The 72,089-nt window shown below is 40.4% G+C and overlaps 3 protein-coding genes and 2 non-coding genes across 9 annotated transcripts in view; all 5 read left to right on the top strand.

Annotated features, from left to right (window-relative positions):
* Window positions 1-1,976: 1,976 nt before the first annotated feature.
* Window positions 1,977-33,804, top strand: larp4ab (La ribonucleoprotein 4Ab). Of its 4 annotated transcripts, none has more exons than XM_062997942.1 (16): window positions 1,977-2,251; window positions 13,830-13,971; window positions 20,866-20,979; window positions 21,089-21,179; window positions 21,296-21,432; window positions 22,377-22,480; window positions 23,308-23,418; window positions 23,509-23,562; window positions 24,619-24,819; window positions 25,713-25,816; window positions 26,617-26,793; window positions 27,743-27,791; window positions 27,880-28,059; window positions 28,424-28,551; window positions 29,358-29,517; window positions 30,533-33,804. In XM_062997942.1, the coding sequence occupies exons 1-16, from the start codon at window positions 2,138-2,140 to the stop codon at window positions 30,899-30,901; spliced, it is 2,235 nt and encodes a 744-aa protein (XP_062854012.1). In that variant the 5' UTR covers window positions 1,977-2,137; the 3' UTR covers window positions 30,902-33,804. The 4 variants fall into 4 exon arrangements, with proteins under 4 accessions (XP_062854012.1, XP_062854013.1, XP_062854015.1 ...); XM_062997943.1 differs by having other exon boundaries at window positions 21,092-21,179; XM_062997944.1 differs by lacking the exon at window positions 1,977-2,251 and adding an exon at window positions 10,275-10,475.
* Window positions 25,462-25,643, top strand: LOC134317391 (small nucleolar RNA SNORD97). Its single transcript, XR_010013211.1, has one exon. It is a non-coding gene; the product is annotated as a small nucleolar RNA SNORD97 (small nucleolar RNA).
* LOC134317392 (small nucleolar RNA SNORD97) lies at window positions 27,479-27,635 on the top strand. Its single transcript, XR_010013212.1, has one exon. It is a non-coding gene; the product is annotated as a small nucleolar RNA SNORD97 (small nucleolar RNA).
* Window positions 33,805-38,184: 4,380 nt separating the features above from the next.
* Window positions 38,185-53,961, top strand: atf7b (activating transcription factor 7b). Of its 2 annotated transcripts, none has more exons than XM_062997946.1 (12): window positions 38,185-38,231; window positions 41,969-42,122; window positions 42,287-42,383; window positions 42,581-42,711; window positions 43,488-43,646; window positions 47,820-47,974; window positions 48,140-48,233; window positions 48,326-48,445; window positions 48,555-48,650; window positions 48,973-49,161; window positions 49,364-49,466; window positions 49,732-53,961. In XM_062997946.1, the coding sequence occupies exons 2-12, from the start codon at window positions 42,075-42,077 to the stop codon at window positions 49,917-49,919; spliced, it is 1,380 nt and encodes a 459-aa protein (XP_062854016.1). In that variant the 5' UTR covers window positions 38,185-38,231; window positions 41,969-42,074; the 3' UTR covers window positions 49,920-53,961. The 2 variants fall into 2 exon arrangements, with proteins under 2 accessions (XP_062854016.1, XP_062854017.1); XM_062997947.1 differs by having other exon boundaries at window positions 49,738-53,961.
* Window positions 53,962-57,822: 3,861 nt separating this feature from the next.
* dip2bb (disco-interacting protein 2 homolog Bb) overlaps window positions 57,823-72,089 on the top strand; it is a 49,564-nt gene continuing 35,297 nt past the window's right edge. Inside the window, exon 1 of the mRNA XM_062997948.1 lies at window positions 57,823-58,033. Coding sequence (XP_062854018.1) covers window positions 57,949-58,033 — 85 coding nt within the window. The 5' untranslated portion in view covers window positions 57,823-57,948. The remainder of the gene's footprint in view (window positions 58,034-72,089) is intronic.

Consider the following 72,089-nt stretch of genomic DNA (forward strand, 5'->3'; position numbering starts at 1 on the left):
GAATACTTAAGACTGCATGAATACAGTGACCTTGTGGAACCTTTTTCAACACATGTAAGCCAACGATTTTTGAGTGGTGGATCATTCTCAGAACTGCAATGACACTAACATGATAATGGTGTATTATGTGCAGCAGTGTTGTTGGGATTGTCAATACTGGGAGGACAATAAATGTCTGGGAGGGTGCAGCTGTTTTAAATACGGTTTAAACTGACCTCATTTAAAAACACATGTACTTGTAAATGTACAGTTAAAGAGCTTTAATTGTCTCTTGTCTTTTATTGGTGGATACATTTTGATCTCTGGAAACTGTTGACTCCATATATTTTTGTATCCTGTCCTCCCAGCATTAATATTGGGGTATTTAAAAATCACAACAACACTGCTGAACCGGATACACTCGTATTAGTACAACAGACAGTACCCTAGTATTACAGTAGTGTCATCGCAGTGCTGAGAATGGTCCACCACCCAAACATCAGTAAGGATAGTGTCTACAGGGTGGCAACGTGTACAGAGCAACAGTTGGGCTACAATATATCCACATACTGTAGTTCATCTGTATGGAAGGGGTACGTTATAAAATAATAATTAAACATACTTACCACATAGGTGTACCTATTAAAGTGTCTGATGCGTGTGTGTATAAGTGTGTACGTTGGCCGCCAACGTCTGTGCAGACATCCCAAGTCTCCCGGAAGTTCCGGGAGTCTCCCGCATATACATAGCGGCTCCCTGATGCCCGCAAGTCAGATAAAATCTCCCGGAATCTAGAACGAGCGGCCAAGAGCGACACAAACGCGCACGCAGGCGACACAGACTTTTTTCCCCGATCGCGTATTAAATCCGTTATCTGATATACAATCTAGCGCACTGTGTAAGAAACATAAATCAACTGTCTAATATACTGTCTAGTGCACTATGTAGGGAACATAAATCCGTTATCTGATATACAATTTAGTGCACTATGTAGGGAACATAATTAATTATGTAATACACTATCTAGTGCACTATGTAAGGAACACAAATCATCATCTAGTTGTACATTCTAGTGCACTATGTAGTGAACATGAATGCGTTATCTAATACACTATCTAGTGCACTATGTAGGGAACATAAATCCGTGATATACAATTTAGTGCACTATGTAGGGAACATAATTAATGATGTAATACACTATCTAGTGCACTATGTAAGGAACACAAATCATCATCTAGTTGTACATTCTAGTGCACTATGTAGTGAACATGAATGCGTTATCTAATACACTATCTAGTGCACTATGTAGGGAACATAAATCCGTGATATACAATTTAGTGCACTATGTAGGGAACATAATTAATTATGTAATACACTATCTAGTGCACTATGTAAGGAACACAAATCATCATCTAGTAAGTAAGGAACATAAATTCTTTTCTAATATACAATCTAGTGCACTACGTAGGGAACAAAAATCTATTATCTTTCACACTATCTAGTGCGTAACGCGAACAGTTAGCTTAGTATAGCTCAGTTAGCAGCTCCTAAAAGTTCTGTTATCACCCATATCCTTTGGTGTGTGCGAGAGGTTTTTTAGCTTTTTTGGGGGGTCGGGGTCGAGGTCCGGGGGTACCTCCCTGAAATGAGGTTTTGCAACTTGGGATGTCTGTCTGTGTAAAGTGGATTTGACTAGTTCAAGGGTGTTTCTTTGTCTGAGTTTGAAACCACCTCCACTGGAGACACATCTATCTCCCAAAAGTTCCGTATCGCAGCTTTAATTGAAACTGGTTGAGCTTATCCGTTGTGTCGTGAATGACAGTTGCCCCGGTGCACGTGTTCTTTTTTTAACTGCACCGGTTGCTATGCGGCGTGTTGCACACATAGTTGGCAGGGAGGAGCGCGCATGCGCAGTGACCGTACTTAATGTCAGGACTGAATTAGCGTGAGTGAGACGGCCTCGGCGAGTGAGCTACTGCTATTTTTAACGCATTTCGGCTATGAATCCTGAAAGCCCGAATTAAGCGAGGAATAAAGCGTAGCTTCGAGTAGATAACCGCGAAGGTCGTTTTAGGGAAAGTAAGGTGCGTTTAGTTTGAAGGGAGGAAAGCTTGTTGCTGGTGGAGCGGGTGAGGAGGAGCGCTACAGCGGGCGGCTCATGATCTCAGAGCAGCGCGGAGTGATACAGCAGAACACCGAGCAGGTCCAGTCCGGATCATTCCTGCAAAACCACAGAACAACTACCGATACCAACAAGCACTCGGACAACATGGTGAGTTCAGTCCGGCCTGCACTAGTTCCCCTCCCACTTATCAATTAGAACAGGGAACTGAATTAGCCTGCTAGGAACCTGTCATACTGCCGGTTTTTCCTTTTTTAGTATGAACCTACCTGAAATGTGCAGTACGCATGGGCGGTATGACATCAACGGTTTACTTTTCCTTAGTATAGTTAGTAAAGTGGAACTATGTTACACTCACCAGCTCAATTGTCATGGTAACAAATAGGGTAAGGTCACATCTGTGTGTTGGAGAATTCTGAATATGTTAGTTTTTACCATGCATATTTTTGGTTAGGGTCGTGGTGGGTCAGGTGCCACTCAGAAACACTGGGCACAAAGCAGGAATACACCCTGAACAGGGCAACACATATTCACCCATTTACTTACTCATTCATGTACAGACTCCTCAAGTACTGAGGTAATTATGTTGCAAAACCCGAGAACTTGTAGATTCTGATCTAAGAACTTGTAAAACAAAATCTGCACTTGTTCTGCATTTGCAACTGTTTAAACATTAGACATTACAACTTCAAACCTGCCCACCTGGACTTTTGCAACACTTCTTGCCATAGACATGTTGCAAAATTGATTTGTGCACTTGTAACTGCTTGTAATCCCAGTGCTTGTAACTGGGGCTGGGACAGAGAAATAAGACAATTTCTGACCAGTCATAAGAGATTTATTTAGCATGTGAAAATATGGTTAAGAAGTTGAGTTAGTGACCCCTAACCTCATAGCTAGCAAAGAAAGCTATAGATTATTGGTCACCAATCTTAATCTTTTCCTCCAATGCTTCTAGAAAGTTCAGGTCCAACACAGATTTAGTCCAGATCATTAGAGGTTTCCACAGGTTTCACACTCACATTAATTAGTAGAACCAGATACAGTGTATCACAAAAGTGAGTACACCCCTCACATTTCTGCAAATATTTCATTATATCTTTTCATGGGACAACACTATAGACATGAAACTTGGATATAACTTAGAGTAGTCAGTGTACAGCTTGTATAGCAGTGTAGATTTACTGTCTTCTGAAAATAACTCAACACACAGCCATTAATGTCTAAATAGCTGGCAACATAAGTGAGTACACCCCACAGTGAACATGTCCAAATTGTGCCCAAATGTGTCGTTGTCCCTCCCTGGTGTCATGTGTCAAGGTCCCAGGTGTAAATGGGGAGCAGGGCTGTTAAATTTGGTGTTTTGGGTACAATTCTCTCATACTGGCCACTGGATATTCAACATGGCACCTCATGGCAAAGAACTCTCTGAGGATGTGAGAAATAGAATTGTTGCTCTCCACAAAGATGGCCTGGGCTATAAGAAGATTGCTAACACCCTGAAACTGAGCTACAGCATGGTGGCCAAGGTCATACAGCGGTTTTCCAGGACAGGTTCCACTCGGAACAGGCTTCGCCAGGGTCGACCAAAGAAGTTGAGTCCACGTGTTCGGCGTCATATCCAGAGGTTGGCTTTAAAAAATAGACACATGAGTGCTGCCAGCATTGCTGCAGAGGTTGAAGACGTGGGAGGTCAGCCTGTCAGTGCTCAGACCATACGCCGCACACTGCATCAACTCGGTCTGCATGGTCGTCATCCCAGAAGGAAGCTGACGCACAAGAAAGCCCGCAAACAGTTTGCTGAAGACAAGCAGTCCAAGAACATGGATTACTGGAATGCCCTGTGGTCTGACGAGACCAAGATAAACTTGTTTGGCTCAGATGGTGTCCAGCATGTGTGGCGGCGCCCTGGTGAGAAGTACCAAGACAACTGTATCTTGCCTACAGTCAAGCATGGTGGTGGTAGCATCATGGTCTTGGGCTGCATGAGTGTTGCTGGCACTGGGGAGCTGCAGTTCATTGAGGGAAACATGAATTCCAACATGTACTGTGACATTCCGAAACAGAGCATGATCCCCTCCCTTCGAAAACTGGGCCTCATGGCAGTTTTCCAACAGGATAACGACCCCAAACACAACCTCCAAGATGACAACTGCCTTGCTGAGGAAGCTGAAGGTAAAGGTGATGGACTAAACCCAATTGAGCACCTGTGGCGCATCCGCAAGTGGAAGGTGGAGGAGTTCAAGGTGTCTAACATCCACCAGCTCCGTGATGTCATCATGGAGGAGTGGAAGAGGATTCCAGTAGCAACCTGTGCAGCTCTGGTGAATTCCATGCCCAGGAGGGTTAAGGCAGTGCTGGATAATAATGGTGGTCACACAAAATATTGACACTTTGGGCACAATTTGGACATGTTCACTGTGGGGTGTACTCACTTATGTTGCCAGCCATTTAGACATTAATGGCTGTGTGTTGAGTTATTTTCAGAAGACAGTAAATCTACACTGCTATACAAGTTGTACACTGACTACTCTAAGTTATATCCAAGTTTTATTTCTATAGTGTTGTCCCATGAAAAGATATAATAAAATATTTGCAGAAATGTGAGGGGTGTACTCACTTTTGTGATACACTGTAGGTTTACAATATTTAAGTTTCAAGCCTAATAAGTGATTGTTCTTGGTCAGTAAATGTCTAAAATAAACAAAACTGCGTATATCCAATCTGCGGTAGATAAGGAACAAGCTACAATCAAATATTTCATTCAATGTTTTCCTTTTAATGTTTAACCACCACTCTGTCCTGCTCAGGGTCACAGTGCGGGTCACAGTGCGTCTGGGTTCCCCAGAATCACTGGACACAATGCAGTAGCACACCCATATCTGTATCTAGACAGCCGTGTTAGGATGATTTACATACAATCAGAAATACTATATTGAAAAGTTTTTAATCCATTTTTAATTAGGGTACTTTCTTATAAACTAGGATCCTTTGAGGAACTAAGGAAGCATCTAAAATGGATTAAGTGGACTCAGTGTAAATATGTTGTCTTGTTAAAAGTGAAATTTAGCTGGCAAATAAATGATTACTTCAAAATTATAAATTGGTATATAGAACTCTATATAGAACACTATGTTACGTCTGTATTTAACATAAATCTGAATGAAATGTGCAGATTCTCTATGGGGTTTCGGTCAGGAGAGTCTGCTGGCCAATCAAGCACAGTGATATTGTTGTTATTAAACCAGTTATTGGTACTTTTGGCAGTGTGGGCAGGTGCCAAGTCCTGCTGGAAAATTAAATCAGCATCTCCATGAAGCTTGTCAGTGGAGGGAAGCATGAAGTGCTCCTGGTAGATGGCTGCTCTGACTTTGAACTTGATATAACACAGTGGACCAACATCAGCAAATGACATGGCTCCCCAAACCATCACTGACTGTGTAAATTTCACACTGGACCTCAAGCAACTTGGATTATATGCCTCTCGACTCTGGGACCATGATTTCCAAATAAAATGCTCAATAAATTTTCATCTGAAAACAGGACTTTGGGCCACTGAGAAACAGTCCAGTCCTTTTTCTCCTAGGCCAGGTAAGACACTTCTGACCTCGTCTCTGGGTCATGAGTGGCTTGACACAAGTAATGCGACAATTGTAGCCTTGGATTTGTCTGTGTGTAGTGGCTCTTGAAGCACAGACTCCAGCCGCAGTCCACTCCTTGTGAATCTCCCCTTAAATGGCTTTTTCTTGACAATTCTTTCAAGGCTGTGGTTATCCCTGTTGCTTGTGCACCTTTTTCTACCACACTTTTTCCTTCCCCTCAACTGTCCACTAATATGCTTGGATACAGCACTCTGTGAACAGCCAGCTTCTTTAGCAATGACCTTTTGTGGTGTACCCTCCTTGTGGAGGGTGTCAATGATTGTGTAGCCTACTGAACCAGACGGAGGGACCATTTAAAGGCTTAGGAAACTCTTACAGGTGTTTTGTGTTGGTTAGCTGATTAGAGTGTGACACAATGAGTCTACAATATTGAACTTTTTCACAATAGTCAAATTTTTTGAGATACTGATTTTTGGGTTTTCATTAGCTGTAAGCCAAAATCATCAAAATTGAAACAAATCAACACTTGAAATATATCACTCTGTGTTTAATGAATCTATATAATATATGAGTTTCACTTTTTAAATTGAATTACTAAAATAAATGAACTTTTCGATGATATTCTAATTTATTGAGATGCACCTGTATGCCTTTGACATGTTTTTATTCAAATCTGCTCACAGTTGAGACAGAGTACGATCTAACTGTGGATTACAAGCCTTGTTTGTATGTATAGATATATATGTATATGTATATATGACAAATAAAGTATATGTATATGTATATGTATGTTTATGTTGTTCAGTAGCTCAACAGGTTGACACTTAACCTTACGATCAATAGTACCTTAGACGGCCCCCTGTCCTTAGACAAGTAGATTACACAATAATATATGTTCCATGAGGAAGTGCAGCAAAAGAGTTACACAAGTTTACAAGTTAAAAAGCCCTGACAAACAGTAATGTGTAAAGTGTCTTGGAGCAGGTGTTGATTACAGTGATAACTTCTGTTTGCCAATGCGTGTTAATGTAAGATTGTAAAATCAAATGATTAATTGTGGTTATCTACAAAAGAGGCCCGAAGCACTAAGACCTGCTAGTCATTTTGATTCTGAGAAATGATCAGGCACACAGAACCCATCTACTTATTTTAGGGGTTGAAAATAAGAGACTTATTTGTGGTGTTGTTGGTCCTATTATTCAGAATGTACAACTAATAATAAATAAGTCACTTAAACTGTATGGTACAGTGTCACCCTGATCACACAGTTTTTCCACACACAGGTTCTGTTCGACAGTCTTTTAGTTATATTTTGTGCTATTTATTTTATTTCTCACATTTAATTGTATTTTAAGCTGTTTTGCAAGAATATTATACAAATAAAAATCTAACCCTATATTTAAAACGTACTAGATCTAAAATTTCTGCCCCTGAAACATAAAAAGTGCACCTTCACTGCCCATTAACCCCACATTAATCTTAGATCTGTAGTGAACGCTGCCTATTTAGTGTTCAAACACCCAAGTTTGTATTGTAATTTGTTGTTTGTAAATGCAAGCATGTCTGAAGAATTGTTTGCACAGTTGTTGCTAAATGTGACTAATATTTAATTTACTACTACAGCTTAACTAGGCAGCAGGGGTGAGCAATCTGACTGAAATAGGACATCCATTTTTCTTTACACATTTTCTCTAAACAAAATAGTATTAGGTTGGCATGGCTTAACTGGTAGTGATCATGAGGACCTGGGTTCTATCTACATTTTCTCCCTGTGTTTGTGTGGGTTTCCTTTGAGTAGTCTCTTTTTCTCCCCCTCCCCAAAACATGCAATGTGGATTTGTTTCTCTAGTTGGTTTCTAGGTATGTTGCCCTCTGATGGATTGTTTTGGTTGCCTTGTATCCAGCATTTCCTGCTGGCACTAGACTCTCCACAACCCTGACCTGACACACATACACTTTGAAAATATGGTTAATCTGGTTAAATGAGCCATTTTTCTCTTTAACAAATTTGTTCCTTTGAGTAGTGATAAAATTCTTCAGTGTTGCAGACCAGTTACTGACCATACCCACAATATTTTCAATCAGGTTTGTCACCTGGGGTGCACTAATCATAATCAAAAAGGTTTCATCAGTGATTTATGCTGTAGGATTGGATTAAACTTTTTCTGTCAGCTTGTGAGCCGGACTGTAAATAATACTATACATACAATTACAGTAATCTTGATTGAACAATGAACAATGATTGGCACCCGTGGTAAAGACAAGTAAAAAGGTTTATAGGAAATTAACCTCAAAATCCCTCAAATCCCTCATCTCCCACATCTTTGTTTTTTATTTTGAGCTGATGTTAAAAAAATAGTGTTACAAGTTTATCACAGACTGTCAAAAATATTGTCAGCAAGCTGCGCTACTAAATCAACTTTATATCATCTTCTCTATCTGACACAAATGACTAAGTGTAATTGTTTGCTTAAATGTCTTTCTAACAGCTGTGTTCTGGTGGAGTAAGTGTGTAACAGTGGAAACCTGACGATTTAAAGCGACTTTTGTTTTTTTTTATGATCCCATCTCTAGGTGTAACTTGTTAGCTAAACAGCAGGCTTTGTTGTTAAGGATTAACATATGGCTCAGACTGCCAACACCTACAAATCCTAAGTAGGCTCCAGATTGTTTTAAGACCTTCACTTTACACTGTATTTATAGTATTTGGTATTTAGGTTACATTTTTAGATGAATGTTTTATATCTAAATATTTTGAGAAGAAAGTGTCAGGTGAATATGTAAAAAATTGGCTGTGGCTATTTTTGTTTTAATTACTCTAAACACCTGATTGAACTCGTCAGCTGAACGGCAGTCTTTTAAGAAGCTGAGTCAGGTGTGTTACATCAGGAAAACCCAAAACAGCAATACACAGTGTTTGCCCAAGTGGGACTGAAAACCTCTGATCTCAGTACAAAATAATTCATGACCTGAGCTAGATGTTTTATAGCATGGTGAACTTTATTAGTGTACCTCTGTGAGACCTTACTCTGACTTCCCCTGCACATTGTTGTTAATTCATACATTTATAAATAGGATTATGACATAGCCAGTCCATGTTTATTTTCTTCTTATGTTTTTAATGTTTTCTTTTTGTGTAGTTTTTATTTGAGGAATGGAAATAGCAATGTGAGGTGGTTAATCAAAAACAAAAGCACATTAACCACTGATTTTATATTATTTGCAATTTGTTGTAGGTAAAAATTGGCTAATGAACAACAAGCATCAAATGGTGTGATGTGGACCTATGGCAGCTTTATGAGTAGCATTATTCATTATATAGTTTTAAAAAGCATTTTAATGCAGAAGCAAACAAATTCTTTTTGTCACATTAAAACAGGCTTAAACACATTTGAACAATAGACATGCTGATCTGTTCCATGATAAATTATCTGAGGAATTATACTGTTATTGAGCAACAAAAAGTGTTGCCAGGCTTTTAGATGGATGAATGGATTTGTGTGTCAAAAATGTACTTGTAACACACTGCTGGATTGTGGTTGTCTGCATGCAAAAGACAAAACTGTTGGATTTACCATTACTCTACCATTGCTTCATGATACATCTGCATCAATGTCTGCAAGCTTTTTGGAGCCTCAAATGTATCTACATATATAGTGGAATTTGGTCACCAATAAACTGAGGTTTGCATTGATCAGTAGGCAGTAGTGACACTTTTACCACAAACCTAATTTGTGAACCTAATTAGAACCTAATTTATCTGACATACAAACAAATGACTTTTTATGTTTTGTCTGATTAAGTTGAATTTATTTTGTAAATATAAACAAATATTAAAATATAAATGTGAATTTTGAAAACTGCCTTTTGGTGTCACGTACCATGAGACAGTTTTAGTAATGAAAGTATTCTGAAATCAATTTAAACACCTCTGGTCACAGTCTGGCATTTTTTCCCATTCCTTCCTTGATTGTGTACATGTGTTTTTCAACTCCTAACATGCCATTAAGTGGATAGGCCATCCTGAATTACTCCCATTTCATAGTTTCCAGGTAGGTTTCAAGTCCACAGAGACTCAGATCAGGATTAAGGGTTCACTGAAGATAAATAAAGGATTTTTATTTATTCACATTAAGGACCTGAGCAAACTAAGAGGTATTTTATTATGACAGTTTTGGACTCTGTATGTGGCTTTGTAATGCATGTGTGAATGATGTGCTTTATATTTAATAGGCTTTTAATTATATGCGTTAGTAAATCAGCGATGTGTTTATAATTGGGTCCTGAATTGTTTTTGCGTCGCTTTAATGGGAGTCAGGCTACAGAAAGTTGGCCACCTTCCTTAACTGTTTGTCCTCTGACCATGTGCTCAGCGGTGAAATCATGCGGTTGGCTCGAGTTCCGGTTACATTAACGGACGAGCTCTCGGTCCAATAAAAACGCGTCTTTTAAGTGACGCAGACTCCGCTAGATCGTATATCAATGGAAGGCGGGGTTTATTGTAAAGCGCGTTTAGTGTGAGCTGGATGATGGACGTGTGATTGAGCCAATCAGAGCGAGCAGAGGTTTCCTCCGCCGCTTCAACTTTGTGCCATGCAGCTGTGTGAGCCGGCGCGGAGTCACATGTATGATCAGATCTCACAGCTGCGGCGTGTTTTATTCATTAAAAGGTGTTAAATCGGAACCGGTGTTTTTGTGAGCTCGACTCGCTGAGTGTTTAGTAAGTGACCGCGCCGTCGGGGGTAAGAAGGATCATGCTGCTGTTTGTGGAGGTGAGTTTGTTCTCATTATACGCGACTCGGCGTGGCTTTGGCTTGAGATTTAGATCTGGGCCGCCCTGGCCTCAAATCTGCTTTAAATGCTGTTTTTGCTTTATAATTTGGATCTATACCATTAAGCGATGTTTTGCATGGCTGCCGGTGTATATGGATGAGTTGATGGGTTAGAAATAGGATGTGTAGTTAAAACTTATTCATTTTGAACGGTGCAGGCCACGTGAGTGAAACTGGGAAGCAAGCAGCACGCTTTCGTTAGTGGCGTGGATTAAAAAGTATCACATTTCTCTTTGTTTGTAATGCCACGGGTACCACAAACTACCTTCGCATGATTTCACCCGGTGCCCCTCAGAAAAAACCCTAATACCACCGATTAGTTAAACAGAATGAATGCAGGCAAGGAGCCAGTTGATGTTTTAGCTGCTGGTGTGTAGTTGCGAGGAATCTATTGCATGAGGCGTGTAAGAGTTTAATCGGATTGAAAGTGTGAAAGCCTATTTAAAACTTGTAGTCAGTGTCTGTGCTTGTTAACCAGGCCTCTAAATTCAGTTTAAGTCTCAGTAATATTGGTGAGCTGTTGGTCAAAGGTGAATTTGCACTAAACAGCAGTCAGAGTTTGTTCAGGTCACCACCATGCACTGGGATGCGTCCTCTGCCAAGGTTGCTGCAATACCTCATCATGTACAGTATTTGTTAAAGACTAACTGAGCTTGAGTTTGTGTACAGTAGAGCGACAAATGAACCCCCACTGGTGGCGAAAAAAACCTGAAAGTTCTGTGTGTGTGATTTGTCAACTTTATTTATATAGCGCTTTTTACAATAGACATTGTCTCGAAGCAACTTTACAAAATCCAGGACCAACAGATACAAAAACCGCTGTTGAGCAAGCCGAGGGCGACTGTGGCAAGGAAAAACTCCCTGAAAATTACAGGAAGAAACCTTGAGAGGAACCAGACTCAGCAGGGCCCATCCTTCTTGGGTGGCCTGGAGGATACTTTAAATAAATACACGATTTACACAGAGCATACGAACACAGAATTAAATGATCTAAAAGTTATAACTGGTAATAAATAGATAAATAATAATAGAGTTGTTCTTCACTGTAGTCTTCAATAATGTCTGTAGTGATTTCTTGTCATTCTTGGTGCAATTACTCCAGACCCGTCACATCCGGCAGGAGCAGCATAGTTGTCACGGCAGTCTCGACTTCAATCCTTAACCTCGGCGGGTAAACAGGTTTCCATCAGAATGCCCTCGGGGTAAAACAACAGAGAATGTAGTTAATAATGTACAATGCTAGTTGAGTAAAACAGTTTTGCAGAGAGTTTTAGACTCCGGCAGCCCTAATTATTACAGCATAACTAAAAGGGAGAGCGAGCAGGTAACAAGGTCATGAAGGCTTTCACAGGACATCAGCGTCCACCTCCCCTACCCAAACCGGAGTGATCGGACAAGAGAGGCAGAACGACAGCAACCCAACATCCCTGATCACCACAAGTTTCTATGACCAAGAACCCCCAAGCTCTGCACCTCTGTCTATACTAATCAAAAGCCTGAGAATATAAATATGTTTTCAGTCTAGACTTAAACATTGAGACTGTGTCCGAATCCCGAACAGAGGCAGGAAGATTATTCCAGAGTTGTGGAGCTTTGTAAGAAAATGCTCTTCCACCAGCCGTGATCTTTTTAATTTTAGGAACTATAAGTAACCCTGCATCTTGTGAACGAAGTGGACGAGCTGGGTTGTAGTGATTAATAAGTTCACTCAGATACTGTGGAGCCAGACCATGTAGTGCTTTATAGGTTAGTAAAAGTATTTTGTAATCAATGCGGAATTTAACTGGCAGCCAGTGTAGAGATGATAGAACAGGACTGATATGATAAAATTTTTTTAGTTCTAGTTAGCACTCGAGCTGCTGCATTTTGAACTAACTGGAGTTTGTTTATGGATCTACCAGAGCATCCAGTTAGAAGAGCATTACAATAATCTAACCGAGAAGTTATAAACGCATGGATCAGTTTTGTCTGGCATGTCTGTGGTTTACTTGTCTTTTGTTCACTGCCTGTCATGGCAAATCTACAGTTATTTGAACAAATCAGCTGAACAATATAGGGCTTAAATGTGTGAATTTAGACACAAGAAGTGCTGTTCCTGCAAGCCATTCAACTTGTGCTTAAATGTCCAAAAATGTTCATTATCTAAGTAAAAAATACATGTAAAAGAACAGACAGTGGAATGAGCTGCACTTTCTTTTTACAGACCACATGATTATGATGTGGATAAGATTAAAATAGATCAATTGACAGGTAAAGACACGCAGTCTTGTTTTCTTTGGACCAAAAGTCACAATGAACTGTAGAGGCAAGTTTTACATTATTCATACACTCAGATGTAAACCAGCTTACTTGTATGTTATGAATTTGCTGTTTTGACAGCTCCTAGTTTTTTTGCCTGATGTTGGTAATCTTTCATTATGACGCTGCCCCATTCACTGAAACAGATGTTGCTGAATGCTTTAATATATGCATGAACATGTTGTAGGTCATTTACTTTGGCCTTTACAACCCAGCTAAACATCTTTTGGTTAGCTTGTTAAGATTTACATTTACATTTTCAGCATTTAGCAGACGCTTTTATCCAAAGCGACTTACACAATGAGCTGAACACAATGAGCAATTGAGGGTTAAGGGCCTTGCTCAGGGACCCAACAGTGGCAACTTGGTGGTGGCGGGGCTTGAACCGGCAACCTTCTGTTTACTAGTCCAGTACCTTAACCACTGAGCTATCACTGGCACTAGCAAGATTTAGCTAGCTTGCATGCAAATGTTTGTCTTGTTTCCACATTGTTGCTTTTGATTGTTTGTGTGGTCACCTAAAAGTGCAATCTAATTGCAATATAGGGGGGTAGTAGTGTCATTAGTTAGTTTTAATTATTTGGAAGTGGTAGTGGCATTAATTTTAGTTGGCATATTATACAACTGTAGCACTGAGATTGGCCGAGTGTGATTACTTGACAGTCTCACTTTTATTTGTACTTGTGCACATTTACTATGATCAAGCCTCTTGAATGAATTAAATATGACTATAATATGGTGTTTGATCTGATAAACAGAAGTTTACATCTCTTGATGGCTTTATTACTTCAAATTAATTTTTAACCTTTACATTCTTGGGTCTTTGTTTCTTATACCTAGCATTTTGATTTTTAACCACTTGTCACCTATCTGACCAACATCTGGTTCTGCTGTGTAATGCATTTGTTTGTCCATAAAGATGCTAAACATTTCATGTTCCTATAAAAGTTTGCTTAAAACAAATAAATGAATGGTAACATGTTTGGTGTTTTCAAGGTGACCACAAAGGGGACTGGCCTAAATCCTAATGCCAAAGTGTGGCAGGAAGTCTCAGCTCCTCCTTCGCAAAATTCTGAGGAGTCCACAGAGAGTCTTGATTGGCCCCAGGCAGTCCACACACCTGTTGAACACCCAGAAGGTAAGAGCTTTCACAGGGTAATGTGTAATTCCTGTAGTCATTCTAATGAAGCTGGTAGGTTCAACAAAAGAAGTGACTGCTTGAGGAAAATCTCACTTCACTTTTGTTTGGTGGGTGTGGGTCTGATGTTTTAAATGGCATGTCGCAGTTCCAGTGTTAATGCAAATGAAGTGCTGTGGTGTCTATTTCTTTTTAATGCTATAGGCCATATGTATTTATCAAGGCTAATTTCTTTTGCAACATTTAGAATCAAGTGCACCTTAATCTGTAAAGTAAATACTTTGTATTTTATAATACGGTGTGGTGTGGTGGGTTTTTTTCATTAGCTGATGGTTAACAAGTAACTGACATGCTTAGGGCATCTAATAAATATATAAATAACTGATTTTCCTATTCTGTAGAACAGTAATATAAACAAAAACATTGAGCAGAACCAGTTCAGGATCATGAATGTAGATTTCAATATAAAGTTCATGATGAACAGTATAAGAACTAACTAAATATGCTATAATAAAGTTACAGTTGGTATATTAAGGTTTTTTAGGACAACATGACTAGTTATTATAAGTAAAGATTAACCTTTAGACTGAAGCATCTACAGAGTTAATGTTTATCATAGTTATACTCAGTAGTGGCACGAACCAGCTTCCGTTTGTGATTTTACTTTTTGTTACATCATTCGAGGGTTAAATAATATGGCGGTTAATATGAAAGTGTTTGAACACCTAGTTTAGTCTGAATTCTAACTAGTTTCACTCTCAATTAATTGACTTAACATTTTCAGTGGGATTTAATATGGGGGATTTGTTGGGCCATCTGGGTTTTAATCGAAGTGGTGCTATCAGACGCTTGGCATCTTCACAGACATGATGGGCTGTGTTCCTGTTTGTGTTCAGTGTTTTGGGAAAAACTGTTTTCAATAATTTTTGTAATCCCCAACACAAGTGGTTGAATAGTTAAAAATTTTGACTCTTATACATACAGTGTATCACAAAAGTGAGTACACCCCTCACATTTCTGCAAATATTTCATTATATCTTTTCATGGGACAACACTATAGACATGAAACTTGGATATAACTTAGAGTAGTCAGTGTGCAGCTTGTATAGCAGTGTAGATTTACTGTCTTCTGAAAATAACTCAACACACAGCCATTAATGTCTAAATAGCTGGCAACATAAGTGAGTACACCCCACAGTGAACATGTCCAAATTGTGCCCAAATGTGTCGTTGTCCCTCCCTGGTGTCATGTGTAAATGGGGAGCAGGGCTGTTAAATTTGGTGTTTTGGGTACAATTCTCTCATACTGGCCACTGGATATTCAACATGGCACCTCATGGCAAAGAACTCTCTGAGGATGTGAGAAATAGAATTGTTGCTCTCCACAAAGATGGCCTGGGCTATAAGAAGATTGATAACACCCTGAAACTGAGCTACAGCATGGTGGCCAAGGTCATACAGCGGTTTTCCAGGACAGGTTCCACTCGGAACAGGCTTCGCCAGGGTCGACCAAAGAAGTCGAGTCCACGTGTTCGGCGTCATATCCAGAGGTTGGCTTTAAAAAATAGACACATGAGTGCTGCCAGCATTGCTGCAGAGGTTGAAGACGTGGGAGGTCAGCCTGTCAGTGCTCAGACCATACGCCGCACACTGCATCAACTCGGTCTGCATGGTCGTCATCCCAGAAGGAAGCTGACGCACAAGAAAGCCCGCAAACAGTTTGCTGAAGACATCAGTCCAAGAACATGGATTACTGGAATGCCCTGTGGTCTGATGAGACCAAGATAAACTTGTTTGGCTCAGATGGTGTCCAGCATGTGTGGCAGCGCCCTGGTGAGAAGTACCAAGACAACTGTATCTTGCCTACAGTCAAGCATGGTGGTGGTAGCATCATGGTCTTGGGCTGCATGAGTGTTGCTGGCACTGGGGAGCTGCAGTTCATTGAGGGAAACATGAATTCCAACATGTACTGTGACATTCTGAAACACAGCATGATCCCCTCCCTTCGAAAACTGGGCCTCATGGCAGTTTTCCAACAGGATAACGACCCCAAACACAACCTCCAAGATGACAACTGCCTTGCTGAGGAAGCTGAAGGTAAAGGTGATGAACTAAACCCAATTGAGCACCTGTGGCTCATCCTCAAGTGGAAGGTGGAGGAGTTCAAGGTGTCTAACATCCACCAGCTTAGTGATGTCATCATGGAGGAGTGGAAGAGGATTCCAGTAGCAACCTGTGCAGCTCTGGTGAATTCCATGCCCAGGAGGGTTAAGGCAGTGCTGGATAATAATGGTGGTCACACAAAATATTGACACTTTGGGCACAATTTGGACATGTTCACTGTGGGGTGTACTCACTTATGTTGCCAGCCATTTAGACATTAATGGCTGTGTGTTGAGTTATTTTCAGAAGACAGTAAATCTACACTGCTATACAAGTTGTACACTGACTACTCTAAGTTATATCCAAGTTTCATGTCTATAGTGTTGTCCCATGAAAAGATATAATGAAATATTTGCAGAAATGTGAGGGGTGTACTCACTTTTGTGATACACTGTACATGTAAGCTTGTGGCTTTTTTGGGATATTTTTACTCGAATCACTTGACCCGTTGAGCTATTACAAATATCCTATACCTTTCCTGACATAAATGTAACTCATTAAACAAGGCATTTAAAACCAAACCTACAAAAATCATTATTTGATCCATACATCTATAACTGACTCACCTTTGTTGGTGGGTAACTGTTAACTAACAAGCCTATAATAACCTGGTGATGTTTAAAATAAATCACTTTGTTTTAGATAAGAGCTTCAGTCACAATTACTTGTATGATTTAACCAGAGCTAGTTTGCTATTTAGAATATAATAGTTTAAAATGTTTAAGCTTGGTCTATTTTTATTTTTTTTGTTATGCCACTAATGAAACAGGGTAACCGCTAACCACCAAAAGTCTGTTCACCACCAGACCAGTAGTTTAGTCTGAATTCTAACTAGTTTCACTCTCAATTCAGACCACCCTTACTCAGCATTTATTGAACGATGACTTTTGGTAATTGGTTAACCGGTATAATCTTTTGGGGGGGCTGGTGGATGGGGGGGGGTACGTATGGGTTGTGGTCACGACAACTGAGTTTAATTATTTGGTTCCAGCTTGTGACTTTACTCTGTCCATTTAAGTAAGGATAATTTGACTGCATGTACAGGTCCTTCTCAAAAAATTAGCATATTGTGATAAAGTTCATTATTTTCCATAATGTAATGATAAAAATTAAACTTTCATATATTTTAGATTCATTGCACACCAACTGAAATATTTCAGGTCTTTTATTGTTTTAATACTGATGATTTTGGCATACAGCTCATGAAAACCCAAAATTCCTATCTCAAAAAATTAGCATATCATGAAAAGGTTCTCTAAACGAGCTATTAACCTAATCATCTGAATCAACGAATTAACTCTAAACACCTGCAAAAGATTCCTGAGGCTTTTAAAAACTCCCAGCCTGGTTCATTACTCAAAACTGCAATCATGGGTAAGACTGCCGACCTGACTGCTGTCCAGAAGGCCATCATTGACACCCTCAAGCAAGAGGGTAAGACACAGAAAGAAATTTCTGAACGAATAGGCTGTTCCCAGAGTGCTGTATCAAGGCACCTCAGTGGGAAGTCTGTGGGAAGGAAAAAGTGTGGCAGAAAACGCTGCACAACGAGAAGAGGTGACCGGACCCTGAGGAAGATTGTGGAGAAGGGCCGATTCCAGACCTTGGGGGACCTGCGGAAGCAGTGGACTGAGTCTGGAGTAGAAACATCCAGAGCCACCGTGCACAGGCGTGTGCAGGAAATGGGCTACAGGTGCCACATTCCCCAGGTCAAGCCATTTTTGAACCAGAAACAGCGGCAGAAGCGCCTGACCTGGGCTACAGAGAAGCAGCACTGGACTGTTGCTCAGTGGTCCAAAGTACTGTTTTCGGAAATCAAGGTGCCAGAGTCTGGAGGAAGACTGGGGAGAAGGAAACGCCAAAATGCCTGAAGTCCAGTGTCAAGTACCCACAGTCAGTGATGGTCTGGGGTGCCATGTCAGCTGCTGGTGTTGGTCCACTGTGTTTTATCAAGGGCAGGGTCAATGCAGCTAGCTATCAGGAGATTTTGGAGCACTTCATGCTTCCATCTGCTGAAAAGCTTTATGGAGATGAAGATTTCATTTTTCAGCACGACCTGGCACCTGCTCACAGTGCCAAAACCACTGGTGAATGGTTTACTGACCATGGTATTACTGTGCTCAATTGGCCTGCCAACTCTCCTGACCTGAACCCCATAGAGAATCTGTGGGATATTGTGAAGAGAAAGTTGAGAGACACAAGACCCAACACTCTGGATGAGTTTAAGGCCGCTATCGAAGCATCCTGGGCCTCCATAACACCTCAGCAGTGCCACAGGCTGATTGCCTCCATGCCACGCCGCATTGAAGCAGTCATTTCTGCAAAAGGATTCCCGACCAAGTATTGAGTGCATAACTGAACATAATTATTTGAAGGTTGACTTTTTTTTGTATTAAAAACACTTCTTTTATTGGTCGGATGAAATATGCTAATTTTTTGAGATAGGAATTTTGGGTTTTCATGAGCTGTATGCCAAAATCATCAGTATTAAAACAATAAAAGACCTGAAATATTTCAGTTGGTGTGCAATGAATCTAAAATATATGAAAGTTTAATTTTTATCATTACATTATGGAAAATAATGAACTTTATCACAATATGCTAATTTTTTGAGAAGGACCTGTATTAATAGATGGGCATAGGGCTGGACGATATGGCTAAAATTTATATCACGATATAACTCCTAATTTTGGTCGATACGATATAATTCCGATATCGATATGAATAATACAAATTTATTTATTTGCAAAGTCTATGAAATATCACCCTTTAAAACTACCTAATATAAGGATAAGGATAAGGATGTTTGTCATTGTATTTCTACAACGAAATTTAGTTGGCACTTTAAAACTACAGCATAAAAAAAAAAAAGAAATAATATTTTAGAAATAATAATAATAATGGTACAAATAAATTAGCTTTCACCTTTTGTGTTCAGCATTTGTATACAAACAAAAACAGAAATGACACAATTCTCAAACATAAGCTTTGACAATATATAATGTATTAACATATGTCTTAACCAACTTTAATCCACAACATGGACTGATTATTTTATTTGTACGTAAACATTTGTCGTAGGGCATGAATGCACCCATGTTTGGTTTCTCTTTGCTCGACACAGCTGGTGATGGTGGGGGAGTTGTTGATGATTTAGGAACAGGGCTTAAACTTTTAGGGTTTTAAAGTACTTCATAAACGCTACCCAGTCAGTTCTAGATTGAGTAGATTTATTAACATTTCTGATAGGTGTATCTTCTGTAAATGCTTTAGTGAATCCATTAATCATTTATTTTTTGAATGTGTCTATACATTTTCCTTTTGGGTGGATGTATTCTGGGATTTGGGGGGAAAAAATTGGCAAAGATATTCCAATTAAAAGTCAATATATTTTTTATATATTTGATAACCCTAATTTCCAGCTGATTGAATCTTATATAATTAACTTAATAATAATATTAGCTAAATATTATATTCATAAAGTTAAAAATGCTAAGTTAAAAATTTTCTTTTATTTCTTTTATGAGTTCAGATTTGAAAATATATTTACAAACAATTAATTCTTTGAGCCCCTCATTAAATAAGAAATTATGTAAATTGGTAACTGTTTTAAAACACTAAATTTATATAAGGATAGCATCTTCTAAGGAGATTTTCATTCATTTACTTATTTATCTTTTATTGACTTTCATTCAGGGGATGCTCTCTCAGGAACGGGGCGGTTGCGCCCTCTGCTGGCTGGTTGGTGGCGCCTGTATGGAGACGGGAGGGGGTGTGGCGGAGTGTGTGATCCTCCGTGCACAGTACTCTGCCACGCTACACTCGTCAAGTGTGGGTGATAAGACGGTCGATTGGCTGTGCACGTTTCGGAGGAGGCGTGGAACGGCCTCATCAGCCCCAATCAGGAGCAGGAATCCGCACTAATGAGAGGATGATGGATAGGATGAAATTGGACGCACTAAATTAAAAAAAAAAAATAATAATAATTTGTTCCAACACTTCAAGTTGTCATGATGCAGAGAGAAATGTAGCCGTATGGTCAGATGTAATTCAGGAATGACCAAAAACACAAGTTTGCCATAAATGTGAACCTGCCCAAACATGGGTGACACATCTTGGTCACACACAGAGCCCATGGCCATGCCAAACAAAAACCGACTTCTCTTTAGACACTTACTCTGAAGCGGTTTTCCAACCATCTGCTGGCTTCCCCCCCAAATTTTCTCCTTATCTAGTGGTATCCAATTACCCTTACCCATATAGATGCCCAGCCTGAGTCAAACTCGCATGCTAGCTTTGGTGTGCTACCGTGTTTTACCACTATTTTATAAAGGAACAACACAACGACACCAATACAAAGAATTTAAGCTTCTTCTGTTACCCATCACCACACACCACACAACATTTAATACTTATGTCTACATAAACCAGAGGTTTCATGTTCTTGGCACTGCCTCATTTTTTTAGCTGCTCCTGTTAGGGGTTGCCACAGTGTCACACCAGCCACCTGCATGTCCTCCCTCACCACATTCATGAACCATCTTTTCTGTTTTCCTCTCCACCTGCCTGCCTGTTCCATTTTCAGGACACTTCTCCCCATGTCATGTCCAAACCATCTCAATCTCGCCTCCATGTAATATTAGTACTGAGGAACCAGGTGCTTAAATGCACACATACAGGCTTTAGTGATGTCCAAGCACATTTTTGACTTTTTTTCTGTTTAATATTTAGGCTGTAAAGGATTTGGTCTTGGCTATGCTGACTCTGAGTGTGCCGCTCCTGTAGAGAGTACTCTGCTGAATGGTGCTACCCCTGCTGAGCTCGCTTACCCTGTTTATGAATCAGGTTGGTATTAAATGTCATGCAGGTTCACTTTCACGTCATTACTTGTCAATGCAAACTGAGGGTTTACAGCATGCCTCCTCAAAGTAAATCTTGGTTTGCTTGTATGTAGCAGAGGGTGAGGTGACAGAGGAGCTGCAGCCAATGTCTGATGAAGGTCTGAAGGAGTCACTGAAGAAGGAGCTGGAGTTCTGCTTTTCCAGGTAGCACTCACTCTTGTCCATCGCACTCTTTGCCAAAAAAGACTTACAATAATTCTAGAAATTTGAGTTTTGTAAGTATGTGGCTGAATCATCTTACCTGTGGTGTTTGTGTTCAGGGAGAACCTCTCGAAAGACCTGTACCTTGTGTCTCAGATGGACAGTGATCAGTTTGTGTCCATCTGGACTATCGCAAATATGGAGGGCATTAAGCGACTAACTACTGATATGGACCTGCTGCTGGAGGTGCTGCGAGGTAAAATGTGCAAATAAGCTATTTTCTTGAGCTGTGTGTTTGTACATCTACCTTGTTGTACATTTGCCTTTACCTGCATTGTGCAGCTATTCATGCTTAGCATAAATGTAAAAAAAAAACACACAAAAAACAATATGGAAAAGATGGTCTTTAATCCTTTAAACATTTTCAGTGGGATTTAATATGGGGGATTTGTTGGGCCATCTGGGTTTTAATCAAAGTGGTGCTATCAGACGCTTGGCATCTTCAGACATGATGGGCTGTGTTCCTGTTTGTGTTCAGTGTTTTGGGAAAAACTGAATCAGACCAGGCTGAAGCAGTAGTAAAAGATAAAAATTGCTTTCAATAATTTTTGTAATCCCCAACACAAGTGGTTGAATAGTTAAAAATTTTGACTCTTATACATACTTGTAAGCTTGTGGCTTTTTTGGGATATTTTTACTCGAATCACTTGACCCGTTGAGCTATTACAAATATCCTATACCTTTCCTGACATAAATGTAACTCATTAAACAAGGCATTTAAAACCAAACCTACAAAAATCATTATTTGATCCATACATCTATAACTGACTCACCTTTGTTGGTGGGTAACTGTTAACTAACAAGCCTATAATAACCTGGTGATGTTTAAAAGAAATCACTTTGTTTTAGATAAGAGCTTCAGTCACAATTACTTGTATGATTTAACCAGAGCTAGTTTGCTATTCAGAATATAATAGTTTAAAATGTTTAAGCTTGGTCTATTTTTATTTTTTTTGTTATGCCACTAACGAAACGGGGTAACCGCTAACCACCAAAAGTCTGTTCACCACTAGACCAGTGGTTTCAGTGCTTTTGTTGAACATGCTGCTGTTCTACTTGTATACTGAGACATGATGCAAAATAACAACAACAAATTATCTGAGTGTTTTAATTTGACAATTTTTTTGATGGTCTTTTCAGCTTCTCCTGTGGTCCAAGTGGATGAAAAGGGGGAGAAGGTTCGACCTAATAATAAGCGCTGCATCATTATCCTTCGAGAAGTACCAGAGACTACACCTGTAGAGGTAGGAACATTGTACCAGTGGTGATTTCTCTAAGACTGCAAGGGAAGCTCAGCTCCCCCTAAAATGTCAAAAATTAAATGGTCAAATATGTACAGTTGTGTTAACATTTCATTGACTACAAATGCGTTAGAACACGTTCATCTTGAAGACGAGTTCGTTCAGAATCAGCTACTTATCACAAATAGACTCGATTTTGTTAATTTAACTCATACATTCCCGGAGCGTCGATGCATTTACCCGCAGACGCTGAGCGTCTCTTTGCTTCTATGGGGCTGCATGGGCGGGACTTCGAAACTCGCCGGTCATTGGATAAATGCCATGATTTTGTCCCGCCCCCGGACGCTGAGCGTCTCTGGGGTTAATGGGGCTGTGGGCAGGTCTGGACGCTGAGCTTCTGCAAGATGATTGGAGGATCAGTTGAAAGGCTGAATCCCGTTTTGATTGACGGCTGTCGCTGGGAGCTTCAGTACCATCGCGGATTTTGCGAGTGAAGTCGGAAGACAAACTGCAACCCATTTCAGGCCATTTTCTTGAAAACTAACAAAGGGGAGAATTTATACATTTATATATAAATAAATTGACAAATTTTATGATGTAAGCCGACAATGAGCTTCCCCTCTTTGAAAGACCAGCAGCCGCCACTGCATTGTACATATTTTTGTTATTAACAAGGATGGAGCTGCCAGGCAGGATTAGGAGAAGGCCAAGAACAGATTTATAGATGCAGGAGTGTGTTTGTTTTGCAGTTGATGTTACAGTGCCTCAGTTGTCACATGTCTCGCAGCAAACCATATTTCATTGGATCTGTTTGCTTTTTTGTGTGGCAGGAAGTGGAGGCTCTCTTTAAAAGTGAGAAGTGTCCCCAGGTCATCAGTGTTGAGTTTGCTCACAATAACAACTGGTACATCACCTTCCAGTCTGATACTGATGCCCAGCAGGTATTGCATGTGCTTTATGTGTGTTCTTATACACAAGCTTTCTGGTGTTGTCTTGTATTTATAATGGTTTTTGTTTTTAAACTTTTACAGGCCTACAAGTATTTGCGTGAGGAAGTGAAAACCTTTCAGGGAAAGCCGATAATGGTAAGCTTTCTGTTGTACTTTGTGCTATTTTAGGACATTCCAGGATTCGTATGGTGGTTGGGGCTGTAAAAGCCATATCAGCGACTAAAGTGACCAGGAATTGTTCTCTAGATCTGATTGAAAGTGTTTTTTGTACCCTAGGTTATAGTGGGCTATCATCATTTACTGCTGTGCCAGCCAAGAGCTCTTTATTCAAAGACAACACAGAATATTAGTTTTTACCAAGTGAAGTTTTGATTGTATATACAAAGAAATTTTAGGTTCTTGCAGTTTTCAGAACAAGAAAAACCTTGTTGGCTGCAGTATTTAATTTGTGAGGGTTTTATTTATTTATTTGGCCTATGTTGTGTGTAGTTGTGCTTTTTTTAAATTAGTCATTAGTCGAATCTTTTTTTTGGTGACCCTTATTTCAGTAATAAATAGTGGACTTCCTTAGGTTGATGTCTTACAGACAAACCTTTACCAGATTTAATGTTCCAGACCAGCTGCGTTCAAGTGCCTGATATAAATTCTGGCACCCAAGAAACAGCTGATATGCAGTGGAAAAAAATTGAACTAAGGTCAGACATTGGCAAGACAGCTCATGGTAAATGGAAAAAAGCCTCTTATCCACATGCAAAAACAGCAATATTTTATCGTACCTTAACTTAGCCTTTTCCATATCCTGCAGTCAGACTATGACTAAGCATGTGCAAATATGAAAACCTTTTTTTTTTTTTTACTTTTTATATTTTTGCCTTTCTGCATGTCCCCAGTGATGATCAGTATCGCGCTTCGAAGGATCCAGACCAACTGCTGCTGTTGAGATTTTTCTTTGAACACTCACCACTTTATCTTCATCTCAGCCCTCTCTGGCTGTTTTCATTCTCTCTCTCTCTGTACTTTCTCTCTAACCTTCTCCTCAGTCTATTCTCTCAGTACTGTTGGTTCTGCCCTAATGACCGTGAGATTATGAGATCTGAGGGGATAAATGTAATGTATTTGCTTTAGATTTCCGTTTTTTTGTTTTATTTATTAATGTTTTTGCAATCCTTTCTGTCCATCTTGTGTTTGTAGGCTCGCATCAAAGCCATTAACACATTTTTTGCTAAGAATGGATATGGTGCGGTGGAGTCCATGTACACAGGCAGCCCTCAGTCTCAGTACTCGTCTCCAGTGTATCTGCAGCAGGTGTATCAGCCTCAGCAATATCCTGTCTACGGCCTGCTCCCGCAGACATGGAGTCCTTCACCTACACCCTACTTTGAAACCCCACTGGTAAGAAAAATGTGGTCGCTACGGATGAGAAGGTGGTGTAAAACTAACGTTGAAATTGGGTCCACAGTGCTTATTTGTGACTTTATTTAGGATTTGAGTAGACAGAAGCACTTAATCACAATGATTCATTAGGTAGACCAGCTGTTTTATTTAATTAATTTTTGATTATTAAAATTTTCACACATACAAACAGAACCACAACACCAATACTTGTAGAACAATGTCTATCAAAACACAGCATGTTCAAAATATCTGTGCACCTTGATGTCCAGGAAATGTATTTTACCTTGTCAGTCCCTCCAGTAAAATACAAGACCCCATCTCCTTTACCCATACATGTGTCAAAAGTATATCCATTCTTCATAGATAAGACTATCATCCTCCTGGCATACAGGAGTCCAAAATTAGAGTTTTGCCCCCAGTGTTTTCTGATATAACTGGACCTGGTTAGAGATAAAACAAACTGTCCACGTGCTAGGGGACCTTATGGGGATCATTACATTTAAAAGCACTACACTGACCTGGCTTGTAACTTATGTTCAACAGCAAATGTTTTTCCACTTGGTAGAGCTGTTCTATCTATGTTCACATCAACATACATTTTAAAACTTTTTCACCACCTTCCATCATGTTTCTTGTGTAAGACCCAGTGATTAAAATCGGAAGCGCATTAGAGGGACCTGTGGGGAGGAGCGAGGACTTTTGGGAGTTCTTTCTTTTTATCTCTCTCTCTCTGTCTCATCCTCTTTTTTTCCTTTAACTCCTAATGGTCCTTCACTCATCTCTGTCCCTGTGAGCGGGAAGATTATGAGATCTGAGGGTCTTTGTGTTTGAATATAAAGTTTTATTTGAGCTTGTTCTGTATATCTGACCTGTTTGTGTGTGTCCTGCAGGCTCCATTCCCCAATTCCCAATATGTCAATGGCTTTGGCACAGCTGGAAACTACAAGACTGGATCGTCTCCTGTTGGCCTGACACGTCACTTCCCCCGCAACCGGTATGGCAGTGTCATCTTATGTTAAAATAAAGGCTGAGTTTCTTTACTCTGCCTTTATGTGCATACCAATGTGCATCTTTAGTCATGTTTTTCAGTCATTACATAACATGTGGCGATTGCGTTTGGTTAAAATACGATACCAGAAGTAGGTGAAATGTTTATCTGGAGTCATATGTGAGACCCCTGATTTTTAATGTTATGTACACCACGGTTTTTGTGCTTCCCCAGTGATGATCAGTATCGCGCTTGGAGGGATTCAGAACAGCTGCTGCTTTAGAGATTTTCTTTCTGTATTCTACCTCTCATCACTGTTTCTCTTTGCCTCTTTTCTTAACTGTTCTTTTCTCTCTTTCTAATCTTCTACTTTTTTTCTCCCACTTTACTTTAATCTTTTCTCTTGGTACAGCCGGTTCTGCCCTAATGACCGTGAGATTATGAGATCTGAGGGGACCCAAGATGAATGATTTTTATAGTCCTTGGCTTTGATTAATAAAAACAAACCTGTCAATATAGCTAGTATTTATTTTTATATATATATATATATATATATATATATATATATATATATATATAAAAAAATTTTTTATATTTTTTTTAGTTGTAAGCTTCTGGTGGAGACTTGCTACTATTAATTTAAATCATTTTGAATTACTCATACTGGTAATTAAAAGTAGCGCAGTGGCAAGGAAAGCAGCAGCACCTCACTCTCTGTAGATAACAGCAGCAAAGCCAGCACAGGCTGCATTGATATAATACTAAGCAGAATTGTATAACAGCATCTTTTTTGTTTTGTTTTGTAGGAATCATGTAAAACTACTGCCCCGTTCTGATGGTCCTTCCCAGTCTGATGGTTTTACAGGTTTGAGCAGTTTGCAGACCCCACAAACACCTACTTCAGATGGCGTCAGCTCTTTTGACCCTCCACTGTCTCCCAATGAGAGCATCTATGCTGACCTAGCCGGCAACACCCGAGCAAGGTTGGTCCCCTAACTCTCAATTCATTTTTTTTTTTCTTATTACAAATGAAGCTAGCTGCAGGCTCAAAAGTTTACATACACACGGCTGATATTTGGTGGGATTGCTTTTAAACTTGGGTCAAATGTTTTTAGTAGCCTTCCACATGCTTTTTACACCAGGTTGCTGGAATCTTGGCCCATTTTCTTTTGACTGACCATACATTTTCTATTGGATTGTGGTCACATCTTTGTGATGGTCACTCAATTACCTTCACTTTGTTGTCCTTAAGCCATTTTGCTGTAACATTGGAGATATTCTTGCGGTCATTGTCCCCTTGGAAGACAGTTTTGTGCCCAAGATGTCTTGATGTTGCTTCTGTATCTCCAAAAAAATTTTCTTTCCTTATATAGCCGTCTATTTTGTGAAGTGCACCAGTCCCTCTGACCCAGGGTATGGTCAGATATAATTTTTGATGTAGTGAATTATAATTGAAAATATGTTTGTACACAAGCAAATTCTCCAACAAACTATAATTTTAGCTAGTTATGATATCCACTCTGTAAGCATCTGGAGAGCATAAATTTAATGACTTCAAACTGTGTATGTAAACTTGAGAATTAAACTGCACATACAACGCTGGCATCTCTGCTCAATAAATATTTTTGAGTGTGAAATGTAGTAATTTTAGAACGTAATAGATTTAACTGACCCAGTGATGATGACAAAGCGCACAGAGGGAGGTGAGGTGCTGAGTGTGGCTTGCTTTCTTCTCTCTACTCTTCCTTTTCTTTCTTTCTCTCCTGTCTTAAGTCATTCTCACTCCTGTCCCAATGAGTGGTAAGATTATGAGATCTGAGGGTCAGATGTGGTTTACTTTTGGGTGTTTTTTTTTTTAAACTTAAACCTCATATTGAGTCAACCGCCCACTAGTAATGCATTTTGTTAACTTCTGTGGTTATCTGCTTTTAGAAGAGGAAGCTACCGCGGAATGAGGCGTAGGAGAGAGGACGACAGAATGGTAAATTACCTAAAGTATTAGTACATTAACTTGGAATTGACTTTCTGCTGTTGTTTCTCTAATTGTGTCTCTGTCCCATAATTAACAGAGGCCACTTCAAATGACTGAGATCAAAACCCCTCCTGTTAACTTTGACCTTGCAACTTCTAACTTTCCGCCTCTGCCTGGAGGAGTAGCTGGAGTGGTGACGGGTGGTGCCATTACATCAGCTGAATCAGTTCTGGAGAACCGCATGGCTGATGTAGTGAAGGGCATTAACAGAGACAAGGTAAATAAAGTGGACTATATGTACTTTAAAAAAAAAATAAAAAATTTTTTTTAACTATTGCCAGTATTGTCTGGAGAACATATTGTATCCAAAACGGCATCTGAAAAACATTGAGCTTGGTTGGCCCTCCTTCAGCTTCTTTTCACTCATCATTGGCCAACTATCAGAGTGAACGTTTAAGTCATGCTATGCCCTCTGGTAATCAATTGTAAGTTACTTTAAATACTAGTGATTGAGGAATGCTGTAAATGTGGAAAGTTTTCCAGTGTATCTGGTTAAATAATGACATTTAAATAAAAGAACTGTATGGAATATGATCTTATTTGCAACATGTGTAATAGTTCGACTTTGTGTGTTTGTGTAGCAACTGGACATTGTTAAACGAGAGGGTAATAAGGATTCCCAGCCTGCTCAGGAGGAAGTGCCCTCTTCTGTTCTTACCTCATCACCACTAAAACCCACAGCTGAACCACAGCAGACGCCTGCCCTCAGGTATTTATATATGTATGCCCATGCAGAGATAACATCTGTCAATAGAAAGCTTTAGAACATCTGACTTTTGTGTCATATGTAACTTGTTAAGTAAGACTTTTGGTTGACTTCCTTCAGCAATGTGTAATGTTTCCTTTGGGTAATTAACAATGACCTTTTGGTGCATGGTTGTACATGTTGATAGTATATGAACTTTATACTGTATAAAATATGCTTAGAGACATTTACAGATTAAGAAAAAGACCCTGTGGCCAAATTAACCCTGTGCGCGCACACACTATTTGCTCCTGATTTAGTCTTCACCAATTCTCTCCATTGAAATCTTACCACTAGAGCCAATCCCACTCTGTGCTGACAGAGGACGGTTGACACCACTGTGCACATTTGCCAGCTGCATCTTTTTGCCTTCCTGTGGTGGAATCTCATAGGAGAGACTCTCCAGATCACTCATCTCTTATGCAGGTGTCTTGACCAGGTAGCATAAGGTGTAATTGTACAGTGACGGGCAAAGCTGTTCATAGAGCCGTAGTGCCTCTATGGGCTCCTGGTCAGGTTGATGGCATTCGGCGATGGTGGACTAATCCATGAGACTGCTGCTCTGAGAGATAAAATTAACCAAAGCTAAATTAATCTTCAAATTAACCAAAGCTTCTGATAACTGGCCTTCCATTGCTTAGGTTTCTGAGAGAGAATTTTGGTGCTTTAAAGTCTGGTTGTTTCTGTTTCTGCAAGAGTTCTGTGATGTGAGTTCTGTCAGGAACGTATTCAAAATAAATTGTAATCACTTCTTTTTTTGGTTTTATTAGTGTTTCAAATCACGCCACAAAACCAGATGATTCGCCTACCTCGAAAGACACCATCCTCAGTCCTGCTGCAGTCCCCAGCACTCCGGTTCAGTCTGCTCCTGCCTCGCCTATTCCTCTTTCCAAACCTGCCCAATCTCCGATGTTAAGCACATCAGCACAGGTACAATAAACCGTCCATATGAAGGAACTGTGTGATTTGTGTATATTAATGTTCAGACTGGCTGTGTGAGACTAAAGGGCATAGAGGGAGTGCTGGAAGAAAAAACTCATTTAGGAGTTTCTTCTCAATTCAACAGCCAAACCTTATTTATTTTCTCTCTCCCTCTTCCTGTTCTAATGAGTGCTAAGATTGAGATTCATTACTGCCATCATAAACACATTTGTTGTGTAATCGTGCATTTACCCTGCTGCCAAAATGTGCAGAGATGCAGTGCTAATGAGAAGAAAGCTGCAAATATTCAGAGAATTGTAATTGTTTGAAAATAATTAAAAATAATTTTTTTCTTTAGTTGAAGTGTGAATGCTTCCTCTTGAACTCTGGTGCACACTAAGCAGACAGAGACCCCTGTCTGGTCCTGCACGAAGTCTGGTGCAATTTGTTTAATGTATGAATGCAATATGAACCAAGGGCATCTAAACCAAACATGATGTGATGTCCTAGAATGTGAGACTAAACGTGCTGTTTTGACTTGTGTGGTGGTTTTTTTTTTTTTTTAAAAGCTTCTCTTGCTGTGTGTCTAGTTGGTAAAACAACCTCAATAAGTGCATTAAGCACAGTGTGGTACATTGTTCTAATGACTGGCCCACAAAATACATCATACATGAGTCGTCTCTCTTTTTATTATTTTGGAACCAAAGGGAGCTTGACTTCAAGTATAAACACATTTATAAATCAGTAAACTCTTCACTGAGACAAGACCAGTACCCAGTGGATATAAACATGCTGACGTATCTGGTCCCCTGAAACCTTCATCTCCTTAAGCATGTGACCCACAAATGTAAGTCAATTAATTCTCCATCGACTTCAGAAAGAACCAAATAAGAATCCGATTCACTTGGATGTAAACCAAGGTCCGGTTGATTTCTTGCATCGACTTGCTGTGAATGTGAATGCAGATTAAACATGTAGTGTATAAACACAGATAGACTAACAGATGTGATTGTCCTCCTCTTAGGAGTCTCGAAAGCTGAGCTACGCAGAAGTGTGTCAGAAGCCCCGCAAAGACCCACCGCCTACACCTGTACCCTGTCCGGACGCCACCCCTTCACCCACCAGCAACCAACCACTGCGTGAGCTTCGTGTCAACAAAGCTGAAGCCCCAGCTCCTACGACTACCCCCAGCGAGAAGACTGAAAAAGGTGGCGAAGGCAGGCCTCCTCGTGAACACACTGGCTACCGACGGGGCAATGCAGGCAGGGGTGCGGGGTTCAAGCTCCGAGAGCAGCAGAGATGGCCCCCTCAAGGCAGACGCTCCTCCCCCCAGTCAGGGTGGAACAGACGCAGCGGAAAAGAACAAAACATCCCGCCCAGATTGCCAAAGTGACGGTTATCAGACTCTCCGATTTCCATATCTACAAAATATATATAAATATATATAATGTAAAGAGAGTATATAAAGTTATATAGAAATCTTCATATTGAACTGCACGAAGTGTTGCACTATGTTGTTGACGGACAGATGGCTCTGACCGGCGAGCCGTTTCTGTAAAGAAACAAAATTAAACTTTGAACAGAGGGGACCCTCAGGACTCCTTAAACTTGCCCTGGCACATCTGGTGACTGCAAAGCTCAGTGTGTGGGAATGAGCTAATGTTGTGTTTGCTCCCGGGCAAAATTTTAAAAGCTGTTATTACTGAATGAATGCTATAGAGGAACGAAAGTTTGCTGACGAGCAAGCATAGCTTCTTTATATGCAACAAGAAGGCGCTGGCCGATCTGACACTGTTGCTTCCCTCTTGTGTTTAAGACTGAAAAGCTTAAAAAAAAAACAAAAAAAAACACAGTTAACACAACTGATGTATTATTAACTTGTGCAGAAGCTGATCTGGTGAATTTGTCTGGGTTTTAGGAAAGAACTATAAACCGCCTCAAATTGGTCAGCACTTGAGTCCAAGTTGTGTACTTTGTAGGGTCTTCTCTGAGACTCAGGCCTAGTCCACCTGATGTTTTTGAGAACATCTTTTTTTTCCCCTCCCCCTTTCCCAGTCTAGTCATTTCTAATTCTCCAGTTGTAACTTCCTCAGCTGCTGCACATTGCCCACCCTGAACAGTTGCAGCAGCAATAAAGACACAGCCAGTCAAGTCTGTATATGTGCCCGTCCAGTCAATAGCACAGCTGTTTGAACTCTGATCCTAGCAGTGCTGGGTTTTTACACATATACTGTATGTGTTGTGCTGGTAAAAGGAAAATCTGCAACCAGGCTTCACTCATTTGTGTGTGGTGGGAGAGAACATTTATCTTGTGGATTTTGTTGGATGTATTTTTCATCAAGCACTTGGAACAAAGTGAAGTGGTATTTATTAGTAAACACTTTCTATGGACACTTACAATAATTCAAACGCAGCATTGGACCTGAACCAAGACCACCATTTGAACTGTTATAAACAGTAGTCAAACCAACTGGTGTAACTAGTTAGTGGTATTGCTAACAATCCTAGTTTTAGTCAAATCAAATTCTTAGTAGCTTGAATCTGGCTACAGAGTGCAGTACATGGCATGTAGAATGCATTTGATGTCATAGCCATTATAAACTTGTAGCTGTTAATGTTTGGACACCTTTGCAATAGTTTTAACCATGTAGCAGAGGATGGGAAATAATTTGGGATTAAACCCACTTTAAAAACCAATGAAAGTGTTTGGAAAGGATGAATGCACGCCCATCAGTCATTTTCCATAGTTTGTTGTTTGTATGGAAAACTTTTGGTTGTTGGTTATGCTATTGTAACCAGAACACAGACAGCTTTTCAAATGATCCACTTCAGTGTGGACTAGGCCTGAACCGGAAGCACTTTTTAGTTTCGCCTGTAATTGTAATCAGCGACTCATGTGTTCAGAAGTTGCAGTGAAGTGACGGAAGGTCTTCCCTGTTTGTGGTCAAGTTCCAGTTGTATCATAGATATCTTAAGGAATGTCTTGCTGTATTGATTTTCAGGATGTGATTAATCTGCTGTAAGTCGTTTATGTACTCTGCTGTCCAATATTGACTGGATTGATGTGTGGTCGATGCCTGCTTTTATGTCAGTGTACCTGTCCAGTCTGTGATCGAGCCAGTCACTTCATGTGTTCATTTTTATGCCTATAAATGTGTATAAAACGATGTTTGTATGTTTTAGGAAATCGATTACCTGTGTAATGTCGTAGCGCATCGGTGTGATTATGATAAGCTTTTTTTCTGGGCCAGTCTCATGGTTTAAGTAGTGGATAAGGAGCTCAGGATTGAAGAGGAATCATTAGCGTTTCTGTGAATTCATGAAACGTTTTGTACGTTTGAGGAATTAAATTTATTGTAGGTTTTTGTTTTGAAATCATATGTGGTTTCTAAATTCTGACAATGTATTTTCAGCAGTATGTAGTGTTGCTCTATTTCCAAGCAGCTTAAACCAGTCGAGATGTATCATTTAAAAAAAAAAAAAAAAAAAACTTTTGTTGTATTCATGTATGTGTGAAAATGATGGGCGCACAAACCCAGACCAAAGTTGAATCAGCAGAGCGACAATCTCAGGAAGTGCTGTTTAAACACAGTAATTCCCCATCCCCCTGCCTTCTAACCCTCAGCCCTCACTCAAACCGTCAATAAGTGCTTAATGTTCCTCTTCTGTTTGCTAGATGATTAAGCTGAATCATGAACTGTGTATTTGTGTGGTTTTGAATGTTACTAAAAATGTAACCTTCTAAAGGTTATTTAATTGTGTCCTAACAATTAGATTTTTCTTCTTTTGAAGTTAAGCATTGAATGGAATGCTCTGCAGTTTTGATATGCTTTGTATTTATTTACTTTTTTTTTTTTATTTGCTTTGAGTATTCTCATTAGGTCCTTAATCCTCGAGTGTGAATCAGAGGCATAGTTCATAGCCTTAGAACATGTCACAGAGTAATAATAAAAGGGCCTGTTTTTAATTTTATGATTTATTTTTATTTACAAATTGTGGTATTGTTTAATTAAATGCACTAATTGATGACCCATTTGGTCTATGGTAAGATTTTTTTAAAAGGCCCTGAATAGTTTTTTTTTTTTTCTTTCTTAGTAGCAGGATTGCTAGGATTAGTTTTTTGTTTCCTTATTTCTTTGTACTGTATTCCACAACCAGGCTTTAGGTTTTGTTAGAGTGGGATACATATTCAGTGACTGGCAAAAATAAAGTTTTGGACACGCCATTGTAGATGTGTTAAGAGAGAATTGTTAACAAAATGTATGGGGTGAAAAGAAAATAAATTATATAAAAGGATCTGGATCTGTTTGTTGCCTTTATTCATTAGAAGTTTATAAAGGAACTGAAATATAATAACAAACCTGTAACAATGTCACCTTTTCAGTAGTTACTGGTTATGAAATGCTAACGACTTTCTTTTGGCTTTTGTCAAGCATTAATATACTATGGACATTTTTTCCATTGTTCAGGGGTCGATGTTTTGTGTTTTATTACCATCAAACGCTCATTGCCCTTGTTACCACTTCTGTTTTCTTCCTTTAAATAATTTAGTAATGTCTTAAGTATAACAGCAATCAATATCGGTGCTTTTATGTATGTCGGCACATTTGCATTTACATTTTTGGCATTTAGCAGACGCTTTTTATCCAAAGTGACTTGCAGTACTGTGACAGTGTATACTGGCTAAGCAATTGAGGGTTAAGGACCTTGCTCAAGGGCCCAACATTGACAACTTGGCAGTTGGGGCTTGAACAAGTAACCTTATGATTACTAGTCCAGTACCTTAACCCCTAGGCTACAAATTTGCAGTATGTGGTGGGTTGCTGTGAACTACAATAATGTGGAACTAACATCTGTAATTTGTGGAGGAAACATTTTAAAGGGGAAAACTAAAGTTAATACAGATCGTGTCAGATTCTAATCAGATAGAAAATGAGCAACTCAAACAGCAGCAACAGATGAGCGATAGAGTGGACAGTGAGTGGACACAGTATTTAAAAACTCCAGCAGCGCTGCTGTGTCTGATCTGCTCATACCAGCACCATGTCAGTGTCACTGCAGTGAGGAGAATGATCCACCACCTAAATAATACCTGCTCTGTGGTGGTCCTGACCATTGAAGAACAGGGTAAAATCAGGCTAAAAAGGTATGTAGAGAAATAGATAGACTACAGTCAGTAATTGTAGAATTTCAAAGTGCTTCTATATGGTAAGTGGAGCTGATAAAATGGACAGTGAGTGTAGAAACAAGGAGGTGGTTTTAATGTTATGGCTGATCAGTGTATGCTGGCACATTTACATTTTCAGCATTTAGCAGATGCTTATTGTGACAGTATACAGTCTAAGCAACTGAGGGTTAAGGGCCTTGCTCAGGGGCCCAACAGTGACAACCTGGCAGTTGGGGCTTGAACCAGTGACCTTTTGATTACTAGTCCAGTACCTTAACCCCAGGCTACAAATTTGCAGTATGTGGTGGGTTGCTGTGAACTACAATAATGTGGAACTGACTTATCTGTAATTTGTGGAGGAAACATTTTAAAGGGGAAAACTAAAGTTAATACAGATCGTGTCAGATTCTAATCAGACTTTTTTACGCTTGACTGTTGCTCTGAGGAAGCTCTGTCCAGAAACTGAGGCAACTTCTTGCTCTGGGCAGCACTGTCTCCTCACAGTGAGAAGGTCCTGGGTTCAATTCCCAGGTGGAGCAGTTTAAGTCTTTTCTGTGTAGTTTGCATGTTCTCTTCAAGTCTATGTGAGTGTCCTCCCACAATCCAAAAATGGAAGTTAGGTGAACTGGAGATACAAAATTGACTGTGATGGTGTTTGACATTTAACTTAAACTGATGAATCATGTGTAAACTGTAAGTATCTGTCTGGTCATGAATGTAACCAAAGTGTAAAACATGATATTTAAATTCTAATAAACAAATAAACCTATTGCTTTGAATGAAGTAAGCTAATTTTTCCATTTTCAAAGTTCAATAATGATGTTAAATAATGTGTGACACTAAATAGTGTGTTTAACAAGTTGCCTTGTTACTCTTCAGACCCACTGCTGCATCGGTCATGCAGCATATGGACTTATTAAAAGCTAATAACCTCATGCTAATTGTTCCAGAAATGCATGAAAAAAATGGAGTCATTAAAATATGCAGTGTTTATGCAATTACTAAAGATAGTCATTAATGTAATTATAGGTTTATTTCACAATAGGGACACTACTAAATGATGAATAAACACTGACTGAAAATATATATGCATAATATACTGTACACAAATACTGTATATGTCTGTAAACACTGTTTCTGGTTGGCATAATGGGACCAAGAATAGACAGTATGTAAAACACTATAAAAAGAATAAAGTGACAGTAATATTGTCATGTATTTCCAGTAAACACTTCAGCCCAGCCATGGTCCAGAGCCAGCATAACAAGAACATGGTCACTAATGCCATAGGCCTACTAATATGGGGGTTGTCTTGTTTTTTTGTAAAGTTGTTTTGAGACAAAGTTAACTGTAAAAAACTTGCTCACATCTAGAGTCATTTAGAGCAGGGTGCTTCTCAGTGGCAGAGACAAGGGGACTGGTAAAAAGTAAGTAAAGTATGAATGCAGCAAAATAGATGAACATTCCTGAAGAAAACCTTCAGAGAGCACTCAAACTCAGACTGTGGTGAGAGTTCACCTTTCAACATGCCATGACCTCGAAGCATACAGCCAAAACAAAGCTGGATGGGCAAGTCTCTAAATATCCTCAAGTGGCCCAGCAAGAGCCTAGACTTAAACTCCATTAAACATTCGTGGATAGACTTGAAGACTGAAGTTCATAGATGCTCTTATTCCAAGCTGATGAAGCTTAAACAAATGTGCCATGAAAAAAGGACAAACTACCAAATCATATCCAAGAACTCTTCAAGTATTTTTTTTATTTTTTATAAATAAGGTATTTCCGTTTTTGATTTTCACTGTTGACTTACAGCAAGAACATCCTGGGTTCGATTCCCAGGTGGAGCGGTCCAGGTCCTTTCTGTGTGTTTGCATGTTCTCCCCGTGTCAGTGTGGGTTTCCTCCCACAGTCCAAAGACGTACAAGTGAAATGAATTGGAGATACAAAATTGTCTGTGACTGTGTTGGAAATTAAAAGACTGAAAGATGAATCTTATGCAAACAGTAATTTCCTGTCCTGTCATGAATGTAACCAAAGTGTAAAACATGACGTTAAAATCCTAATAAATAATAATAATAAACTTATTTGAGAAGAACTTTAAAAGCATGTTTTCACTTTGTCATTACTGGTGATTAAATATAAACTGATGGGTAGAAATGCCGATCAAGATCAAATCCACAACACAAAGTGTGCAGAGTCAAGGGGCCTGAATACTTTCTGAATCCAATTTATCCAGTACATTAACAACATTATATACCAGTATTCACACTTTAAAACTGCAATAATACTGTATCTATGTAAATAACAGACATTAACCAAAGCATTTTTGTTCTGGGCCTATTCATTTGTTCGGTCCTGGGTTTGATCCCCAGGTGGAGCGGTCTGGGTCCTTTCTGTGTGGAGTTTGCATGTTCTCCCTGTGTCAGTGTGGGTTTCCTCCGGCTTTGGTTTCCTTCTCCAGTCTAAAGACATGCACGTGAGGTGAATTGGAGATACAAAATTGTCCATGACTGTGTTTGTCATTAAACTTGTGAAACCATGAATCTTGTGAAACAAGTAACTACCTGCTCTGTCATGAATGTAACCAAAGTGTAAAACATGACGTTAAAATCCTAATAAATAATAATAATAAACTCATTTGAGATTAACTTTAAAAGCATGTTTACACTTTGTCATTGTTAGTGATTAGATGTAAACTGATGGGTAGAAATGCTGATTCTATCCATTAAAGTTTAAATCCACAACACAAAGTGTGGTCAAGGGGCCTGAATACTCTTTGAATCCAATTGATCTAGTACATTAACAACATTCTATACCAGTATTCACACTTTAAAATAATACTATCTATGTAAATAACAGACACAACCAAAGCATTTTTGTTCTGGGCCTGTTCATTTGTACACACAGGAAGGGTTTATAATATCCTAGTTAAGCATGTAGCTCAACCAAGCTCGTTCACATACACGGTTAAAGCGTAAATAGTCATATTCTGAAAGGTTGTAACAAAAAGTGTGATGACATTAAAGGTGTATAATGATAAAATCACTGGTTTAATGAGACTTTAGCGGGCGGCACGGTGGCTAAGTGGGTAGCACTATCGCCTCACAGCAAGAAGGTCCTGGGTTTGATCCCCAGGTGGGGCGGTCCGGGTCCTTTCTGTGTGGAGTGTGCATGTTCTCCCCGTGTCTGCGTGGGTTTTCTACGGGCGCTCCGGTTTTCTCCCACAGTCCAAAGACATGCAAGTGAGGTGAATTGGAGACACTAAATTGTCCGTGACTGTGTTCGAAATAACCTTGTGAACTGATTAACCTTGTGTAATGAGTAACTACCTGTTCTGTCATGAATGTACCCAAAGTGTAAAAGATGACATTAAATGACAACAAACAAATGAGACTTTAGCTACCAGCTACTGTAAACCCGCTACGTTTCAGCTTTAATCAGTGCGGTGAGTTGCGTCAACATCTCGCGAGATGTGAGCGGTAGCGAGAGCAGGAGTGTAGAAGGGAGTAGTGAGGAGTGAGGAGTGAGTGAGCGGGGACGGTGAGGGAGGAGCGGGGTAAGTTAGTAAACACTAACATTACAGCAGCGTGACACCTATTACTCTCACTTACTCTTTACTACATTCACTTTTCATTCAGCTGCTTACTGTGGACATTGTGTGGGTTTCAAGTGTCGGTCCAAACACTGGAAGTGTCATTGTATTGGGAATTAGCTTTAGCCTGTTAGCTCAGTCCAGCAGGAGCCGTCTGTGTAGACTGAAGCACACGCTGTATATGTCAGCCAAAATAATTCAGACAGCTGCTATATGTATCAGTGTTATATAGAATCTACGTTTATCTTTGGGTAACGTGTGGAGCTAATAAGCTCTGTGGCTAATGTGTGAACTGACCAGAGTGTGGATAGCCAATAGCTGTGAGCTAACGCTAGCTAGCAAATGTCTCAGCTTGCCCTGCAATAATACTCACACTCTGTTCTGTTAGCTCGACCCGTCAGCATAGGCACGTCTGGAATGTGTTCATATATATATGTTTACAGGTTTCATTTATCTGGCTAATTCAATCTTATTTCGACTCTATGACATGCTGAGCATCTTGCTGTACAGGCTAAGAACGGAAATCCGATGCGCACCTGTTTATAATCTAGAATTACTCCCACTATGAGGTTAATTTCCATTCATTCGAAAACCAAAACGTCTTTACTTTGTTCCAGGTAATTACAGAAAGGCTTTCGAGTTCAACCTTTTTGGTCTGTGTAAATCCGGCTTATAAACTGCAGATTTGGACCACATACAGTTCATACGAAAATGAAAATCGATTTCAAGTGTCAAAATTGCAATTTGAAACACAGCCAGAGTTTTATCAGGATCGTTTCTAATGACGGTATCATTTCTAACAGAGCTCCATCAGTTTACACACACATGTGTAATACCACTATGAATCAGATTGCAATAACTAACTGATTATTGGGTTTACATTCTTTTCAGCAGCATTTCTAAGTATACACAATTTTGGCTCAGTAATCTGATATCTCAGTGTGACCACTTGTAATGTGTGTGTGTATATACTACTTATTAGGATTATAAGGATTTTTTTACCCTTTTTCTCCCCCTTTAGCTCATCCAATTGTTCAATTTGCATCGTGCTTCTTCTCTGTCTATGCCGAACCCTGCCCTGACCGAGGAGATCGAAGCTAACCCCTCCGAAACATGGGCAGCAGCCGGATGCATTTTTGCCACCCACACGTTTATGAGTTTGGCGCCACCTAGCGTTGCATGCGGAGAGACACACCCTAAGGGCACTCTTCCTCATCTCTTGTGCAGGCACCTCTAATCAGCCGGCAGAGGTCGTAATCGCATTCTGACAGAGAGAGACCCACATCCGCTTCTTTGTCCCACCCCCCCAACTGAGCAACCGGCCAATCGTTGCTCATACAGCCACTCGGCTTCGAACCGGTGAAGCAGAGCTGGATTCGATACGAGGTACTCAGAATCCAGCTCTGGTTGCAGCGTGTCTTTTTACCGCTGCGCCACCTGAGCGGCCGGATTATAAGGATTTTAACCCCATGTTTTACACTTTGGTTACATTCATGACAAAAACGGTAGCCACTTGTTACACAAGGTTCATCAGTTCACAAGTTTCAACGTCAAACACAGTCATGGGCAATTTTGTATCTCCAATTCACCATACTTGCATGTTTTTGAACTGTGGGAGGAAACCGGAGCTCCTGGAGGAAACGAAGACACAAAGAGAACATGCAAACTCCACACAGAATGGACCCGGACCGCCCCACCTGGGGATCGAACCCAGGACCTTCTTGCTGTGAGGCGACAGTGCTACCCACTTAGCCACCGTGCCCAAGTTGTCACATAAAGAAACCAACATAGTCACAAAGATACCAACAGAAAAGTCATGATCTGATTTTTTAATTGTTTGAATTAGGTTGCTTTGGTGTAGATAATAAACAGCATAAAATGACAGAAAAAACATCATTGTCATGAAATGGACCATAAACTGCAAGTACACCAAATCGGTCAACTTCAGTGGCTGAACTGAAGCCAGCTTTATGCTAAGTAGTATTCTGCTTCATTTTGTGCTTTCAGATAAGAATTTCACATTGTGGATTGATTAGCTGGTCATAAATTTAAATTGGAGCCCTTATAAAGCACAATTTGACTGTCAACAACAAAGGTGTGTCCAAAATCTTTGACCATGCATGTTTAACAGCCACCGAGAAGAACAGCGTAGAATGGCAAATGTTTATGTCTACTCAGGAAAAAAAGTGACCTAAAGCTTACCAAAATGTATATATTAGTCCACATTAATAAGACAGGCGATTCCAACATTTTACTCACAGTGAGACAAAATAGTTTAACCAGCTACCATCCATAGAAAATAAAAACAACCAACATGCTTTGGCATTTTATGCTGTTCTAATCTTACAGTGACTTACTAGAAGCAAATCCTATTACCAGTAGAGTGGTGGCTGTTAACTGAAGGATTCCTATCAGAGTGAATTTTGTTTTTAAATTTTGGTGTCAGGCGAGCAAATTTCGTATATAGCACTGAAAGAAACGGTTGCTGTCTGTTATTTTGGTGATTTAATTGTTTATTTGTCGTCAACACGTTACATATAGGATTGGTCTTTGTGTGTACAAGGAGTGGAGGGAAACAATGAAAGGAAAAGCTGTTCTGTTTCTGAAAGAAATAAAAACACCCAAACAAAGAAAAGCAACCAGGGATGCAGAATTCCAATCCTGAAAGTCCAGCACAGTTTGATTAGTTTCTAGCCTTAAGGCACCTAATTCAGCCTGTCAGGTAATTATAGCAGGTGTGTTATTACACAGCAATGTTTGAGCATAATCTTTCTATTACGCTGAAATTTTACTATTGATATTCCCTTTCCTAATAAGTACCCAGCCTAGTGTTTACAGTGTATTGCAGCTGTTGGGCTTCTTTCAAGTCCTTATTTGAGGTGCCTACTTTACGAGTTTGAAGTAATCGAAGTTTAACTCTATCCTTCTAGCAAAATGTACAGGAGGTGTATTTTTTATTTGCTTTGTTTGGTTAGACATGAATAATTATGTAGTTATATAATATATAATGCTTATCATATTTTTTGTGTGGGATTGATGATGAGAGTTCTCCAGCAGTAAAGCCAGACCTGGCCCTTGAGTAAATACATTTAAACAATAAGTAGAGCAAACTGACTAGTTCAAGATTGTACACCTGCATGTTTACACTGCACTGAATACAATCCTATCATGTCTTAGACCTTTCACTGTGCTCCAAAGCATGTTGTCAAAATCCTCATGCCCTAGCCTTGTGTTCCTAACCCTTTAACTTGTATAATGTTTGTAAATCTTGACTTTTTTTTTAAACTAATAAATCTTTTTCCCCTCATTGCTTTCAATTGTAAAAGAGGAAAATACCATGCATGTATCTTTTATACAGTATTTTATAAAGATATTTTGATCTCAGTGATGCTATTGGCTTGTTGGGCATCTACACAGAACTGATTGGCTATGTCTGAGCGGGGGGTGGAATGGCCGAACAACGTAGCCATTGGCAGGTGCACTTGTCAATGCCAGTCCCATGCTCAGATAAAAATAAGAAGGGTTGTGTCCTGATGGGCATCTGCAATGAAAAAAACTGTGCCAAATCAGGAATGTGGACCAGATCGATCTGCTGTAGCGACCCCTAAATATGGGAGCAGCGGGAAAAAAAATTGATGTATGTATTAATCAGAATAAAGTAAACATCTGAAACTGCATTTATTGTTCTGTTTATTTGAAAGGAACTCCGCTGGACTTCTGATCAGCTCCCTGAAGTCTCACTGTTAAAACGGACACCCAAAACTTTGAATTCTTCTGGATGCTGTTTTAGAAGTGAAAGCTTCTAAAATGGGCGATGATCGACCTTTTGTTTGTTCTGCCCCAGGCTGCGGACAGGTAAGGGCTTCTGCTTTCTATACTTTCTGGACATTTCTTAAGAAAGTATCAAATTTAATTCAGTGGTAAAGGACAGTTTGATTTCTTTTTGTTCTATTGCTTTCGAGAAAAAAGTTGTCATATGTGGTACATGAATTCAATTGTTCTGTTTCTTACTTTCTTAGCGATTTACCAATGAAGATCATTTGGCAGTACATAAACACAAACATGAGATGACGCTGAAGTTTGGACAGACTAGAACTGACAGTGTTATTATTGCAGGTTTGGTTGCTTTTATCCTTTTATTGGCTAGAAATGTTCAAGTCCTATTCACACTATATGGCCAACTGTATGTGGACAACCTCCTAATTACTGAGTTTAGGCTTTTCAGCCACACCCATTACTAACATGTACAAACTCAATTATATAAAATGAATTACATGCGTCTGACTCTTTCTTCCTGTGTATGTGTGGTACAGATCAGACACCCACTCCTACTCGTTTCCTAAAGAACTGTGAGGAGGTGGGTTTGTTCAGCGAACTTGATGGCTCTTTTGAACAGGAGCTTCGCAGATCTCAAGAGGAGGATGTGAGGGCAGCCAAAACGATGGTGAGGGTAAAAAACAAAGGTTAAATAGAACAGTTTGGTTCTCTTTTGCGGTGTTTCTTTATCGTCATGCCATCACGTACAGATAATGCAGACATGTCCTCACATCAGTATCCTGCAGATGGTCAACAAAGGGATTTTTAAAACAAAAATCAACCGTGTGTTTGGTATGGCCGTCCTTGGTCAGGGTTGTGCTGTACAGCAGTAAAGAGATAAGAGGTACAACTGGGTAACTGGATACGACTAATTTAGAAGAAAATAGGAAAAATGCATGAATTGAAATAAAAAAGGAACACAAAGTACAAATAGTACAAAAACCTTAATTTTTACAGTGTACAACAGAAGGACAGCACACTATAGTAAATTCACAGGATAGTAAGTAATTGGTTGTGCGCTTGGGTGGCACAGCTGTCTGTTACGCTAGCCCACTACCACTCAGATCTGGGTTTGAATCTCAGCCAATTATGTCTGGCCAGCTGATAGCTCTGCTGAGTCAGGAGATGGCTGGACCTCTGCGGGTGTTCTTAACCTGTACCCAGTGTTTTCAGATGGAACCGGACCTGCTGCAGCCCTTACCAGGATAAAGCAGTTGCTACACAAAAACAGAAGCAGCTTTAGATAAAAGTTTTTGGCACTGTTTCCTAGTAAAAGGTTTTCACCTACTAGAATCTTTCAGGATGTCTAATTGGGTTAACAGTATTCAATATCACACACTTGCTTGATTACTTTTCCCTCACTTCGGAATTTAATCTAATCGGTGCTCTGTCTTGCTCTCCCAGCACTCTGCTCTACCTCCTTCTGAAATGAAGGATAGAGAGGGGCCTTTGGAAATTGACTCATCCCCTCCTGAAAGTCCTTCATCTGCTTCCAGCATGGCAGACTCCAAAGACCCAGTGACTACTATGGCGAAAGAATCTGCTCCCATTAGGGTGAGCAAGGTGAGCCTAAATGTTTGTTGTATCTAATAATGGACATGTTTGAGAGGACGCTGACTTTTTTCTCATATAAACACAATTCAGCAGCAGGTGATAATGTAGCATTTAGGTGAAACTAAAACTGGGCTAGATATGAAGCTGTTTTATATCTGGGTGATCACTGCCAGTTAATTGTGATGAAATTGGACAGAGCTAGCTGTTCCTTCTTTTCTTTTTCAAAGCATTAGAACAACCTGTTACAGTTAATTAATATGGGATGATACATACATATGAACCTCAGGTGTTGTTGGTGTTGTTTATGTACATGTTACTGTTTTACATTATTTCCACCTTCCACATTAAATTAACAAAGCATGCTTGACTTGATATAAAGTTTAGTAGTGTGTGTTATATTTTAATGGGACACTATATGCTTGTGGGTTATTGGTACCCATTTACTAATGACGATTGGTTATAGGTTAAAAGAAGTTGGCAAAATGCACATAATGAATCAGATCTTTAGGTGCTCAGGGCTTTGACTTCAGAATCAAACTGATCATCAACAATGACACCAGAACGTTCCTGTTCTGGTAAACTTTCACATGTTTTTTTTCCTTAAATCAATTGTCACATTTATGTTACAAAAGGCAGTTAGTCTTCAAAACTAAAATAATGGTCTATTTTTGGTCTATTTAATTGAAATATGAGTAGCATGTTGATCTGTAATGCACAGTCTAGAATAGGGCTGGGTATCGCCACTAATTTCCTGGATCGATTCGATTCCGATTCACAAGGTTTCGATTCGATCTTCGATTCGATTTTCGATTCAATTTCGATTCAACACATTTAGGCATATTTGAGTTACATTAACAGGTTTTGTTTAAATATGTACAGATGTTCAGAGAACGAATGTGATAATTGTACAAAGAACACTCATTATTATAAATATTTGTGTATTTTGTTTACATAAATAATTAATCCAAAACAGAAAACAGTAACATTCATTTTTTATTATTATTTTATATGTCTGACACGCTACAACATTGTAAATGTAATGTAAACATACACCTGGCTGTTGAACAGCTTATGCCAAGTTTACACTACACGACACTCTGATTAACACCTGGTCGCTGTAATGTTCACACTACACGACTGATCGGCGATGGGGGGTTTTACACTACACCATCTATCACCAGGGGGAATCACAGGCGAGCTTCTCTGGTCTGCAAAAATATGTTTTGTCACGAAAACACACGTGAGAAGTGATGAAAGGTTTAATGATACCACGTCCAAACATGCATATCAACAAGTAGCGAGCGATCAAAGTGTGCGCGCTGATGAAATAAATGAATCTGAGTGGATTTGGCAACACGAGCAGCATGGCTTGTTCTATAGTGAGTTGGAGGTTAATAAATATTTTGTTTTGTAGAGAACGATCAGGTCAGAAATACTGTAAAACTCGCGTGTGCTGATGTATTCTGATAGAAACTATATTGCGCTCCACCTGTTTACAACCTCTCCCCTGTGTTTCCCCTCGCTGTTTCTCACATTGATTGAGAGCCGAGTTTTGATCGAGTTCCTCCCGGATCCAGCACCGACCCGTCGCCGAGCGAAAATCAGTGCAAAAAGTTGTGTAGTGGTCATAACTTGAGCTTCTGCCATGCTAAACTGATGTGCAGGTCAGATCTCGTTGCATGAAAAAACACTGGCTGGTCACGCGAAATTAAAGGGGGTAACAATAGTAACAGATTTCCGTGTACACCGTAAAAAGGGGCGTATTTATAAGAACGATCTCGCGTTTATATGAATCGATATCGGATCGTTCAAATAAAGATCGATTCGAATCGAAAAATCGATTTTATAAACCCACCCCTAGTCTAGAATGTAACTGTTGTTTGCATTTACAATGTGCACCTCATGGGAAGTGCTAGGCAACAATATCATGGAAACTCCTCTGATGTTGGTTACAAGAGACAGAGACCTGTGCAACACTTGCTTGGTTATTTCAGATCATGAGTTACTGTACAGATAGACACTAACTGCACAGATGATGGACAAAATTATGGAAACTTGGAACTAGATGGGCAAAAGTAGATGGGCACTTCTGCCAAGTGTTTTAATTACACCAGTTGCAGGTATATAAAATCAATTACATAAAGTAAATGATGGGCCTCTATTGTGGCATGACTGTTTTCCTGTGCTCAAGGCCAGGTCCATAAAACATGTGGTTTGACTAGTTTGGTGGGAAACCATTCCAGTGGTCCGCACAGAGCCCTGACCTTAACGACACTAAACACTGTAAGGATGAATTAAAATGTTAATTGCGAGCCAGGCCTTCTTGTCCAACATGACTGCCTGATTTCATAGGCACAAACCTCTCATGGATATGCTTTACATTCTTATGGAAAGTCTTTTAAAGAGTGAGTGGATGCTTTTATATTCACAATAAGGGCCGATTCAGATTCAGAATCAGATCATGGCTCTGAAACGCCCAATAATTGTCAGGTGTCCACATGCTTTGCCCATAGATTGATTTTATGTCAAGTACCTAAAGGAGCTGGCTCAGTGCTTGTCACCAGAGCAGCTTTAATCATTCTTTGAATGCTTACCCACAACATTTGTGACGGTATTTTGGACCATACTAATGGTTCTTTGAGAAACACAGGATGTGAAGATCTACTTTACAGTTTGCGCTGCAGAGCTTTTATCAATGTTTCGTGATGCTTAATAATATTTTTTGGATGTTAGTTTTCCACTGTTCCTCTCTGCAGATGCCATCTGTCCCTGTTTGGCACATGCTTCTATTAATACATTTCCAGTTTAAGCCACATACGCACCTGCAATTTGGGCACCTTCTGTTCTTCTTTTTATGGGGTGTTTCTGTGTCTTTGCCATAGTCTGTACATGACAAATCTGTACTTTGAGCTGACATTTGAAAGAAATTAAACTAATGTATTTACATGTATACTAATAATCTAATTAACTTCATCAATTTAAACAATGTTTACGCCCACCCACAGAAATCCCAAAAATGGATTGAAACATCTGTGAAGACATTCCCCTGAAACTGTAAACACGGCATAAGGTGTAAAGTAGTAAACACAAACCGCTTGTGTTCTAATGGGCCAGTATTTCTGTTAAAATGTCTGTTTGAAATAATGTTTTGAGTTTACTTGTTATAAGAACGATACTGCAATTTTAGGGGTTTTTTGTGGGTTATTGTTTTAGTGTAAATTTATTCTCTGTGAATAGGTCATATTTCTGAATTTTTGATCTAGCCACAGTATCAGAGATGGTGCACTCTAGTAAAGCTCTTATTCCTCTTTGGGTTAAAACAGACCAATCAATGCATAGCAATGTTTTGCAAAAACTCCAGTATAAACAACTTCAGTTGAAGTGAAACCACATTTACATACTCGATGCCATAAGAGGCTGCAATTATTTTAATTTCCAGGTTGCTAAGCAACTGTCTTGTTGCCACTGCCAATTATGCCCGCTAGATGGTACCCAGCCAACCGGTGGCAACACAGAGTCTCGAACCGAGGAGTTCGGAAACTCGGTGCTGGTGTGCTAGCGGAATATCCCACTGCGCCACCTGGGCACCTACTAAGGTGCATTTAAACCCAGTTATCAAATTATTGTCATAATTTAGGTACTTGCAGTAATCAGACTGTGGCGTGCATGTAAACTCACTGATAACTTTGGGAATAACCAGTATGAGTTCAGTATTGCACATGAAATAACAGTTGAATAAGTGAAAGAGACCAATTGACATTGAGATGAAGCTTTACAGATTTGGGGTGTTGCAAAACAGCGCCTGAGCACCACAGCTGTTTTGTAAGTTGCAATGAACAGCGTCCAATTTATGAAGAACTGCAGGGTGCTTATACCAGTAACACTGGGCATTTTATTAGGCCTTCCATTAATTGCTTGCTAATAAATTAATAGATATTAGCACTAATATTCTATTTGTTGTTCATTTCCAGGACATAGGATAATGGTGGTTGCTATAGATAGAATGGTATAGATTATAATAGTGTTTCAAGATTGCCAGCTAAAGCAAATGTTTAAACTGGGCAGAGATTGAAAAAAAGCTTACTATGTCATATAAATTCCTAAACATCTTAAAGCATTATATTCATGCAGATACCGAATGACTACTTTGTTGTAATGTTATATTTGTCCATTTGAAAACAGGACATGCTTCCCAGGACAACAGTAAGCGGTGCACCTACACCTACCATCGTGCGACCAATGTCACTTCCACTCCATTTAGGGTACGACTCCGTTAACCCTACTCAGCCCTCGCCCACCTCCGTCATCACTAGGACGCCTCCCTCAAACAGACTCAGGTACGACACGTCTACACAACTTCTAGCCATGTGTATGTGTGATGTACAGAGGTTCTTCAAATAACTTTAAAATGCTGTAAGAAAAGCAACACAGGATCACTTTTTAAAGCTAGTAAAAATAACGTGGTAAAATATCTAAAGGAATTTATATTTGGCTCTCGCCAGCTCTCCATCTGCTTCCTACCCAATGATGATGCAGCTTCCAAATGGTCAGACTGTTCCTTTACTGCCCAGCCCTGGACAAACATCAGTCATATCAGTAAGTGGAGAAGACTTATCCTGCAGCTTCAGTTTTTGACATTCTTCTGTGTTCAGAGTCCATTTAGTGTGCATCTTTATGTAATTGTGTAGGTTGCCAGATCATCAAATTCTGTGCCCAACATCCCTGGTATTCCAGGCCCTCCTATGAGTGGAAGCAGCAGTGGTTCTTCTTCTCCATCTGGATACAACTCATACAGTGATACAAAAATGGTGAGAACATTACAAGCACAAACACACCTGCAGCATTAATGTAGAATGTTCTACTGTTAAATGCATGTTATGTTGTTTGTGTTTTTGTGTACATTTTGTCTCCCTCTAGAGGCTAAAGGCAGTACTGTCCCCACAGAGTGTCAGTGGACTAACACAAACTCAGAAGAGTGATATCAATGAGACACCTTCACCAGCTCAACCACAGGTTTGTTTTTTTACAAACAGTAGAAGGCTAGTGTACCACTGCGCCAGCTGAGGGCTTATAATAGTTCTGTACAGTTAATTACCTTTAATTATAAATGCATTATGTTCTACAAAAATTTATTATAATAAAAGTGTGTTTTAGTTTAGGTTTGGAAAACAGGCACATCCAAAAACATTCTGGTAGCTAAGTTTAGCAGTGGGTATCTCAGTAGCTACATACTGCGTCACCATGCTAATGTCTCAGACTCAGCATGTCTAACAAAGTAAAATTGGTGCACGTTGATGGTCTTTGCTGTACTAGTGTCACACAATTCTCTCTTTAGTTGTCTCCAGCCGCACCCAGAGGAGGGCGGAGGCGTCGGGGAGCCGATGTCGAGCCTGATGAGCGCAGACGGCGTTTTCTTGAGAGAAACCGAGCTGCAGCCTACCGCTGCAGGCAGAAACGGAAAGTGTGGGTCAGTGCTCTGGAGAAGCGTGCAGAGGAGCTTGCCACATCTAACGTTTCTCTCACGGTGAGGCACTAGACACAGATTCCACAACATTACTTGGACAGTAATGACTGTATTTCTGTGAACATGTAAACTAAAACCACCTGTGTACGATGAATAGAAGAGTCGGCTTCTACTACAGTTAATGTTTCTGACAAAGGACTAAAACCAAATTAAAATTAGCAGTCAAAATCAACAGAGATTTTTTTGTGTTTGTGCTTAACAGAGTGAAGTGTCTCTGTTAAGAGGGGAGGTGACACGTTTGAAAGAATTGCTGCTGGCTCATAAGGACTGCCCTGTTACTGCCATGCAGAAAAAGGCATACCTGGGTAAGATACGAAGCCTACTAACCCCTTTACCTTCATAAGATTATCAATTGTAGCAGATGCGCTCACTGCTAGTCCATTTCACACCTTCTCTCTAGCCATAATTTGAAGTTCAGCGGCAAGTGGTGAAAACCAAGCATCAAAGTGCTCCACAATAAGCAATTGCACAGCCAGAGCAGAAGCATTTTCTGCTTATGATGTGAATGCAGCTGGTATGTGTTTTTTTTTCCAACTGCCTAGATAAGCATTCTCCCACTTTCTTCTTTAGCTGCAGGTGTGGACGAAGGCTCGGTGTCAGCCCTGGTACTGCCGGTTTCGGTGCCAGCTCCGGTCTCCGTCAACGGATTGAGTGTGCGAGCCGCTGAAGCTGTGGCTGTTCTGGCTGGGATGGGTTCAGGCCAGTGGAGCGGTGCGGCTGGAGACGTGCTCTCTCAATCGCAGCCTACCTCCAGATGATGACCATACTCTTCAGCTTATGGGAACTGGGCATCGATAGTGAGGTGGGCCTGTTAATGGAGTGCATTCTCAGATTCTCCCTCCTTCCCTCTTCTCTCAGAACTGTTAGTTCTAAACACAGAGTGTTTGGAAATGACCATTTGTGGCAAATGAGAACAATTATCACTGACCTGAATTTGCCCTAGCCTCTGTCGGTCATGTTTTTTGGACTCTGTTTTGAATGTGTGAGCTATCCCAGAATGTCGCTGGCTGACTGTATAACTAATACACACTGCAGTAGAACAATGTAAAAACTATATCACCTAACACACACATGCATGTACACACTCATGTACACACATTTACAGGATCTTACACTTACACACTGAGCTCTTCTGTCTTACTCTTGGCAGGGGTTTCTTATTCTGTGTTTGTATTTTCTGGCACTTGTGTTTTTTTTTGTTTTTTTTTTGTTTGTTTTTTTTCCCTCAAATATTAATATTTGACTGCATGACTTAATTCACATAGGATAGATGAGATAGATACTTCATACAAACCAGTTTAGCACTCCTAGTCTCTCTATCAAAAGCTTTCACTTTCTTGTTCTCTTAGTGTCTCGGGAAAACCTGAACTACTTTCTCCTGAACTATAGTTCCCTGCTTTGTGATTAACAATGCTAGTGGATGTGAAAAATCCTTCGCCTCTTATTAGAACCGAAAGCCACAGAACAGGCTTGTCTGAAAAGGAAGAGCAATATATTTTTATATTTGAATGTCATCAGTTTTCATTTTAATATATATGAGAGATGTACGGGTAGCATAACCACAAACAAGTGTGTGATTGTTTTCAATTGTAGGAAAATAATCTTTGCTGATTCATATTTTATTTAAGCTAGTATGCCAACAATATTTTACAATCGTTTCAGGATCACAGGCCTCAGATGTGGACACACGGGCACCAACTAGGGTTGCAATGTGATACAATACAAGCAGTGAATTTAATACTGTGGATTTGCGATGGGTGGCAAATGAAAGAAAACAAAACCACATACAGGTAGTGGGCCACGAAAAACGCTGAAACATCTTTAGTGCACCTTTGCATAGACTGTACAAGCTAGAATTGTACTGGAGGCATGAAAAAATACCCCACAAGTATTCAGGTGTGTTGAGATCTGGTGACTGTCAGGACTGTACCGTTTGATTAATAATTATGTCTAATTCATATAGCATATTCCAAGATTGAAGGTTTTTAACAAAAACAAAACGTATTATTCAGTGCTGTGAAGTATTTGCCCCAACATGATTTCTTGTATTTTTTGCTAATTTGTCACATTTAAATGTTTTTCAGATCTTTCAACAAATGTTAATATAAGATAAAGACACGAGTAAAAGCAAAACGCTACTTTTAAATAACCATTCCATTTAGCAAAAATAAAGACATACTCAAACCTCTTATATTACCCATCAAAAAGTAACTTTAAGGCCCTTGAACGTAGTAACAGCAATCAAACGTTTGCGATAACTTGTTATGAATCTTTTTCATTACTGTGGAGGAATTTTGGCCCTCATTTCTATTGAGAATTGTGTCTATTTGCTTGCATTGGAGGGTTTTCGAGCATGAGTTGTTTATAATTTTGCCACAGCATCTCAATGGGATTCAGGCCACAACATTCACTCGGTCACATCTTTTATTTCTTTTGAACCATTCAGACGGATCATTGTCCTGCCGCGTAACCCATCTGTGCTAGAGCTTTAGGTCACAAACTGATGGCCGAACTTTCTCCTTCAGGATTTTCTGACCGAGAGCAGACTTCATGGTTCCATCAGTTAAGTCGTCCAGGTCTGGTGGAAGCTGAGCAGCCCCAGACTATCACAGTACAACCACCATGTTTGACTGTTGGTATGATGAGTTAGCCTTATGTTCATATTTTTCAAGTTCTATCTTTGACTCATCAGTTCCCAGAACATGATCCCTAAAGTCCTGGTAGTGATCTAGGTATTTCTGGCAAATTTTTGAGCCTTTGTGTTCTTTTTTGGTCAGCAGTGGTTTGCATCTTGCAGCTCTCACATGGATGCCATTTTGCCCTGTGTCTTTCTTATTGTGGGATTGTGTACATTGATCTTAACTGAGGCAAGTAAGGCCTGCAGTTCTTAATATGTTCATTTGGGTTCTTTGTGACCTCCTTGTTGAGTAGTTGATTTGTTTCTGGGGAACTTTGGAGCCTCATGGAAAGATTCACCACTGTTCCAAGTCTTCTCCATGATGACTGTAATAATGGCTCTCACTTTGTAAGCCTTTCCAACAGGTCTGGCAGTAATCATATCTGGGTGTGGCTAGTGAAATTAATCCCAACTGTCAGTTGTTTTTGGTTAACTGGTTTAAGTTATTTGTGTCTAATACTACAAGACGTTTAATGATCTGAAACAAATAAGTGTGACATTTTAAAGTAGAAGAAATTGGGAAGGGAGCAAATACTTTAGCACTGTATTTGGTAAAGCATGTTGGCAAAACAATCTGCTTGTATCATGTATTCAAGATTTATGAAAATGACTGCATAAATCATAAATAGTGCATTTAAGTAAGAGCTATAAGTAGCTCTGTTTTAGAGCTTGCGTTCCTAATATCGTATAGGAGACTTTTAAAGTGTGGGACTGAATTATAAAAATATCCACAGCCTAAGCTACAAGCCATCTTAAAAATTAACAGAAGCCCTGCATCGACAGAATAAAAAAGCAGAATAGGTTGTTTGGCTTAAGGAAATCAGCAAGATATATAAGACATTGGTGTGTAATGGGTGATATTCAGGATTTAATTAAATTGCTTTCATACTCAATACATTTTCATACTCATCAACCCCACCCTGTACTCCTGTGCTCTGTGGAGAATCCTCCTGAAGAAGACTTCTCACATTAGGATCAAAATGCTCCATTTTACTCATATGTTTATTATCCAGAATAATATTTTTTTATTTGCACCCCTTGAACTTGTCTGTGTAAGGAAGTGGGTTGGAATAATCTAAACACGGTATGTTTCTTTACACATTTCTAGCCATTTTTTTCTTTCAAGTTGTCAGGTGTGTACATACATATATATGCAGTACTTACTGTATAAATTGCGAAATGACAATGTATTGTATCGTGAAATGTGTGTACTGTTACACCTCTAGTGCAGCTGTAGGCCTCAATCACAACTGCTTACATTTAATCAACAGATTAAAATGCATATCACTGAAATGTATTGTTCATGGGTATGAATGAGAGGTTGCACTCCGAATGGTTCATGCTTTTATACTTTATGAACACTTGCTCATTACAAAGGCATGCTTTGTGACTTTAAAAATACTGCAAACTCAGATGCATCAAACGCCTCGCCTTCATCATCCTATCATCATCAGAACAGCGTATCATTTTCAGTGGTGTTCAATGCCTTGATAACTTTACAAATGAAACGTTTGTCATGTTTCAGGTTTTTTTTCTTTCGACTGTCTTTATTTGGTTTGTGTTTGTGAATTATTTTTTCACACTGTCATATCCGCCTTCTTGGAGCCTGCTCATTCTCGTATGATAGTGTGTGTTTTCCCACCTGCAGTGCATTGTGAACGAAGAGCTTTTTTTCGATTGCGTGTTACTAACTGATCTGAAAATGTCTCAACAGCAGACTCTTGAACTATCTGTAAATATCAGTGAATATAAAATGTGCATATATGTGGAAGCGTTGCTGTCTGTACTATATTAACTAAGGAAATTGTCCTGAAGATATATTGTAATAATTAAACATTATTGGAATTCATGAGTGTGGTGAGTTGCAGTTGATGTCGGTAATGTGACGGGACTGTTATTCTGTGCTTGCTAATAATTAGAATTTTAATGGCTGGCATTTGCAGTAGGCTTGCAGATGAAATGTTCATTGTTGCCATGCAGTGAAAACTCATTTCTTCTCTCCTGTAGCGGACCTGTGACATTTACTAAGCAGTAAATCCATGGCAAGTACTGAACTGTTAAACATGTAGTTGAAATTAGGTTTGCATACACTGGGAGAATAAAAACTCTTCATTTTTGTGTAAGACTGCATATTTACTATATAGTGCCATGAAAATGTATTTGCTCCTTCCTTTTTTTAAGTTTGCACATTTAATTGTTTAAGATTTTTAGTAAGGAAGCTCATGACCTGTTTAAACACAGTTTGTTGAAGGTAGAATTATTTAACATCAGCCCATGTGGAGGCGCTTAGGTGGTACAGCGGTCTGTTATCAAGCCCGCCACATCTGCCTGGTTTTAAATCTCAGTCGAGCTATCGGCCTTCCAGGTGTGATATATAGATATCAATGGTTATATCAGAAAGGGGTGGAGCTAAGCCCTGCAATTGATTGGCACCCTGGACAAGGTGTTCCTGCCTTGCTCCTGGTGTTTCCTGAGCAGGATAAGGTGGTTAATGCAAATAAAATGAAAAAATTAAACTGTGTGGAAAACTTGTCTCCTTTGTCAAGTAACTATTTTTAGTCTAATTAAACTCAATTATTAGATACAAGCATGATTTGATTCTTGCCAACCTCATGAATCACATTTTTGGGCTAATAACATCTTTTATTTTTGGGCAGCGCGGTGGCTCACAGCGAGAAGGTCCTGGGTTTGTTCCCCAGGTGGGGTAGTCCAGTTCCTTTTTGTGTGGAGTTTGCATGTTCTCCCCATGTCTGTGTAGGTTTTCTCCAGGAACTATGGTTTCCTCCCACAGTCTAAAGACGTCCCAGTGAGGTGAATTGGAGATACAAAATTGTCCATGACTGTGTTTGACAAAAGATGTTCCTTTCATATACAGTAGATAATGAATCTGTGGTAGTGTTTTATTATAATGTATAAGTAATAAACTCTTTAGAAGCTTACAGTCAAGGTAAGTCCGGGTCCTTTCTGTGTGGAGTTTGCATGTTCTCCCCGTGTCTGCGTGGGTTTCCTCCGGGTGCTCCGGTTTCCTCCCACAGTCCAAAGACATGCAAGTGAGGTGAATTGGAGATACTAATTTGTCCATGACTGTGTTTGATATAACCTTGTGAACAGATGAGTCTTGTGTAATGAGTAACTACCTGTCCTGTCATGAATGTAAAATCCTAACAAACAAACAAACAAACAGTCAAAGGTAAAGCAAACCAATCAATTGAAGAACAAACATGGCCCCCATGCAGTGGTAGAGAATGCTGTCTGTGAAATAAATCAGGTAGGCTTTAATACTAGGTAAGTCTACACATATTGACACTGGGTCTGTAATTTTAATAGCACATAAACCTACACACAAATCATTCTCATTGTCTAATACAGGCATATTAACTACATGTCAGACTGTCCATGAAATCAAATCTTTTTTTTAATGTTTAATTAAAGGCTTCTAACCACATGGGGCCATAAAAACAGTTCATGGGATTCAGTTGACTGTGTCTTTTGGATCCTTTTATAGTGGATGTTATTTTTACCAGGTTCTCTAGCTTTATTCCACCTCCCAAGACATGATGCTAGGTGGATTGGCTGTTGGGTGAATGATTAGATGATTACTTAAATGAATCACTATGATTTAGGTAAAGTGTGTGGCTGAAGCAGCACTAAAGAGCTGAACTGGAACATTTCATTCCTTCCATCCTGGAGTGTGCAGGTGTAACTAGCACTTCTGTCTGCTTCATGTCAGTGAGTGAGTGAGTGAGAACCCCCAGATCTATGAGATGCATCACATTTAAAAAAGATGGTGTGTTTGTTCAGTGTTTTGTTAATAATTATGGAGTTTTTGTTTTATGTATCGTCAGACAAAATCACAATACACAAAAACACCGAATATCGTGACGCCAGAGGGAGCAAGCAGCGCCCTGGTCCAGAGTTGCCGGCACGTGACCTGCTCCACCGGTTGGGTTCTCAATGATTCTTTAACTCGATTCCATCAATTTTGAAATCGACTCTGATTCTGATTCCAAGTTCAGGGAACCGACTGAGTCGGCTTTAAGAGTCGATTCCAAAAGAAATGGTAAATAATGAGTGAGCGCAGCACAGCAACATGGGTCCTGGAGACCTGGGTTTGACCCTCGCCTCCGACCAATGCATCCAAGTAACCTCCACCTCCCAAAAACATGCAAAATGTGGACTGGCTGCTCTAAATTTTTCCTGGATGTGAACATGTAGATGGTCTCCTTTTCCAGGTGGCAGTGGACCAACCTGGACCCTGAGTTTGGTGAAAATGAATTATTGCGAATGAATTTTTGAGGTGCTTTGAGGGCGCAGAGTTCTATTACACTAGCCCACCATTCAGTTTGAATCTCATTGGTGCTATTGGCTTGCCGTCTGTCTACACAGACATGTCCTGGAGGGAGAGGGATAGAACTTAAAGCACTGCGATGGAACCATTCCTGCCTTGCACCCAGTGCTTTCCCGGTGGAACCAGACCCATCGTAACTCTGACGAGGGTGAAGTGTTTGATGGAAATGAAATGTTTTGTTTTCTGTTTCATTTAAATTATAACACAACATGGCTATTATAACCCAGAACTGTTGTTTATTTGTCATCACTTTTTATAGTGCCTATCCCCATGCTCAAAGTCACTTTATAACCAAAGATCATGAATATATTAAACAGAAGTACAACAAAAGACATATAACATTCAAGTACATACGGAACCAGGAAAACATGATTAACCTAAAATGTAAGTCTAATTTAATTTTTGAAACATTAATAAAAGCATTTTATACCCATCTTCTTTCTACTGTATATTTAGCATGCAACCACCTCACTGTATGTAAGAAAGGCTATCCTACGCCATAGATGTGTAATAGTTTGGCCCAGCAGTCTGTTTGGCTATCCCACCAACACTCAGATCCAGGTTTGAATCTCAGTTGTGCTATTAGCCATCCGGGCATCTACACAGACGTGACAGGCTATGTCTGATGGAGGGTGGCTAAAGTCCTGTGATGGATTGGCGGCCTGTCCAAGGTATTCCTGTCTTGTGTCCAGTGTTTTCCAGTAAAACCGGACCTGCGTCAATTTAAACCTTGTCAATTGAAACCTTGAAACATTAAGAAGGCAAAAGGTTTGCTATCCTAAGCTACAAGATGGGACATATTGATGTAGAAGCTCAACCAAGTAGTGGAGAGTCAGGCTGTGCAGAACTTTATACACTATGACCAAAAGTATTTGAACACCTGACAATATGCTTCTTGGCCAGTCCATTTCAAAAACAAAAAAGAGTGACCTCTTTGTGATCTTTTTAGCCATAACAACATCCACTATTATGAGAGGGCTTCTCACAAGACTTTGAAGGACTGCATGGGTTCCACTGCCATCTGTAAACTATGTACTTAAGGCTGAAATACACCCTGTATAGGGCACCAATCTATTACAGGGCATCTCACATCTGCTTGAATGTAGGGGCAATGTGAAACATCCAGTCCATCTACTAAAAGTGTTTGGAAGGTGAGGGAAAAAAATATGTGGACTTGGGGAGAATGTGTCAAAATCTATCATCTATGCCACAGTGACACCCCATACTGTTATCCAAATGGGTTGAGAGGTTCAAATCCCATCCCAGCTCTGCCATGCAGCCACTGTTGGGCCCTTGAGCAAGGCCCTTAACACTCTCTGCTCCGGGGGTCGGCGTACAATGGCTTTTAAACAAGCTGGGATATGCGAAGAAGAATTCTGTTGTACTGTACATCTGCATATGTGTATATGACATATAAAGGCATTCTATTCTATTCTATTCTATTCTATTCTAAAGTAGGGTGAGAAAACGGAATCGTTTAGTGTGAACTCGGGCCGAACAGCTTGGTTCACATTGGTGAATACGGAGTCGACTCTGTATTTGCAAAGACTGGAAGCTGTAAATCGACTCTTTACGGGATTGAATCGCAGCCCTTGGGATTTCTTTCTCTCGCTCAGTATGGCGGAGAAGGAGGCTTTCACGGATGGATTTCAAACTGCTTCTGTGTAACAGCCGTTATTTGTTGAAAGCTGGCCGCGGATTATCCGTCACCGTTCGGGGGAAAGCGCCCGGCGCTGTGCTGTAGCCTGCAGACCGAGGAGAGATGGCTGAGCGGCCCGTGGATGTGTCGGCTCTGCCCGCGGAGGTCCGGGAGCAGCTGGCTGAGCTCGACCTGGAGCTGTCCGAGGGTAAGAGCACAGACAAACATGAGATGCACACAGGAGGAGACAGAACAGAGACAAATATCAAGTATTAACGTGTGTTTGAGTGTTTGAACACATTTTACAAAATGCTTTAGCACAGCACCTAATAACCCACATAAAAGCGCTGTGTGAGAGATGCTACAGCAGCATTAATGTCACACTGACTGGAAACACACTGACCTCGTTTCTGTCTCCTAAACATCAGCTTCCATGTTTTGTACTCACATTGTTCCTCTATAAGGCTTTAATACAGCTCGCTTTTATCTAACATGATGGTAACGGACATGTTCACCATCAGACTCAGGCCTATGTGCTGTATAAGGTGCATTTGTTATTCTATTTACTCTACATAACACATTTCCATTTGAACAATCAAATTATTATAATTATTATTATTATTAATAAACAGTATTATTATTATTTAATGACACTAGAAAACTATCAGCTACCAGACCCCTTTTTAAATATAGTCCATATTAAAATTCTACGTCCATTTTTTTATGTCATCCATATATTTCTAATATGTTGTCATTTTTTTTTTTATCTTTGCCTGTAAGGCACCAGTGACGTAAGCTTCTACGTCATAGGTAAGCAGCACTGACAGGTCTATAAATAGGATTATGTTTAGTTTTGCTCACTTACATCATCACCCAGGGTCAGGGTGAGACCCCCAGAACAGGGCAGATGACAGAAATACCCTAGTTTCTGAACCCATCTTTTTTCTACTGTATATTTAGCATGTGCGATTACCACAGACAATAAATCTGACTACCAGACTCTACATCAGACTCGTATTTTATTAATATAGTCCATATTAAAATTCTACATCCATTTTTTAATGTCATCCCTATATTTCTAATATGTTGTCATTTTTTTTATCTTTGCCTGTAAGGCACCAGTGATGTAAGCTGCTACGTCATAAGCAAGCAGCACTGACAGGTCTATAAATAGGATTATGTTTAGTTATGTTGAACATAACACTTACAACATCACCCAGTGTGAGGGTGAGACCCCCAGAACAGGGCAGGTGACAGTTTTTGAACCCATCTGACAATATGTTGTCATTTTTTATCTTTGCCTGTAAGGCACCAGTGACGTAAGCTTCTACGTCATAGGTAAGCAGCACTGACAGGTCTATAAATAGGATTATGTTTAGTTTTGCTCACTTACAACATCACCCAGGGTCAGGGTGAGACCCCCAGAACAGGGCAGATTACAGAAATACCCTAGTTTCTGAACCCATCTTTTTTCTACTGTATATTTAGCATGTGTGATTACCACAGACAATAAATCTGACATGAAAAAGATTAGAAAAACAGCTGAAACTGAAACTGAAAGTCTAGTTAGACATAAATGAACACCTCTACCACCGCTCTGTAACTAGAAAAGCCTGACCTATGCCATAGATGTGTAACAGTTTGGTGCAGCAGTCTGTTAGGCTGTCTACCAACACTGAGATCCTGGTTTGAATCTCGGTTGTGGTGTCAGCCACCCGGGCATCTACACAGACGTGACAGGCTATGTCTGATGGAGGGTATCAGAAGCCCTGCGTTTGATTGGCGGCCTGTCCAAGGCATTCCTGGTGTTTTCCAGTAAAATCGGACCTGCTGTGATACTGTCCAGGGTAAAGTGGTTAATGAAAATAAAAACCCACACGTGGGCCCCTTTATTACAAACTTTATTTTAATACTGTACATTATTTGTGTCATGGATTTTACATGGTGTTGGAAACATTTCTTGAATATTTGGGTGCGTGTCGACAGGATTGCTTTGCAAAGTTGTTGCAGGTGTCTTGTTCTACCACATCACTAGGGTGCTATATTGGATTTGGATCTAGTGACTGGGGGAGGCCTTTTAAGTACAAGGGCAAGCCGTAAGCCTAGTGGTTAAGGTACTGGATTAGTAACCAGAAGGTTGCTGGTTCAAGCCTCACCACTGCCAGGTTGCTGTTGTTGGGCCCTTGAGCAAGGCCCTTAACCCTCAATTGCTCAGACTGTATACTGTAACTGTAATGTAAGTAGCTTTGGATAAAGGCGTCTGCTAAATGCTGAAAATGTAAATTTAAGTACACTCAACCTATTGTTCTGCTCATTGACTCAAGTTTAGTTGACCTGTGTTTAATAACTAATAGCTAAAAGATGCCATTATAAAGTGGGTAACATAAAAAGGTGCTATAGGTGCCAAAAAGGGGCCATATAGATGGTCAGCAACAATACTTAGATCTCCTGACCTGTGTTTGTATGATTTTATGCATTGCACCGGTGCCACATGACTGGCTGGTTGGATAATTACATGAACAGGTGTACAGTTGTTCCCAGTAAAATGGCTGGTGAGAGTATGTAGCATGTGCGATTAGCAAAGTTAATAATTTCGACAGTGTGACTGTTTTACTAGCAATTGCAGTAAAACAGAGACCTGTGCCAGTCAACGAAATTAAACACTTGTACTCATTCTATCAAAAGTTCAAAGCGAAACCCAGAACCTTCTATTGTGAAATCTTTTTATGTTGCTTACTTTGCTGCTGCGCTACCTTGAGCCTCTTGCACTGCACAGATTTACCGCTTTGATGCTTGGTTTTTACTGCTTGCTGCTGCACTCAGTTCAGTTGGTTGAACCTCGCTGATCTTTTAAACAGTTGGATTCCACTTTAAATTAGAATAGTGTTTGCTTGCATTGTTTACTGTTACAATTGTAAGTCACTTTGGATAAAAGCATCTGCTAAATGCCATAAATGTAAATAGTGTTGGTGGGTCTTGAACCCTCAACCTTCCAATCAGCAGTGTAAAACTTTAATTACCGACCCCTCACTATCCTGTGATGCAGTATAGCTTCAGTAGTCAGAAGCACTGTGTAGCCCTGAACAGAGGAAGGGAAAAAAAGACAAATGTACAGCAAGTGGGAATGTAACAAGCACTAATTATGAAGATTAGCAAAAGGGTTGCCTGCTTTGAGGCGTGTCAGTAAAATGCACAGGGATACACTCAAAATTGTACTCCAAAATTGATCTCGACTTCTGACTTCTTGACTTCTGCATCTTTTCACCTGCACAAGGAGAGTTCATATGCGCTTATATCAGCTTTGTGTACGGAGAGCCCCACTCTGATCAATGCATTATTCCTTGACTATGTGCAGGCGTCATCAACCAGCCAGCAGAGGTCGTAATTGCATCAGTTATGAGGTCCCTATCCGGCTTCCTAACCTGTATGAACAACAGCCAGTCGTAGTTCATGTAGCCGCCCAGCCCAGCCGGATGGCAGAGCTGAGTTTCGAACCGACGAGTTTGGTGTGTTAGCGTTTTTTACCGCTGCACCATAAAATAGTTTTAAAATCTTACGGTACTACTACCACAACCTTCATCGCTTTATATTGTTCCCCTCCCCTCGGCTTCATGCATCCTTGAAAAAAGTTTAAGTATTTTAATACCTGTATGTAGTAGAAAGAAATTAGAAACACTTGACATTGTGTATAGTTATTTATTATTTTGTCCTGTCCTGGTGCAAATGATAATAAAGTCTGTGGTAGAACTTACACTACTTAACATTTTATTTGGGAGAATTTGCAACAATTGTCAAAACCCCACAGCACTAGATTAGTCTGCTGCATCACAGGAAGCTGGCACTAACGCTAACTTGAAGTAATGAAAGGCAGCCGGGCTCCGTCCAGCACGGATGGTTAAGAAGCAATTAATAAAGAGATGAAGTTAGCAGCTGTGTTTTCTTGCTGAAAGTGTGACCATGACTGGTTTTAAATGTGTCTTTTTCCGGTAGTGGTTGTCACAATATGTCAAGCTGCTCAGAGTTCCTGCAACAACCAAGTTCTCAGAATAAAAAGTTAAGAAAGGACACTCGGAGCGAGCTGGGGATGGCAATGAACTAGCAGATTGCCACTCCACTGTGGGCCCTGCTCTGGAAGGGGCCATTTAGGGGCAGTTCTCTCTTGATGGCCGATTGGTACCACAAAAGAGTACCGATATCTGCACTGGCAAAAAACAGGAACTGATAGAGCCGGGCATCACAGAGGAGCTGGCAAATCTGTTATAAAGAAACTGTGATAAATAGAAACACTTCCATCTGGAGCAAAGGGAAACTGACACTTCAATTACCTGTGCCTTTTTACCCCTCTGTCGTCCATGAACGGCAAGACAGAAGAATAATTCAGTAACCCATACCCCCTAGCCAATCTCTATTGTCACTTGGTGAGAGTGTAATGAATGATTGAGTGTGTTGGCCTGTGATTGATTGACATGTGATCCATGGTGTATTTATGCCTCACTTTGCTCAGCAAAAATTCCCATGTTTACATGACAGCATTGTGATTTTATTTGGCAACCAGTCAGTGAAAGTTGTTGAACAGTTACTCAGCCCAGCAGAGAAAGGAAACCTCCTTTCCTTTAGGGAGAATTCATTCTTGCTCTCGCTATGCATCATAATGTATGTTTGTGTTTTTCACTGCTGGAGGATAAAGGTAAGTCAGTGGGCAGATACGTGTTTATATCACTGAAGTCAGAACGCTGTCCTGGCACAGTGTTCCGTCTCCACCTATAGTAGCCATGTTTATGGTCCTCGTTTAAAAACACCGCTCTTAGAATACAGCCTTCACTCACCTCTACAATGAAAGGAATAATCCATTTACACTGGACCTGGTTGCTGCAGAGTGGCATCTGTTCCACCTTCTGTAGAAGTATGCCCAAGGCCGTAGCCATGAACTGATAATTGGGCGGGACCAAATCTACCTGGGGGTGTGAGGGGTATTGGCTATTCTAAAAATGTCCTGCCAACAATAACTAATGAGAGCACTGACAGGACCTAACAGTGCTAGGACCTAACAGTGCTAGGACCATAGTGTGTGGAATAGGCTTGTTTATTATTTTTACATCAGTATATTGGAGGGAGGGGGCATCCTAAGCATATCCAAATATTTGGGGGACTTGTCCCCTCCAATATATTGTTATTGTTTATTTATTTAGCAATTTTTCCCCTAATGTAATCGTATCCAATTACCCTGATTGCATTACACTTCCTCTGTAACGATACTACTCTCCACTGCTGACTGAGGAGCGTCGCAACTGACACACGCCCCCTCCGACACGTGTGCAGTACCGACTGCATCTTTTCACCTGCACGAGGCGAGTTCATATGTGGATCAGCTTTGTGTACGGAGAGTCACACCCTGTCCACATTATTTCCCACAGGCGCCATCAATCAGCCTGGTGTCTTAGCTGCATCAGTTATGAGGAACCCTGGTCCGGCTTTCCCATCCTGTATGAACAACAGCGAATCGTGTTTTACCGCTGCGCCACCTGAGCGGCTGTATACGTATGATAATAATATATGTATTGTTATTTTTTTCCATAAGTCTGTTGGGAAGCTCTAAAGCACTCATTCACTCACTCACCTATTCACTAACTTTATCCCTCACTGTTATTATCTTTGCTTAAATTCCTGCTGCTTTTCTAACCTCATTCAATAAGGTGTATGCACACATGTGCATGTGTTTGTGTGAGTGTATGTGTGTGCACGTGTGGGACCGTGTGTGTAACTGAAGAGGTTTGGAGGTATTGTGATGTTAAGTGTGTTGAGGGAACCTCATGGTTTCTTCTCCTGAACCGTCTGTGGGAGGACGAGTTGGTTTATACAGTTGACAGACGGACGCCGAGAGAAACAAAGAGTGAGAGAGAGAGAGAGAGAGAGATTGCTTTAATCTAGGTCACAGAGCATTAGGAAGCAAGATGCTCATTTACCCATGATTCACAGCATGGTATGCTTTCTCACTCCCTTGATCATCATCATTCATGGGTAGTTTCTGATTTCCCTGATGTGGATGGTCAGATGCAGTACGCTGGGCTGCACTTCTGTGGTGTATAAAACTGTATGATGATTTTTTAAGAATAAGTTGATAATGGGATCGAGCTTAACAGTAAACTTTAAATTGATTGAGCTTACTGGGTTCTTTTGAATGTAGTTCTAACTAGAAATAAGGTTCGGCCGGTTGCAACTAGGGCTGGGCGGTATATCAGAAATATCGATATATTTGATATTGCTTTTTACACAATGTTGAAAATGACCATATTGTTATATCGATATGCCTAGGATACACAGGTTACCATAATTTTTTCCACGTTCATTAAGCTCATTCAGGTCTACCTCATTAATAACTAATAAGTCAGGCAACTATGGACAAAAATTAAGTGGCGAAGATTTAATACCAAAAAAGATGTCTAGAAATGGTTCGGCTTCTGTACGGATGATGCGTAGCAGAGTTTTGTGCAGTAAATATTCTGGGAACTTACAATCCTCTTAAACATTTATATTTAAGTGGATTATACCCCTAATGAAACAACACGCAGATATAGATTTGGTCTCAATTTGAAGAAGAGAAGCTTAGGTAAGCAACGGTTATGATTTTTTGCCGCTGTGTGGTTGATCTGGGTCGCGGTGCTGCTGTTTACCGTGCGCTTTTATTTTGCAATGATAGCAAAACATTATAAAATATTAAACCTTTTCAGAATTTTTTGGTACTCAATTATTTGAAGTAAAATGGACAGCAGAAATGTAATTGTGAGTTTCTGCTGGTTTGTTGTAATAATACAACAAACAAAAAATATAAATACTCTGAATATGGCTAGTGGTCTGCCATTGTACTTTGTTAAGTTTACATTATATCATATATTGCCACTTCTCAAAAGCATATCAATATGAGTTTTTAGTCATATCGCCCAGCCCTAGTTGCAACTGTGGGGCCCCTGATCAAGGCCCTTATTGGTTGAATTGTGTTTGGTCACAGTTGTAAGTTTTTTGTTATGAAAGCATCTGCTAAATGCCTCAGATGTAAATGTTAAGCTGCTTCTTGCAGCCTGTGCTGATTAAAAAAAGCAAATATCAGTCAGACTAGAAATGCACAATGTGATATATGGATTAATTATACAGTGGGGCCAAAAAGTATTTAGTCAGCCACTGATTGTGCAGGTTCTCCTACTTAGAAAGATGAGAGAGGTCTGTAATTTTCATCAAAGGGAAAATCCAACTATGAGAGACAAAATGAGAAAAAAAATCCAGGAAATCACATTGTTGGATTTTTAAAGAATTTATTCGTAAATTATGGTGGAAAATAAGTATTTGGTCAATAACAAACAAGCAAGATTTCTGGCTCTCACAGACCTGTAACTTCTTCTTTAAGAAGCTCTTCTGTCCTCCACTCGTTACCTGTATTAATGGCACCTGTTTGACCTTGTTATCTGTATAAAAGACACCTGTCCACAGCCTCAAACAGTCAGACTCCAAACTCAACCATGGCCAAGACCAAAGAGCTGTCGAAGGACACCAGGAAGAAAACTGTGGACCTGCACCAGGCTGGGAAGAGTGAATCTACAATAGGCAAGCAGGTTGGTGTGAATAAATCAACTGTGGGAACAATTGTAAGAAAATGGAAGACATACAAGACCATTGATGATCTCCCTTGGGGTCAAGATCTCATCCGGTGGGGTCAAAATGATCATGAGAACGGTGAGCAAAAATCCCAGAACTACACGGAGGGACCTGATGAATGACCTGCAGAGAGCTGGGACCAAAGTAACAAAGGCTACCATCAGTAACACACTACGCCGAGAGGGACTCAAATCCTGCAGTGCCAGGCGTGTCCCCCTGCTTAAGCCAGTACATGTCCAGGCCCGTCTGATGTTTGCCAGAGAGCATATGGATGATCCAGAAGAGGATTGGGAGAATATCATGTGGTCAGATGAAACCAAAATGGAACTTTTTGGTAAAAACTCAACTCGTCGTGTTTGGAGGAAGAAGAAGAACCCAAGAACACCATACCTACTGTGAAGCATGGGGGTGGAAACATCATGCTTTGGGGCTGTTTTTCTGCAAAGGGGACAGGACGACTGATCCGTGTTAAGGGAAGAATGAACGGAGCCATGTATCGTGAGATTTTAAGCCAAGACCTCCTTCCATCAGTGAGAGCATTGAAGATGGAACGTGGCTGGGTCTTCCAGCATGACAATTATCCCAAACACACCGCTCGGGCAACGAAGGAGTGGCTCCGTAAAAAGCATTTTAAGGTCCTGGAGTGGCCTAGCCAGTCTCCAGACCTCAACCCCATAGAAAATTTGTGAAGTCCGTGTTGCCCAGCGACAGCCCCAAAACATCACTGCTCTAGAGGAGATCTGCATGGAGGAATGGGCCAAAATACCAGCTACAGTGTGTGCAAACCTTATTGACCAAATACTTATTTTCCACCATCATTTACAAATAAATTCTTTAAAAATCCTACAATGTGATTTCCTGGATTTTTTTTTCTCATTTTGTCTCTCATAGTTGATGTGCACCTATGATGAAAATTACAGACCTCTCTCATCTTTCTAAGTAGGAGAACCTGCACAATCAGTGGCTGACTAAATACTTTTTGACCCCACTGTAGCTTGGGTATTAAGAAATATCAAAGCTGCACAACTACTTGCAAGATAATTTTTTTTAAGTTAAATGTTTAAACAAGGAACGTTTTGGCTATATCTTTAATGTTGGGTGGAGCCTCTCCACTGAAGCATGAGGTGAAGCTCCGCACCTGCAGGTAAATGTTTGACCAGGGTAGAACAACACTGTGGATAAAAATCAGGTGGCCAAAATAACGGACACAGAGCTCCAAATGAAAGACACAAAAACATCCACGGCCCTCAACACAGAAAGTGGATAAAACAGGGATAGAGCAGAACCTGGTGCAGGCCAAGCCAGACCAGGTCAGTGGCTCTGTTGAGATGCGAACTCACAAGTTGGAACACTCTGCAGTGGTGTGCCTGCACGATAGGCCACTGCGCCACCTAATTTTGTATAAATTAATTAATGTGATTTAAATAACAGACAATAAATCTATTACGCATTAGTTACAAAAAGTAAAGCTTTTTAGTGTCAGTAGTGTCAGAGTCTGAATGCTGGAATTCTGTGGGACATCCACCGAGCCACGGATTCGACTTTGTCCCAAACTGCATGCTACCATGCTAACGAAATACAGTGTATTTACATGCTGAAGTGCTTATTGGGATATGAATTACAACAGCAGTACGAGGTTCTGACCCACTTAAAACTCACAATTATGACTGAATACAATCTGAGAAACTGAGGGTTAAGGGTTTTGCTCAGGGTTTCATTGTGGCAATTTAGCTGCAGTGGGACATAAACCAGCAACCTTCTGATTACTAGTCCATTACCTTAACCGCTAGGCTACAATTGCCCTACATAGAACTTTCAATTATGACTGAATACAATCTGAGAAATTGGGGGTTAAGGGGTTTTGCTCAGGGTTCCATTGTGGCAATTTGGCTGTAGTGGGACATAAACCAGCAACCTTTTGATTACTAGTCCATTACCTTAACCACTGAGCTACACCAACCCTGTTGCTCGTAGTCACTATAAGTGTGATTTGTTGCTGTACCGGGTCATGCCTAATTTGCTTAAAATTGAGCAAATCTTTATTCAAGCCACAACGGCCACAAGTTGGTTACATGACCGGGGCTGTGGTGATCCGGCCCTCTGTGATCAAATCAGGGGTTGTGCAAGCGGTAGCGGATTTACAATCGGGAATTGGACATGACTAGATGGGAGACAACGAGAAAAATGTTAAAAAAGCATAAATAAATGAATGATTGTCAGTCATTTGTCTATAGACTAAGGATCTCCTTTTCTCTTCTCTCTCTGTCTCTCTCATTTTTCCTTTCATCACAATCACACAGGGTCTGGATGAAATATTTAAATAAGTAATGTCCCCTGCAGAGGGGTATGATTTCCTCATCCTGAATGATTCACTCCTCCCGAGTACACTCATTCACTCTGCAAGTAAAAGCACATGTGCTCACTTAAATATCAAAAATCTGATAGTTGAAGTATTTCGTCAGTTATCTGATCATTTAAGGGGCCTTGGAAACTACATACAGTGCAGCATTGTCTGAAATCACAGTGTGCAGGATTTCAAAACATCTGGATTTTAACCATCTGGTTTTCTAGGTACAGTTTCAGATATAGGACTGGTGAGACTGCAATGTATACTGTCTGGTCAACCAAAGTGGTGGAGGAGTACAGAGATCACAGTATGGTCCTCCATAGTTAGATGACGTGTTCTCACAGGTTGTGAGTGCAGTAAGGAATTTTATTTATTCATTTATTCATTGTCTGCTGTGGGCACAGTTCACTGGGCAGAAGGGAGGAAACACCCTGGACAGGTCACCATCCATTACAGGGCAAAGCAGTTGGGAATTCATTATGACTAAACTGATGGTGAGTGTGATGCCCTGCAATGGACTGGCAGCCAATTGGTTTATTTCTGCCTTGCAGCCTGTGTTTCTAGTCGTATCCAATTACCCTGTGCGCTACGCTTCACCTCTACTGATACAACCCTCCACTGCTGACTGAGGAGCTTCGCAACTGACACATGCCCCCTCCGACACAGTACCGACTGCATCTTTTCACCTGCACGAGGCGAGTTTATATTTGGATCAGCTTTGTGTACGGAGAGCCACACCCTGATCAGCATTAGTCCTCAGCTCTGTGCAGGCGCCATCAATCAGCTAGCAGAGGTCATAATTGCACCAGTTATGAGGAACCCTGGTCCGGCTTGTCCCACCCTGTGAACAACAGCCAATCGTTGTTCATGTAGCCGCCCAGCCCAGCCGGATGGCAAAGCTGAGGTTCAATACGATGTATTCGTAATCCCAGCGGCTATGGTGCACTGCTTTATCTTGGTTACAGTTCAGTTCAGTGTCACCATAAAACACTGGGCACAAGGCAGGAATACCCTGGACAGGGTGCCAGTTCATCGCAGGGCACAGCTGTGCTAATATAATCTAATGCAAGAGAAAAGAAAATGACACTTAATTTGGACTGTATGTTTGAAGTTAGAGAGTGTACAGTAGCTCATTCTGCTCTGTGTAGATATTTCCTCCTCGCTTCTCGTCACTGTCAGGGTTTGAACACGGAATTCTTTAAGCGGGATCTTTTATCTGGCAGATTGTTCCCATTTAGCTTTGAAATGAAAGTGCTTTTGTATGACAGTTTATATAGTCGTTAATGTGACGTGTGATTGATTTGTAACTTTTTGGGGGTGGTCCTAATGTTTTGGCTCTATAGTGCATACACATGTTGTAGCTGTAAAACTTGCACTGGCTCACACACAGCCACGTTAGAGGCGATTGCGTCATCGAGGTAATTAAAAGGGACGTTCTTTGGGTGTGGTTCACATCAAGCCTTCTTACCTAGAAGTGAAGAATCTTTTAGGTGTGTTGATGAAGCATGTCACAGCAGTGCCGTGGAAGGTCGTGTTGGCACCTGCACACACCCACTGAGGGCTAGACAAATGCAGGCGAAGAGCCGCAGTGTGAATCAGCACGAATCAGCGACTACAAAAGCTTATGTAACTACTGTCGCTATAATTGAGACGTGTTAAAAAGCTGCTGTGAAATTATACAAATGATGAAACAAAAAGAGACATATTAGTAAACTACTTCATAAATAAAGACATTTTAAATAAAGAAAGCGGACAGCACTCAGGTGGCGTACTGGTAAAACCAGCTACCACACCAGAGCTGACATATCAAACTTGTGAGTTCTAATCTCAGCTCTGCTACCGGCAGGCTGGGCGCTTACATGGACAGTGATTGGCTCATTCGTTGGGTTTGATCCCGGAGATGCAATTACGACCTCTGCTGGCTGATCAATGATCAGAGGCGAGGGATTATGGAGATCCGTGCGAGACTCTCTGTGCCCGAAACTAAACCCCATATGAACTTATATCATGCAGGTGAAAAGATGCAGTCGGTTGCTGCACACATGTCGGAAGGGGCGTGTGTTAGCTATGAAGACCCCACCCCCTTTTTAGTCTGCTTCCGGTTGGCAGAGCTGACAAAATTGGCCACTAATCTGCTGGGTAGGAAAAGGATGGAAGGATGGAGGGCTTCCAGCCAACCGGAAGCAGAGCTGAGTTTCAAACCCTGAAAGTTCAGAATCTCAGTGCTGGTGTGCTAGCAGAATATCCTGCTGTGCCACTGTGGTGCTGTAATTTTTTAAATTATTTTTATTATTATCATTTTACCCCTTTTTCTCATAATTTAACATAGCCAATTCAATACTGGGGACCCTGATGACGTCCAAGGAGGGTGTATATTCGTCTGTCACACACTCACTCCGATTTGTGCACAGTCCTACCAGTCCTTTCTTATTCACCCATACTTTGGTGGATTTGCGCCTGAGGTTGGCTTTAAATGTGGAGCGCCACGCCCAATCTCTGCGCTCCTCCACTTTCTGTATAGGTGCTCTGCACAACCAAGCATTGATAGCTCGACCCCGTAGTCCGGCCTTTCCCACCTAGCATACTGGAAGCCAATTTTTTTTCCTATTTGGTGGATTCGCAGATTTACATTTACATTTACATTTTCGCCATTTAGCAGACGCCTTTATCCAAAGCGACTTACAATTGTGACAGTATACAATCTAAGCAACTGAGGGTTAAGGGCCTTGCTCAAGAGCCCAACAGTGGCAACCTGGCAGTGGTGTGGCTTGAACCAGCAACCTTCTGATTACTGGAGCAGTATCTTAACCACTAGGCTACAGCTGCCCTATGAGGCAGATGAGGCTTATCCACTTCTGCACAGGTGCCCTGGTCTGCTAACCAGGGTTCTTGCACAATGTTTGAAGACCCACTCTATTAGTTTAGTCTTTTCCAACCCAGCAGACCTTGTGTCCAATTTTTTCTGCTGCAGGCGCTGCCAATTGTGCCCGCTAGATGATGCCCAGCCGCCCGGTAGCAGAGCCGAGATTTGAACCGGGGTGTTCAGAATCTCAGCGCTGGTGTGCTAGCAGAATATTCCATTGCGCCACCTGGGCGACCTGGAAGCCAATTTTGTCCGCTGCAGGCATTAGTCTGGCCTGCTAGAGGGCGCCCAGCAGACCGGCAGCATAGCCGAGATTCGAACCCAGAAGCTCAGAATCTCGGCCCTGGTGTGCTAGCGGATTATACTGCTGCGCCATCTGGGCACAATTTTTATTTATTTTTTTAAATAAAGCTTAACAATGCTTTATATCATCGGCCAATGAAGACTGATTAGTAGTCTAAATAAATTGGCAAAATTTGCATCTCTGGTATTGATGCTAATTCTTCACTACCGGAAAGTAACCAGCCTTACCACAGATCGTCACTACCAATGCGCAAACCAAATTACTTTTTTTTACCCCCTAATCAAATTACTGACGTCCATGCCTTCTATAAAATTTGATTTTTGCCCGTTTTTAATATCTCGCAGTTGTCTGTGCATGTAAACACTTTACTTTGGGTTCAGTGGGAACTCTGTTGCCATGGTTACACCAGGGCTGCTAGGAACTGTTGAAGACAAGTTTGTTTGGGTTCGGGCTGCTGAATCTAGTTAGAGGGGGAGAATAGAGACTACATTTCACACACACACACACACACACACACACACACACACACACACACATGGGAGAGATACATGAAGTCTCGGTGGCACAGGAAACAAAGGACAGACGGTTGAGCGCTGGAGAAAATGACATCATCCACAGGGAGAACGGGTGTGTGTGAGTGTGAGGGAGGATGGGAACGTGTGTGTTTTAGCATGGGAGGTGGACTCAGAGAGCTGGAGAGCTGGTGAGGTAAAGGAATGAAAGATGTGTGAAACTTTTTTTTGGGAAGGTGTGAAACTGTGGTGACAACCGAAATTGTGTTGGGACTGAACGAGAGCGAGATAATGGAAAATGGGAATAATTCTGCTTTCTGTGAGAAAGTAAGGAATGGATATTCTCATAGGAATTGAAAATGTGGGCGGATAAAAGGAGGGGAAATGAGCAGAGGCAAAAATCATGATGAAATACTCTGGGTTTGGTGTGGTAGATCATCGGTTAAGGTGGCTGGACCCCCAAGTTGCCACTGTTGGGATGTCAAAGACAACAACCCCATATGGGTTTGGTGTGGTAGATCATTGTTTAAGGTGGCTGGACAGCCAAGTTGCCTCTGTTGGGATGTCAGAGACAACAACCCCATATAGGTT

This window comes from Trichomycterus rosablanca, chromosome 6, assembly GCF_030014385.1.
Source record: "Trichomycterus rosablanca isolate fTriRos1 chromosome 6, fTriRos1.hap1, whole genome shotgun sequence".
NCBI lineage: Eukaryota > Metazoa > Chordata > Actinopteri > Siluriformes > Trichomycteridae > Trichomycterus > Trichomycterus rosablanca.

Bases quoted from the DNA above. Each gene is read 5' to 3' on its own strand.
- larp4ab (XM_062997942.1), top strand. From the start codon at position 2,138: ATGATCTCAGAGCAGCGCGGAGTGATACAGCAGAACACCGAGCAGGTC. The intron at 20,980-21,088 runs GTTGGTATTAAA...GCTTGTATGTAG, and splicing joins TTACCCTGTTTATGAATCAG to CAGAGGGTGAGGTGACAGAG. The intron at 28,060-28,423 runs GTAAATAAAGTG...GTGTTTGTGTAG, and splicing joins AGGGCATTAACAGAGACAAG to CAACTGGACATTGTTAAACG.
- atf7b (XM_062997946.1), top strand. From the start codon at position 42,075: ATGGGCGATGATCGACCTTTTGTTTGTTCTGCCCCAGGCTGCGGACAG. The intron at 42,712-43,487 runs GTGAGGGTAAAA...TTGCTCTCCCAG, and splicing joins TGAGGGCAGCCAAAACGATG to CACTCTGCTCTACCTCCTTC. The intron at 47,975-48,139 runs GTACGACACGTC...GGCTCTCGCCAG, and splicing joins CCTCCCTCAAACAGACTCAG to CTCTCCATCTGCTTCCTACC.